Consider the following 72,089-nt stretch of genomic DNA (forward strand, 5'->3'; position numbering starts at 1 on the left):
ACTAGCCAAGAGGTTGATCTTAACTCCATGTCTGGAGTGGGTCTGGTCGCAACCATGGGCCTAAAAGGCACTAAAAATCTAAGAAAATGTAGAGAAAAAATTAAAGAAAAACTGACAACCAGTGGTACAAAGGCATTACCTCCTTGCGTGAAGGCCAGGTTGTTCGTGACCATGCCTGTCGTGAGGAAGTACTCCTGGTAGTACCTCCCCACATTCGATATGTGGGTGGTGTGGGTCAGGAAGGTGCGCCCTGTTTCCTGATGACAGAAATGAAAGAACCCCGTACCTTCTTGTTTGGGGTTAGACTTGAGGTCAAACAAGTAATTAACCTCATGGGGTGTTGGCACAGGCCATTTTTTGTGGCTATATAAGATATAGAGTGCGGCGAGCATTCTATACCCGTTGGGGGTTATTTGGAAAGGGGCGACCCCAAGGTAGTTGACCACCCCTTGGAAGAATGGGTGAAGAGGCAAGGTAGCCCCTGCCTCAATATGGTATCTCGACCAGGCGCTGAAGGCACCTCCGGGCAAGTTTGCCCGTTGGTCTTGGTTGGGTCGAACTAATGTCACCCCCGGGAGTCCGTATTTCCTAATGTAGTTGGCGATCATCCTGATCGTCACCCGGCTTTCAGAGACAACATACCATTCAACATCTGGTTGAATGGAATTTCTGAGTTGAGCATGAGTTTGGATATTAGGGTCGGGAGTATTTTCTACTTGACCGCTGGTCGAGGGAATTTCAGCCCGAGGAGCAGGCTGATGTGAAGGGTTGGGAGTTTTCTTTTTCTGGGCTGTAGTTTTTGCTCGAGCCATATTTTGAATAAGGGTAAAGGGAGTGTTTGAAGTGGCACGAGAAAAAGGGATGTCAGGAATTAGCGATGACGGTTGCTCCTCGTCCTCAAGCAGCTGAGCCAATAAGTCACCGTCGATGGGTCTTTCTCCTCCCCACGGATCTTACATGAAAGCTGCGAACAGAGAAAGGGGGAGATAAGACGTAAAGCTTAAAATCTTGTGTTGAAAGTTTGAATAACGTTGCTCGCGTATACGACCAGTAGCATTCTAACAGAAACACTAAGTTCTATACTAGCAGTTTGAAAAACAGATTAAAAAACGGAAGTAAAAAGTTTTTGGGAAAAAGCTTTTTCGACTCTGAAGGGGCAGGAAAAACCCAGTTTTTCACCTAGCTTAAAAATCGAATTAAGCCCTAAATCTACAATCTTGACTACCAAACTGGCTCCTAACTCCTACGGAACAATATTTCACTACCCTATTAATCATCTGTCAACATGCAAACACTCCCCATACATTTTCAGCCAAAAACACGAACGGGTTCAAAGATGAAGGCAAGCATGAAGCAGTTTAATATGGTAACTTAAAAAACAAGAAAGTTCATAAAACTTACTCAGGTAAAGAGTGAAGTCTAAAGGTGAAAGCTTTAAACGTCCGCGTGTAGATGTTTGAAAATTTCTGGGCTCTAGAACACGAGTTCTTCAATGTTCTTCAGGAAGGCAAAAGTATGTAAAATGTGAAAAATGACTCTGAAGGGTCATTTATACTAGCCGAGGAGCGGTTACCAAGATAATCATTAAAGGTAATTTTTCAAGGAGTGGGGAAGCGTGATAGTCGTCGGAAACATTCTCGGGAAACTAAAAGGACCTGATTAGACATGATTGGTCACGTTTTTCGAGAAGGCATGGGCGGTTCTAACAGATTTCGTGGGATATTCAAAGAGTCGGTTTCCTAAGTTTACTTATTGCTAGTCGCAATAAGTAAACTTGGGGGGCAAATGTTTACCCAAAAATGGTTTTTGATGATGTGGCAAAGATTATTTACACTGGATTAACACGTGGCGGAATTAAAGGGCAAAGGTGTTGTTCGACTATCAACCAGAAGCGCGCCTTATCGTCAGTGTTAATTTTTTATACGACCAGGCTGGTCGTGAAGCCCGATTTATTTCCTTCTTAAGTTGTAATCTAATATTAACTGCATTTGAATATTTCTTCATAATGATCCTTGATACACAATTATTAAGGAAAGATAGGACACATTAGCATGTGTAACCCTCCTTGAACCTATAAATATGCATGAAATAGCTCAAGGAAAGGACTTTTGGATTCATTAGCTTTTTTGCTTAAGATTGAGAGAAAAAGAGCTAAAGTGAGTTGTTACCATCTTATTGTATTACGTCTAAGGTTTGTGAAACTCAAGAACCCTAGTTCTTTGATCACGACTTTAAGATTCCATAATAACAATATCACTAAGTGGACGTAGGTCTACTAATCACTGGGGCCGAACCACTATAATTCCTTTATGTTTTTTCTCTTTCCATTAGATTATCTTTTTAAGCGTCGTTCTATATCCTGTCATATTCTTGACTCCATGTCGTTGGCTAATTCGAGGGTCAACAATATATAATATGATAACTTTTTTAAACACATAAATGATAAAAAAAATTATAAAAATTAAGATTCTGTATTATTATTATTATGATATTTTATGATATTTAAATTTATATTAACATAAGTATTAAATATTAGTCTTGTATTAAATATTATTATAATGATAATATTTTATTATATTTGAATTCATATTAATGTAATTAGTTAAACATTAGGATTATATGTTATTATAATAATAATATTTTATAAAATTTAAAGTTATATCAAAATAATTATTGAATATCTAATTTTGTATTATATATTATTATAATAATGATATTTTATAATATTTGAATTTATATTAATATAATTATTATATATGTATTTTTATATTAAATATTATTATAATAATAATATTTTATAATATTTGAATTTATATTAATATAACTAATAAATATCTATTTTTAATTAGTTTTAAATGTATATTCTATTAAATATTTAGAATATTCTGTTAAAGTTGACCAAACATCTACACATTTTTATATAGAAAAGATATATGTATAATTAGGAAAATAAAGTTTATTACTTTTATCCCACTTATTTTCTTATTATTTACTTCTAGCCAATAAAAACTCAATTTTTTTTCTTATTTCTCATATTATTTTATTCTTATAAACGTTAGAAACTTTTGTATTTACTAATGTTATTACAGTTGTTATAGTGCGTGGTACGGTGATACTCAGCATTAAAGAGTTTATTTATGTATTTATATTTGTTTTATACAAATGACTTTTGGTTTAGGGGTTTCAATACTCTATTTACAGTACTTAATTTGTTGGTATATACGAAGTATATTGTTCTAAAATCGAAGTATTTATAATTATATTTTCTCTAAATAATCTTTGGCATTAATAGAGTGATCAGTGAGGTTAGCTAGGAATTTCAATATATGAAACCAACAAATTTTCGCTATCATGCTTAGGGCCTAGATATATTATTAATTATCAACTGCAAGCAAATATATTAATTAATTAACTGATAACAATATTAATTTATTTGGCCTTATTTCACAACCCCATGCCTGAGTTCTGTGGAGTAGAAGCACCCAATAGCAAATATATATACTAATAATTAATGATAGTTAAAAATAATAATAGCGTTAGAGAATAAAGTAAACAACATAGACACAAAGGAAATTGAAGACAAGAGATAGAATATCAACCAATTAAACAAATTAATGTGTTGGAATAAGTTCATATATATAAATTAAGACTTAGTTGTCAGAGTTAAAATATTTATTTATATACTAATTAATTCCTAGGGCCAAAAGTTAACGTGTTATCACGGCACTCAAATGCCAAATATATAAATATATATATATATATATATCTTGGGTTAATCGATGACTCAGTCTATATTTATAGTAACCCTAGCTAATTATTTCAAACTTTGAAAACTCCACCAAAATCTTGACGAGAGACCTAGTTAGACAAGTTGAAGCAGCCAAAGAGAGAGCCGGCATTAAATTTTCTCAAAATCCCACAAGGGGTTCAATCTTCAAAGGGTCGCACTAAGTCCTTGATGGTGATTTTTATACATAAATATATATTTGATATATTGATTTTATTTGAGTGATTTCCCTTTCTTGTGTTATCTTTTACTAAGATAATGTGTGTACGATCAACTTTTATATGGATAGTATTCAACTACCTAAATGTGTATGTGCATGCAATAAACTTATAAAATTTGATTGTGGTGGTCGGAAAATGATAAATATAAATTAAATATGCATATGATTAATATATATAAATATACACATATGTCTAATAATGGCTGATCCAATAGTATGTATACAATGGAATAGGTTATTAGCCTTTCTTTGCCATGAAAAGGCATGCCTAAAGCAGCCTTTTGACTTTGGATTATGCTGGCTTTAATTAGAATAAAAAAGTAAGTTTATAAATTGCTAATTGTGTGTATATATATATAATATGCGTATAGATAGATATATGTTTGTACATATTTACGTAACTTGCGCATGCATGAACAGTTACACCATTTTACTTTATTTACTTTGAAATAGAAGTAGCAACTAGCTACCAATGAGCAATAACCCTCCTAGCACTAAAGAGATGAGCAAAACAATGAAGCTGGTCTAAGTTGATAGACAACATTGAGTACTGGCCTACTTTTGAGTTTTGATTTTATGGTTTAATTTAACACATTTTCAAATGCTTAATTATGTAATTAGGTTAATTATTACTACTTTGATCATTAATAACAATAATGGTATACTGGGCCCTACTAATTATCTATCTAGCTAGCTGGGGAGTAGGAACCCCTCCCTCTTCCTTTCCTACTATTGAATTTTAAAACCAAAGGGACCATTCAACATGATCACATATCACATAATATATTCAATATGATCACACACATGAATCTACAAATATAATGTATTGTTTAACCGACTCAATTGTGGTCGTGCAAAAATTGTCATTACTAAATGAGAGTCTAGAATATGCTAGTAAATTCTAAAAGCTTTTGGGCTCCCCAAATCATAAAAGAAAAAAGATGAATCACCAAACTCTATTTTCTTGTTTGTTTGCTTGTATTTTTAGCTTCCTTTTCTCTTTTACCGAAGCACCAACCTTCACCATTATTTTCATGCATTCCAATGAGTCATAAATTTTGTACCGTAAATAGGGATTTTTTGTTTTTTTTGTCTTATCTAATGTACCACACAAACTCAATATGTACTTAAAAAGGAAGCTCTCTTTAGTCTCTATTATTTGGAGGACAATGTCTCAATTTTGAGTATTTTGATCACTCAGTTTCTCCAATATTTTATCTTTTAAAATGTATTACAAAAATCAGTTTTCTTTTAATTTTACATCAAATTTTTACAATACACCATACAACGATTTTTCTATATTTTTTATATTTTTTAAATGTTATATTTAATTATTTTTAATAATAATGTAATAAAAAATCATTAATGGGAGAGAGAAATAAAGGAATAAAAATAACTAAAAAAAAATTGTTTAGGGAAACTTTGAACATTATAATATTTGGAAGATGATGTAAACCTGTGACCTATTATAAATGAGCTGTTGGAAGCATTTTTCAGACTAATTCTCTAAAAATATAAATTAAATTGTACTTTAAAACTTTTACGGGACTGCTCACACACTAGCCTATTTAAAAGACTCTCTTCTTTATTTTAGAGAAGAGAAAAGTAAAAAAATAAAAAATAAAGTAAAATGGCACTATATTACTCTATCCTTTAAAATATGAGTGAGTAATGATATATGCACCCAAAATATATACACAAACATTACACATAGTAACGTGTTACTGTTTTTTAAAACAGTGAGTCTTAGTTTTAATAAATGTTATTGACTAGGCTAAACTGACACAGTAATATTTGAGTATATATTTTGAGTGCACATATCATTACTCTTAAAATATATTACAGTCCACTATATAGCAGGTTTTCTATATATTTATTTACATTATTTAAATATTATATTCTTAAATATTTTTATTAAAGCTTTTAAAAATCTATAAATGTAGATAATAAAATAAAGAATATAAAAAATTTCATTTTGGAAAATTAGTTTAAAGGAGTTATATTGGATGATAATTTTAACAATTTTCTATATAATTATATAGAATTCTCTATTTTAGAAGAACTATTGAGAATGCTCTTACATGATGTATTTTAGAGAGAGATATAAATAATGCAATAGTATATTTCTAAATTTAAAGAAATATTATTCATGATTAAAAAATATTTAAATATTAGTTTATTTATACTTTATTATTACATATTATATATAATATGTATTAAAAAATATTATTTAAATGAAGTATAGAAAAAATAAAAAAATTGATATAATTTTTATGTTGTATTTTGAGAAATAGTAACTACTTTCAGTGGCTCAAGATAAATTAAGAGAAACATCTTACTTTGTCAAAGAGTAAGGCATTTGATCCAATTCCATATGTCAAGTATCATCGAAAGACAAATCTCACCTAATAAATATAATGTGGGGATTGTGGGGGCTTAAATAAGACAAAGTCTACCAAATTATAATTCTGGCTAAAGGAAAATAGCACAAAATGATAAATAATAACAAATACAGAAAACCTAGACAGCGGGGCTTCATCATTGCACCACATGGCTTCATCTTAGCCACTTACTATACCATAAACAAGTCATAAGTCCACCGATTGTTTTTGTTTAATTTTGTAATCAAGGATATTATTTTATATTAGTAAAAAATTTACATCAAAATTTGATAAACAAAAAGAACAAAAGTAACAAAAGTAACAAACAACCACCACCGTACCAACCAAACCACCAACTGAACCCAGCTTCACCAGCCGAGCCGGCTTAGTTACACCAAGCCCATCTAACCAAACCCCTAGTCTAAAAAAAAACGACAAAATATAGAAAATTCTACTATTTTGTCTCCCTTTGTAAGTTCGCCTATTTACTTTTGTTCCTTTTTTCCCTGTCATTTCTCTATAACATATTTATTTACTTTTTTTTTATATATGTTTATTATTATTATTTACAGCTTAAAATTTTAGTACACTAAGAATTACTCAGTCGCCGTTGGATTCATCGATCTAACAATCGAACAATCATTGATCACATTACGGAACAGCCATTTGGATTTTCGTCACTGAACATTTGAGGCGCCTGGTAAGGGTTCATAGGGGCTCCGTAGCCATAGCCATTATTCATCGGATAACCATGGTTCGCCGCGTAATTCTCGCTCACGAACGCCTGGTGCGCGTGGGCCTCCATCACGTACCGATTGTGAGCCGAGATAGGATCTTCGTAATACATCGTCGATGGCTGACCGTAACCAAAGTATTCCATCTTGTTCACCTCAACCTTCGCCGGAGCTGCTGCTGCAGCGGCGGCGGGAGCTTTGGCGTCACCTTCTTTCTTCTCTTCCTTCTTCTTTTCTTCACCGGCGGGGGCGGCATCTTTGCCTTTCTTATCACCGGCACCGGCGTCTTTCTTATCGCCGGCGGGAGCCTTAGCGCCGTCTTCTTTCTTCGCCGGCGGCGGGACCACGTCGACGCTTCTTCTGAGCTTGGTTTGGAGATAAGGAGTGAGCTCTTTCACGTCCATCGTGCCCTTCACGGTGACCAAATCTTTGCCAGCATCAATCTCTACTGATTCAACTCCTGCGTTCAGAAAGTATTACATCGTTAAGACACAAAATTACTAAACCGCCACTCACGATATAACAGTCAACTATTTGAAAGTATTCTATAAGTCGGCTCCCAAAAGGGTATTTCTGGATTGTTATTTAATATTATCATTGCAATTTACCCTAATCATGAGAAAGTGAACCACCGCCTAACTCACTTAGATTCTAAAAGGGTAATTCTGGTGATATAATAATCTAATATAAGTCGGTTTAGTATATCATCTACATCTATATCTAAATCATTCTCCAAATTCGAAACATCTCTTTTTATTATATTACTTATTATATTTTATTAATATTATGAACATTAAAAATTAAATTAAATAAAGGTTCTTAACACATCATACCTTTGATTTTGGAGATAATTTTCTTTATTTTATGTATGCATCCCTCGCAATGCAACCTGATCTTCAGAACCACCGTACTCTGTCCACAAATAAAAAATAAGATAAAATTAGTTTCCCAAAATTTAAAAGAAAAAAAATGTGAAGACAATAATAAGAAACGTTTCGAGTAAAAAGTCATGGAAACTCGGTGAAAGGAATATATGAACTCCAATCCATATACACACGAAATTTCATCATTGACTTTAATGGTGGCGTGTGATATGTGTTCGTACCTGTTTTGGCTTTTGGACCTCGGCAGGCTTCTTATCCTCGGCGGGTTTCTTCTCCGCCGGTTTGGCTTCCGCCGGCTTTTTATCTCCTCCGGCATCTTTCTTAGGCAAAGGAGAGACAAGCTCCACTTTCTTATTAATCTTTTGCTCCACTTTTTCTTTAACGGCTACCGGATCGACTTTCCCGATTACCGTCAGTTTATTGGCACCGATGTCCGCTGTCACTTTATCGATACCTGTAACCAACAAGAACCGTATTTGTTAGAAACTATTAATAAAAACCTAAATTCTTAATCATGAAATTAAGAATCACAATTTCAATTTCCGTTAGTCTCAGAACAAAAAAGAAAATCTGTATCATTACCTTGGAAACTTTTAGTGATTGCTCGTTTGATTTTCTTAACGCAACCCTCGCAATGCAGATCAAGCTTCAGAATGATGGGGACTATTCCGTCGTCCTTCTTGGCGCCGGCATCGGGAGCCGCGGCGGCGGCGGGCTTCTTTTCTCCGTCATTCTTTGCGGCTTCCTTTTGCTGCCATAATTAATTAACCAAAACAAATTGATATACCGAAATAATTATGTTTGCATACATATACTATTTCTAATAAACACTGGCGATTAAAGAAGATAGAATAGAAGTGAATTGATCGAGTTCAGTGGAGTCTGGAGTACTAACCTCGCCCATGAGTGTAGGAGGAGCACTAGATTTGATAGGATTATCGAAGATTGTAGACGAAAGACTTGTTCAAAACTGCAGAATTGAATTGAAGAGAGGAAAAAGAGGTTGTGTTGTCTTATATAGGCCGAAGGATCGGGTTGGTTGAGCAGAATGAGGGTCATGACATGTATATTTATGTAATGGATGTATGTATGTATGTGATGTCAATGTTTAATAGCATTCATTGACATATAACTCATAAGGGCTATTTTTGGTATTTAACTTTTCAGAAGGACATAAATGGGTTGCTTCTGTTTACCTTTTTATTTTTTTTTAGGTTGTGAAATTATTTACTTTTTAATCAATGTTTTTTTCATTATAATTGTAATTCGCATTTATTAAAAAAAACATTGATGAACTTCACTTAATATTTATATGATTTTTAAAGCCATTGAACAGCTGTTAGATATTGGCCATTTCTTTTTCAAAATTTATTAACATTAATAAAATATTGACACACAATACTCGTATATATTTAGAAATAGTGATTTGAAATCTTGGGAAGATTTAGGAGAATGCTACCCAAGTGTACTGATTCTATTATTTTTTTCATAATTGCAAATAACTATTGTATACAATGAGAATATGTACAGATGTAATCATATATACTAGTCAAATTAAAATAAACACCTAAACATTATCATCCAAATTTGAGTGCTAAGTGGAATAAAACTACAATAAGACAATAATCTCATATTCTAACAGCTAAAGTTATTATTACAATCATAGAAAACGGCGGAATAACCAAATTTTATTTTGTATAAAAATATAAATATAATGAAAACCATACAAATTTCAATTATATTATTTCAAAAAACAATCCAGACAAAAAAAAAAAAACATTGAACCAGACTAGCAATAAATTAAATGTCACACACACATCATTATAAATTTACAATTTCTTTCATTTTTTAGTTATACAAAACCCATTATTGTTATATTGTATGGTTTGGAGTTTCTTCTGTTTATTAAAATAGTAATTGTCTGAGGTGGTACTTAGAGCACTCCTAATAGAATAGGTAAAATGTCTAATTTTTTATAATATAGAGAATTTTATTTTTTTACCTAAATGAATAATATTTATTTATATGTAGTGAAACACTATTCATCAAGCTATAAATATTTTATTATTTTTTTATAAACTTAGATACTATTATATTTAATTATTTTACTTCTTAAAATGAATAAAATATTTTTTAAAAATATAATATTTAAATAATGTAGAGAAAAAATAAAGAAGTTGATATATAGTATAATATAAAACTTTGAGGTAAATTATAAAAAAATATATGTTTTGGTGATGTATTTTGTAATATATTTTCTCTATAATATTTAGCTAAAACTCACAAAAACACATTCCATCAGCTCATTTATACATATATTTATAATAGCTATGCACAAACTCTAATTAATTTATATCTACATTTACATAACATTTACATATCATTTATATAATATTTTAATATTATTATTTTTCTTTATAAGCTTTTTCTCTCCTATTTAGTATATATATTTATTATTTATTTTTTCTTTTTCAATTATTTTATTTTGCTTTAATTAATAAAATATATTTAAAGATATAATATTTAAATGATGTAGAGAAATATATAAAGAATCTGATGTATGGTATAATGTAAAACTTAGAGATAAAATAAAAAAATGTGTATTTTTTTGAGGTATTTTAAATAATAGAATAGAACATCCATTAGAAGTGCTCTTACGTCTGATCTTGACAATTTAGAAGTCATGGTAATCATGTATTCAAGTGATTTATAATTTTTGAAATTTTTAATAGAATTATATAAGGAAGTTACTTAATTTTAATCAAACTTTTATTACCTGAGGCTCATTAAAATTTGGTGAGCCTTAGCTAGGCATGGACTTAGCTTGCTAAATTCTAAAATTGGCTAAATGATATAACTTTTTGGATCTTCGAATCTTAGATTTGAATACAATGATCAAATTATTATTGCATTATGAACATATATATATATATATATATATATATATATCTTCGTAATGTAGTAGAGAATTTTATATGCCATATACATTATTCCCATTCAATTTTTGTCTTAGTCCAATAAATTGGATGGTTTACTTCTAACTATACTCCATACATTTTCAAAAATAATAAATAGGTATATAATTTTTCCCTTTTATATTTTTGCTTAAATACTCACTTATACTTTTGTGATTTCACTAAATTACACTCTTATACTTTATTTAAATACTTATTTACACTCTTATATTTTCAATAATACTCATTTATGCTAATTTTGGTAGAAATTAATTTTAATAAGACAACAATGCTCTTATTTTATTTACTTAAAACTATTTTTTTATTTTAATTTTTTTATAAAAATATTAGAAAGAACTATTCAAATAAAATACAATATTAATTTACTATTTTGAAATAAATTTTGATTATTAACGTGTGTTAAAAAAATTATTTTTTAAAAGAAATTCTTAAATATTTATAAACCTATTTAATTTTTTTACTTAAAATAAATAATTTTAAAAAAAATTTAAAACATAAAATTTTCTTCTTAAAAGTGAAATAATATTTAGGTTTTAATTAGTGTATATATCTCTTTATATATATAATAAAAAAAAGGTAGTAGCATCTTATTAAAAATAATTTTGAAATTTGTTCAGTGTATAATTTTGTTATTGTTTAGAAAAATACAAAGGTGTAACATAATTTTGTATTTTTAAAATTACAGAGATATAACTGAATATTTACACAAAATATATGAGTAAGATAGTATATATACAATATATTTTGTGTGTGTATGCCTATATCTAATGTTTTTGTAATGCAACTTAGAACAATGACAAATAAGTAATCTAGCCATATATACCGTAATGTTATAAGTACAATGAATGGCGCTAAGGTAAATATGGTATTTACCATTAATATAAAGAGATGACGTCAGCAGAGTCGCAATTGGGTTGCTGTTTGCCGCCGGCTGGTTGGACAAGTATGGCGAATTGGCATTTATGGGCTACTTGGGCTTGATGACAAATGGCCCAATTTTGACTTTTTGTATAATAGTGATTGTGAAATGACCGATGTAACCCTCATCCTTGTTGAAGAAGGGTTTCCTTTATTTTCTCTGCTGGCTGGTCCCTTTACTATTGATACTGACTCACACGGTTTTTTGTCGTCTCCACCAGACAGGGGTACTTCGGTAAACTTATGTTAATGGAATTTTCATACTATTACTAGGGCTTTGCTTCGACGGATTTTTCCATTAGAGGAATCTACATAGTTCGTGCGGACCACTATAAGAGAAGAGTTTATCAATGGTCAAAACTGTGTGAAAAGAGCTTGACTTTTTTTATTTTATATGACATTTAATAGTGAGCTTCTACAAACTATTGAGTCACGTTTTTCAAACTTTTATTAATGTTATTAAACTAATGTTTTGTAAAGTAAATGTTGTTTGAATGTATATGTAGCCTAGTTTGGTGTGCGCATTTTTTAGTTTATTTCTGGTGCTTTATTATTATTATTATTACTTAGTGAATCTACCTTTGAATGTTATCAATATTATGATTGATTTTTTTATGATTACAAAAGAATTGATTTTTAATGGAATATACATAATTGTATGATGACTTGATCGAAATGTCATTATGATGTGGGACGAGTGAGAAAAAAATAGGAAAGATTTCTAAAGAATATGAAAGTAGAAATGATGAGAAAGAGAATAAGAAAGTAATAAGGAATATAGGGCCAAGGACATAAAAAATAATTCAGAATAGACATATACAAAATAACGAAATTTAGAGATATTACAAAAAATAATATTGGAATGAGGAAAAATATTAACGTGTTAGATCATTTAATGTGTAGTAATTGATTGTGAATTTTATGTAGTACAATCACAATTCTTAGACCTAAACATAGAGACAAAATTATAGATATATTTACAATAATTTAAAATACTTAAAATTCTAGCAATAGTGTTATATCTCTTCTGTATAAAAAGAGTGTGGAGAAAGAAAACTTTTTTATTAATTATAACGTAATATTCTAAATATTTAACGGTATATATCTTTAAAATTAATTAAAAATAGATATTTAGTAATAATATTAATATAAATTTAAATATTATAATAATATTTAATATGAGACTACATATTTAATAATTATATTAATATAAATTCAAATTCAAATGTTATAGAATATCATTATTATAATAATATATAATATAAGACTAGATATTAATATAAATTCAAATATTATAAAATATTATTATGATAATAATATATAATCTTAATTTTTTTACTAGTTATATTAATATTAATTAGTAAAAATAAATTATTTTAATAATAATAATAATATTTAATACAAGATTAGATATTTAATACTTATTTTAATATAAATTTAAATATTATAAATATCATTATAACAATAATATATAATAAACAATCTTAATTTTTACTAAAAAATTATCATTTATATTTAAAAATGTTATCATATTATATATTTACTAGAAAACATAACCGTGCTTCGTGAAGTCTTTTGTAATTATTAAAAAATATATATTTTTCAATATTTTTTTAGGAGATTGTAGGGTAGGGATTTATTTTAAAAAATAAAGTTAAAAAAATTTGTTGTACATGTGCTTTTATTTATTATTATTGTTGTTGTTATTATAAGATTTGGGTGGTTATATATTGTTATCCCCATTTCCTGCGTGGACCCGGGACATTCGTCCAGGCCCATGGTCAGGGGCTGTTCAAAACGTGGGCCCGGCCCAGGGCCTCTCTGGTACGGGAATGTATAAGGGGACACAGGCCTGGGTGCAATTCTGGGCCCACAAGGGGGTCCGGTATGGTCATCCAGGACCCGTCATCCGGGAGACGTGCAGACAGTTCGAACCCCCCACGACATACGTGCATGGTCCCGGAGCCTGGTAACGGTCCGGGCCTGTGGTGAATGAAGAGGGACAAAGGTAAACAAACTCGGATCATGTCGTCCCCGATTGGTGGGAAAAGTGTCCAGGACCCTGAAGCCACCCCCCTCCGCGTGGATGTTGTCCCCACTTTTCGCCTGCGGAAAAGGCCACCTCGGGATTGCACGCCGTTGTTTCAGATTTGTACTGCCAAGTACTCTGACTGATCTTGTCCCCTGAATCTGCCTCGTAACCCGAAGTGTCCAGACCAAAAGCACCGTTTTTTCGGGCGAAATATAGCTCTTGGGCCAACTCACTGGGCCTTAACTGGTCTGGAATTCATGTATGTTTTATCTTTTATATTGGGCTCCCACTGGAGAGGCCAAGAGTATCCATATCTCTGATGGGCTCGGGCCATACCCGGCCCAGACCCAGTGTTCCCATAAGCCTATAAATACAGGCTATAGAACACTGGAAAAAGGATCTCTCTTCGACTAGTATACAGTTACTCTGTCAAAATATAGAGAGAAACTCCATTGTAAAAGGCTTTCCAAGCTCTAATACTATTGACTCATGGACTAAGGCTCATTAACGCCCCAACCACGTAAAAATCCTGTTTTTTATCTTCTAAATTTCATATCATTAGTCTTACCTAAAATACATTAATATAGTTTCCGAAAATCTTGGTAAACAGTTTGGTGCTTTCGTTGAGAGGCTGCAGAAAGCTAGTGCTAACGTAAAGCCTTTACTATGATGGCGAACACACGACACACCACTTTCGATTCTAACAATCCCGAGCAGGGCAACGGGGACCCGCGACCTTCGCAGCATCCCCCTCAGGATCAACCCGAGGACGCGCCTCCTCAAACGTCTCATCACGAGGAGTCACAAGACTACGAAGGTGGGACAGAGAACGAAGAAGAGAATGAGGAGTATTACGAAGAGGAAGATGAGTACCACAACGAAGCTGCGGATCCCGAGGTCCCTGAAGAAGAGCCCAACCAACAGAATCTGGAGGTGACCAGACTGAGGCAGCAAGTCCTGGACCAGGAGGCCAGGATCGCTGAGCAAGCGGAGGTGCATCGGCAGATGCACGAGTCCCTTCAGGCCTTGCAGGCATTCATAGCCGTGCAGGGTCCGGCAGCCAATCACGCAACTGGCCCACTTCCAGGGGCGCAGCAGCCCACTCCACAGGCGCGGGTCGGGGTCCCCAAAGGAGCAAGCCCGGCACCTCCCCCGGAACCATTTCCTGAGCCAGCTCTAGGAAATCCAGACAGAGAGCAAACGAATGCCGGCAGAAAGACCCGAGAAAAGACCACCCCCGTCGCAAAGTCTGGGGCCCGTTCTCGGCCGCTCCCTAGGAAAGAAAAGGTGCGCCCCGTCCCAGAACGAGGCCACCCGATCGATCCGCAGGGGACGCGGCCGCGGAACACGCAGCCCCGACACGCCCCATGACAAGACGGGCGGAAAGATCTTTGCACCCAAGTGCCTCGGTTAACAAGAACCGTCAGGAACGGCCTCACCACGAGGAACGTCGTGCCCTCAGTTCAGGGGACGATACATCCTGGATAGACTTACGCGACGGACTGAACGCTCGGAAGGAGCAGGCCCGCAAGGAAAAGATCCTCCCCCGAGGTGGCGACCTCAGAAACAACATCAACGATAGGAGGAATGAAAGAATCCCCCTAGAAGACGACACGGCCAGGCAGCTCATGGTGCAGCTGGCCACTTTAAAAAAGGTCACGGACCGTTTGGTCCGCAAGCAAGAAGGCGCGGACACTGACTTCGATGAAGAGGATAAAGAGCCCTACGCAACGCACATCCTAGACGCCATACTCCCCAAGGGGTTCAAGATGCCAAGCCTCACCGCCTATACTGGCAACACCAACCCCAGGGACCATCTGTCCCGATACAACCGGCTCATGATAGTGGCCCATGTCAGTGACGACGGCAAGTGCCTTTGCTTCTCGATCACTTTGGGCGGTCCCGCCAAAGAGTGGTGGAAGAGGCTTAAGCCGGGATCCATCCAATCCTGGTCCGGGCTGCAGTCAACGTTTCGCAAGCAGTTCATGGCCCCCATGAGGATGGATATGCAGATCAGCACCCTCGCAAATATCAAGCAACTCCCCGCGGAGACACTGAGGGCCTACATTCAACGCTTCACTAAAGAAGCCTCCAAGACGAAAGTGGACGACGGACAGCGCCTGGTGGCACTGCAGTCCGAAATCCGGGCCGGGTCCCCCCTTTGGGATGACATGCAGCGTAGCAAGGCCGCTACCCTGGAAGAGTTCATCAGGAGGGCCCAAGGATTCATCAACTGGGAGGAAGCTCAGATCCAGGCTTTCGGGTGGCCTCCGGCCCCGCAACCCGTCCCCCAGGCATTCCCGGGATATGGGGGACAGTTCCCGGCGCAGTCCTATACCACGCCCCCCATTGCCCCGGGACCGACCGTCGCGCCTGGGGTCAGCTACAATTCTACGGTGTATGGCCCTGCCACTTCAGGGTATGCCCCGGCTGTAATGCCCCGAATTCTCCGTTGTGTTTAACGGCGTGAACAGTAGGCCGGGAGGGCCATACTTGCTTAATTATGTTATTAATTGATAAATGCATGTATATGTTGATTATATTATGATATGATGTGAAATGCATGCATGTGAGTCCATATTTCTATCCACAGGGGTGTGATGGTAATTTGGCCCGTTGAGGGTAAATTGATTATTTGTTCGCATGTTGGTGATATATCTTGAGACCACATTATGATGTGGGTTTGTTCGAGCTATTTGGCATGAGACGATTAAGGAATGTAAATTGTCGGTTTGGTCGTAACGGGCTTAAGCTCGGGGTGAGTCTCGGGGTGTTTTAATGATTAGAGTGTTACTGGGCATTAAAGGGTAACGGGAGGTGAATTATTGGTGTTTGAGAATATTGAGATTAGCTGGAATTGGGAAGCGTTAATTATGATTAACGGGATTAATGGAAAGTGCCAAAATTACCCTTGAAGAGGTTTTAGAAACTTTTAAAGACCTAGGGGTATAAAGGTCTTTTGGCTTGGATATATATGAGCTTGGAAGGCTGTAGAGTAAAACAGAACAAAAACAGAGTTAGAGTCTTTCCTTCCCGTACGTTCATCTCTCTCACTTTCTTCTTTGGAGCTTTGAGTTCAAAGTGTGGAACTAAGCTAGGATTTGGAGCTTTGAGTTCAAAGTGTGGAACTAAGCTAGGAAATCAAGGGGCTAAGGTTGTGGATTTAGTTCAGCCATTGGAGAGGGTTCAATACCAAGTTTGAGGTAAGCTTTGACCATTACTTTTTCTGGTTTTGCCCTGTTTTAAAGATAGTTTTCAGCTTGTGTTTTGTGGAGGATTGTTGGAATTGATGGAGGTTTTAGTTGGGGTTTGTCTTGGGTTATGATGAGGGAGAGTTATGAGTGTTGTTTAGGGGTTTAATTGTGTGTTTGGAGGAGGTTTTGAACTGATTTGAAGGGCTGGTTTGGGAGGAAAATACAGGGGGAAGTTTTAGTTCGCGTGCTGCCATTTTGGCCATTCTGGGCTGGGCGCCGCGGCGCAGTTATGGTGCGCCGCGGCCCTTGGCGTCTGGCAGGGGAGGCCCCTTCTATCTGAAGGGCGCGCCGCGGCGCAGCAGGGGAGGGTCGCGGCCCTTAAGGTCAATTTTGCCAAAAAGGTGTTTTTAGCATGGGGATTTAAACCTAAGGTCTCGGGGTTGAACCTACTACCCGGTTGAGTAGTGTTTGATGTCCCGGAGGTTGGGTTTTGGTTTGGGAACCTTTTATTATTCATTTTATTTATGGAATCCCATAATTTGGTTATGACCAGGTAACCGCTAAAGGACCAAAAGGTCGATCGTTCTCAGGGTCACTCTTTTATTTGTTCTAGCTCGGAACCCGAGGTAAGAAAACTGCACCCCAAGTAAGACATGCATGGATGTTTGTAAGGCATGTTGATTGTGTAATATGGACATGGATTGAACATGGAATGCTTAGCATATGTTGTTCACTTGTGCATAGCACTGACTTATTAGTCAGGTTTGGCAAAGGTGCTAGTATCAGCTGTGAAGTTGTGACTCACTAGTCAGGTTCGGCAGTGGTACTGGGCACTAGTCACGTTGCACTGACTCATCAGTCAGAATTGGCAAAGGTGTTAGTATCAGCTGTGAAGCTGTGACTTATTAGTCAAGTTCGACAGTGGTACTGGACACTGGTCACATAGTGCTGACTTATTAGTTAGAACGGCCATAGCGTGGATCACGCAAGCCAACAAAGATTAGATCTAATCGACTATTAGCATTGAATGGCTCAAAGAGCATTAATGCCAGACCGACCCCGAGGGTCGAAGAATGAAATAAGCGCTTGGAGGCTAGTGGTTTACCTAGTAGCCACTCTCCCCCGCTAAAATCATGTGACGTTCACTTATTGGTTTGAAAGCTTAACGTTCAATGTGATTATAATGATAATCATTTGATAATGTTTATGAAAAGTATTATGTTTTCTTGCTGGGCTTTGGCTCATGGGTGCTATGTGGTGCAGGTAAAGGGAAAGAAAAGCTCACCTAGTCTTGAGTGGAGAGCTGATGTGGTGATGTGTACATATGCGGCCGCTTGACCACCACGGCCAAGGAGTTCTCAGAGGAACTAGAGGGTTTACCCTATTTTTGCCGCTTAGGTCGGCGAGATTGTAAATCTAAAACAGTAATGACCATTTTGTACTGAGAACCACTTGTAAATGTTTTGTTTAGCTCTGCAGAGCAGTTTATAATAAAAATCTCCATTTCCTTTTTATTGGTTTTATGCCTTAACCTGTTAATTACACCTAGAGCACGTTTTTGACCAAAGGACTCAGGTAGTGAGTCAAATTTCCGGTCCATCGTTCACCGTAACTGTTCTGGGGTAGCCAGGGCGTTACACCGGCCCAATCCACCCACTTCTCCAGTTATGACGTCGCGCTGGTAGGACACAGCATCGCCCCCGTCGGGGCCCAACAATCACAGGCAGGAGTGACTGAGGCAAGCGTGAACCCCTCCCGGGGGAAGCGATCTGGCAAAGGCCAGAACCGGCCTGAGCCGGCCAAGAAGGGAAAGAGAGGCTACGAGCCCCAATATTCATAATACACCAATCTGGTGGACACCAGAGAGAACATCTACCTGGCCACAGAAAGGGCGGTTCACTACCAGAAGCCTAGCCCCATGTTCAAAGGGGGAAGGAATCCGAGGGACACCAGCAAAAGGTGCGCCTATCATAAGGATGTGGGCCACACCACCGAAGAATGTCGGCAGCTCAAAGATGAGATCGAAAATCTCATCAAGCTAGGGCATCTCCACCAGTGGGTTAGGATGCCCGTGGGAGTCCCGGGCCTGTCAGCAAGCCTTGGATAACCCGTGGTCTCGGGAACGCCCCGGGCTTACAGCCCCCCAGGGAGGGTATGCGCAGGGACCCACGGCGCAAGCCCCTCAGGGGGCCCCCGTCTCGTAGGTTCCCGGCCCCGGAATGCCTTACCCCTCCGAGGCGGCACCCCCTTGGGTCGATGGACATGTGGCCACCATCTCGGGCGGACCTCACCTGGGAGGATCGTCCCGGAACGACCAGAAACGCTACCTAAGCGAGCTAGACCACGATCAAGAGGTATGCACCCTTGTCTAGACCCCGGCTCAGTGCCCTAAATTGATGAACCTCCCCATCACCTTCACGGAGGACGACGCCCGCAGTGTCCATTTTCCGCACCATGACCCGCTGGTCATACAAATCGCCAACAAGTTGGTGTCCCGCGTGTTGGTGGATGACGGGAGCTCCGTCAACCTGTTGTTCAAGCCCGCTTTTACCGCCATTGGCTTGACTGAAGCGGATTTGGCATCATGCCCGATCCAGATTTACGGCTTCAACGGAGATACATTTCTCCCCATGGGAAAGATCCAGCTGCCGGTTACGCTGGGGAGTGAATTGCAGCACTCGTTCAAGTTCTGTACCTTTGTAGTGGTGGACTGCCCCACCGCTTACAACGTCATTTTTGGCCGGCCCGCATTGGTCGAGTTCGGAGCCATCACCTTCATCCGTCATCTTTGCATGAAGTTCCCATGCGACAACGGAGGGGTAGGAACTGTCCGAGGAGACCAGAAGAGCGCCCGGAAGTTCTGCCATGTGTCGGCCCGGCCCATATACATGATCCGGGAAGAACCCGCTGAGGACTTCGTCGAACCGATTCCCCTCCCGCCTGCTGAGAGGGTTGCCCAGGAAGATGACCTGGACCCGTGGATAGGGGACGAGCGCGTCCTGGAACCAATGGACGAGATAGAAGAGTTGTGCATCAGCGACACCGATCCGACCCTGATCATCCAAGTCGGAAAAATTTTGCTGGCAGACGTTCGGGCCGCCATCATCACCCAAGTTAAGGGAAACTAGGATATCCTGGCCAGGTCTCACTCAGAAATGACTGGGATCGACCGCAATATCATTTTCCACGCGTTAAGTATTGACCCAAACGTGACCCCGGTCCACCAGAAATGCAGGCCTTTGGGAACGGAGAGGGCCGAGGCCCTTAAGCTGGAGGTTGAGAAGCTGTTTTCCATCAACTTCATACGCGAGGCTGTGTACCCCATGTGGCTGGCCAATCCCCTCTTGGTTCCGAAACCGAACGGGACGTGGAGAACATGCATCGACTTCACGGACCTCAACAAAGCCTGTCCGAAGGACTGTTTCCCGCTGCCCCGGATCGACCAAATGGTGGATGCTATGTCCGGATACGAGATCCTGAGCTTCATGGATGCTTACTCCGGCTACAATCAGATCTCTATGCACGTGGCAGATCAGGAGCACACCAGCTTTCAAACCGACAAGGGAATTTACTACTACATAGTCATGCCTTTCGGACTGAAGAATGCCGGAGCAACTTACCAAAGGCTCGTCAATCGAATGTTCCGGGCCCAGTTAGGGCGAAACATGGAGGTATACATCGATGATATGCTGGTCAAGTCCAAGACATCCCAGAACCATTCGGATGACCTGGCGGAGGCCTTCCCAGTCATCCGGAAGTATGGGATGAAGCTTAATCCCAAAAAGTGCACTTTTGGCGTGGCCTCCGGGAAGTTCCTGGGCTTCATAGTGAGTTTCCAGGGAATAGAAGCCAATCCAGATAAGATCAAGGAACTGATTGATATGGACACTCCCCGAAAGCATAAGGACGTACAAAGCCTGACTGGGCGAATAGCCGCCTTGAGCCGCTTCGTTTCCAAAGCCATGGACAAGTGCATCCCGTTCTTCAACGTCCTTCGAGGAAGCCAGCGTTTCGAATGGTCACCCGAATGCGAAGAGGCCTTTTGTAAGATGAAAGAACACTTGGCCCAAGCCCCAATCTTGGCAAAACCGGTAAAAGGGGAGCCTCTGTATTTGTACTTGGTCGTGACTGAGCACGCGATCAGCGCCGCATTGGTACGAGAGGAAGAAAGGGCACAGCTCCCGATATACTATGTAAGAAACGATTGCTGGACGCTGAATCTCGGTACCCATTGATTGAAAAGCTGACATTCTGCCTGTTGATGGCATCCCGAAAGCTTCGACCTTATTTTCAGGCCCACGCCATAAAGGTCCTGACCAACCATCCCCTGCGGCAAGTGTTACAGAAGCCCGAGTCATCAGGAAGACTCCTGAAGTGGGTCATGGAGCTAAGCTAGTTCGATATATCCTACGTCCCTAGGGTGTCTATCAAGGGACCGGCCCTGGCCGATTTCATCGTTGAATGTTCCGGGGTGCCTCCGGAAGACAGTATTCCTGAAGCCCCCACGACGCCCGTATGGAAAGTCTTCGTGGACGGAGCCTCGAATGAAAACGGGGCCGGGGCCAGGATCGTCTTAGTATCACCGCAGGGGCACCAGTTACAAAATGCCATCCGTTTCCAGTTCAAGGCGTCAAATAACGAAGCGGAGCATGAAGCTGTCTTAGCCGGGCTGCGTTTGGCCCGGGAGGTAGGGGCAGTGAACCTGGAAATCTACAGCGATTCCCAGCTAGTTCTCAGACAAATCTCGGGGGAATATCAAACTAAAGGAGAGAGAATGGAGGCCTATGTGACTCAAACGAGGGAAATGCTACAGGCATTCACAAAGCATTCCATCCGCCAGATCCCCCGGGAGAAAAATGTCTTCGCGGATACACTAGCAAAACTGGCCACCGACGCCGAGGCAGAGCTGGCTGGACTGGTTCCTATCAACCATCTCCCCGTCCCAAGCATCAGGGCACCCGTGGTCCACACCGTCGATCACTCCACCTCTTGGATGGGACCGCTCATCCGCTACCTGACTACCGGGGAAGTTCCAACCGACCGAGCCACAGCCAGGAAACTCCAGTATCAAGTCCACCGATATGTCATGATGGACGGAAAGCTCTATCGCCGGGGTTTGTCCATGCCTTACCTCAGGTGTGTGTCCGGAACTGAACTAACTACCATCATGCATGAAGTGCACGAAGGATTTTGCGGAGATCACACTGCCGAGCCCAGCCTGTCCAAGAAGATCTTGCGCCAAGGATACTTCTGGCCAACCATGAAGAAAGACTGTATTGACTACGTCTGCAAGTGCGAACAGTGCCAGATATACGCGAAGGTCCTGCGGGCCCCCCCGACAGAGATAACCTTGATGACCAGCCCCTGGCCCTTCGCAGTGTGGGGGATCGATCTCGTCGGATCCCTCCCGACCGGGAAAGGAGGGGTAAAGTATGCCATCGTGGCCGTGGACTATTACACGAAGTGGGTTGAGGCAGAGCCCATGAACACAATCACTTCCAAAAATTCCTTAGATTTCATCATCAATAACATAGTGTGTCAGTATGGCCTCCCCTACAAAATGGTGTCCGACACAGGGAAGTAGTTCGACAGCGCCCACTTCACGGATTTTTGCGAAAGGCACTGTATAGTGAAGAGCTTCTCCGCGGTTGCCAGGTCCCAGGAAAACGGGCAGGCAGAAGCCGTGAACAAATTCCTAAAGGGAACGCTGAAGAAAAAACTCCAGGCCTGTAAGAGCAAATGGCCCGAGGAACTGCCCCGCGTACTATGGGCTTACCGGACGACCGAGAGGACGTCAACCGAACACACCCCCTACTCTATGGTCTATGGATGCAAAGCCGTCATCCTGATCGAAACGACCGTCCCGTCCCACTGACGAGACACATATGACCCCGCCCAAAACCACGCCTTACTCCAAAAATCACTAGATCTCATCGAAGAGATCCGGGAAGAGTCGCAGCTGCAGCTGAAGATGTACTAAGGCAAGATCACGCGGCACTTCAACTCCAAAGTCAAAAGCCGTAAGTTTGGAACCGGCGACTTGGTCTTGCGAAGAGTCTTCCCTGCTACTCAAGATCCGGGAGTGGGGGTTCTGGGCCCAAATTGGGAGGGGCCGTATGAGATCTAGCACGAGGTGTGCCCCAGGACATACCGCTTAAAGCGGCTCGATGGCTCGGAAGACCCGCGAGCCTGGAATGCGGAACATCTCCGTAAATAGTATCAGTAGTCAAGAGAATCCCGGGTATAAACAAATACCTGGCGGGGCGCACGCTCAGGCTAGTCCCGGTTCGGACCAACGAGGTCCGGGTAACGCAAACCCCACGGTCCCACCCCGGACGAACGACGTCCGGGGGTATAACCAAAGTGGACCAAGCTGGAGGCCGGTCCCACCCCGGATGAACGATGTCCGGGGGTATAGAATAAAGAGGACCAAGGCCGGTCCCACCCCGGACGAACGATGTCCGAAGGATTAAAATAAAAAGGACCGAGCCCAAGGCCGGTCCCACCACGGACGAACGACGTCCGAGGGTATAACCAAAGAGGACCGAGCCAAGGTCGGCCCACCCCGAACGAATGAGTCCGGGGGTATAAAGTTAAGAGGACCGGGCCCCAGGCCGGTCCACCCCGGACGATCGGTGTCCGGGGATAGATAATTGTAACGGACCGAGCCCAAGGCTCACGCCACTCCAGATGAGTGGGGTCCGAGGAAAGAGCATCTGGCATTCCCCAAGGCAAAGCCATGGCGTATAACTGATAAAGGGAGAAACGAGGTTTCAGGTTAAACTAAGCCCCGATGGCCCTGGACTTGGTGCCAGGATTAAAAACTCGGTGAGTTAAGTCGTTGGGTCTAGTCCAGGCCGTTGGAACTGGAACTAACGCTCACAATCAATTAATCGCGGCAACAAAATGAAATGTCTACTCGAAATAACGAAAGGAAGCCTACATAAAAACCAAAGAAGGTAGCAGTGTTTTGAACTTAATTACAAGCCAAAAATACTAATAAAATTACAAGGCCGGGATTCGGGCCTACAAATCGTCCATCCGGAGGTCCGCGTCCTCCTTCTTCTTGGCCTTGAATTCGGCTCGCTTCGACTCCGGATCAGGGAAGACAAGGAGGTTCATACTCTTGTCCTTGCACTAGGCCATGTAAATGGCCTCATCAAAGGTGACCTCCAGCAAGCCCTTGGCCTCCTCCTTTTCGTGGCGAGATGTTTCGTGTGCTGCCTTCTCCTCAAGGAGAGAGTCGCCCAGTTCGCAGACCCAGTCCTTCAAGGCCTGGATCTCCTCCTTATCCAAGACGGACTGAGCTGTGGCCGCCTCCAAGAGTGTTGCCCGCTCATCGACCTCCTTTGATTTCCGGAACAACTCCTCTTCCAATCCGGCCTTGGCATGGTCGAACTCCTCGCGCTCCGTCTGAGCATGGGCCACCTCCCGGCCAAGGGCCTCCTTGGCGGCCTCCCTTTGATTCATGGTCGCCTCCAGCTCCAACTTGGCCATCTCCATCTTCATGGCTAGCTCGGCCATGAGATCGGCACTCCGATGGGACAACAGGTCAACCTGGAGCAAGGAAAAGTTAGAAAATAAAATCCTCATCAACAAGTAAGGTAAGGAATATAAGAAGACAAGTAAAAGTTACCGCGGTGCCCTGGTGGCGGAGAGCCTGGGAGATGAACAGTACGTCCGGGTTGGCTATTGTGGCGTATCTCTTAAGCTGGAGGTTGGACATGGTGTTCCCCACCTGGTCTAGCAGGTCAGCCACCAGGGGGACCGTGTCCTGTCCGAGTTTAGGGCAGAAGCCCGCTTCGGCGGCTGGCCGATCCACGATCGGCTGAGGAGCGCTGAACTCGACAGGACGCTCCACGAATTCAACCTAATGGAGAATCATCAAGGCTCTGTAAGTTTCGTCCCTCCAGCCCCGACCATTTTCCCAGGTCCGGTTGATCAGCCGGGACTGCTCATCCCATAAAGCGGACTCCCCCTCCTCGAGAAGAGTCGGACGCAGGGGGAGAACAGGCAGTGCAGGGACCTCCTTCGCGGCCAGCCGACTCTCACCATGTGACTCTTCAGCCGAGCCAGTTCGCTTCGTCTGGGGCCTCTTCCCGGTGTTGCCCTCTTCGGCGCCAGCGTCCAGGCCCCTTTTCCCAGAGCTTCTGCTGATCGCTGCGCCCACCTCCAAGTCAATTACGGGGTGCTGGGTGGGGGTGGAGACTGCAGCAGGCTCCATGGCTTGGATGGGGACCGCGGCCAAGGCTCCCCCACCGGGATGAGGCTTCGCCTCGGACGCCTCCTTGTTGGAACTGGGCTCCGGGCCCGTCGCCTCGCTGTTCTTCCTGGCCGCCTTCTTGGCGGCCCTGTCCTTGAGGAGCCGCCTCATTTCGCTGGCAGGAGTTGACATATCGGAGTCCCCTGTAAAAGTACAGAAAAGGGAGTTAGGATGGTAAACCAAACACAAACAAAACACACACATGTCAAAGCTAAAAATGACCCGGGACGAACCCTCATCTATGCCCCAGGCGTGACTCAATTCCTCTAAAGCAAATGAATGGACTCGATCCCCCATGTTGTCCGAGTTCAGGAAATTCCCGTACTGGAGGAACCCAGATAGGAACATAAGGATCTCCGAGCCTATGGGGACGGGGGCTGAAGGTCTCATCTCCCCGTCGGCCCCGAATACGGGGCCCGGGGGCACTAGCCTATCCCTAGCTAAGTCTGTAACGACCCCAAATTCGCTATTAAGGCTTAAGGGCCTGGAGTAGTGTGCCTAGAGGGCATAATGGAATTCTGTGTGTGTCTTTAGTGAGTTTTATGCATGATTATGATTTGATGCACGTTATATGACTATTTGATTAATTGAGATGCATGACTATGTGAATTAGTATGCATGTAGACCTGATTGTCTTAGAATGAGCATGATTGTAATTTGGCCATTTTAGAGCACAACTGTGATAATTGTATTATGTGATTTGTGCCATGTGAGTGTGATGTTTTATCAGGATGCACGCATCGAGACGGTCCTATTGAGCCAATTAGTCTAAAAGTCACAATGGGATGTTGTACCCGGCTCGGGAGGAGCCTAGGGGTACTTTAGGAATTTCGTAAGTTGTAGTGAGAACTAATGGTTATAGTTTTGGCAATTGAGTAACCTGGGTAATCGTTTGTAACTGCTGTGGGTAATAAGTTTTAAGATAGAAAGTGATAGAATTGAAATAGAAGTGTAAAGACTTAAGTGCCCTTGAAAGTTTAGTTAGGAAGGATTATTAGGAAGGGGTAAATTGGTCTTTTGGAAAGGGGATTATGAAACTTTTAGCTGAGATTTAGGGGGGTACGGTTTGGGCATTTGGGGTTACTTGAGGCTTTGATAGAAATTGAAGAGAAGAAAGAGAAGGAGAAAGAAGAGCTAGGGCAAGCAAAAGAAAAGAAAAGAAGAAGAAGGGTAGAAGGGCTGAAGTGGGAGCTTAGGAGGAGTTCAAGGAAGCTTGTTGGGTGGATTCTTCACTTAAGGTATGGATTTTATACACACTTAAGTTTGGTTTCTGTGTTGATTTGAGGAATTTAATGCTTGAGTTAAGCTTTTCAAGGTTTTGGTATGGGTTGCTGAAATTTAAGATCAAAGGTGTGGATCTTGGGTGTGTTGATGTTTTGATCTTGAACCTAGTGTCTATAGGTTGTTAAATTGTTCATATGAAGTTTGGATTTGAGTTTTTGGGGTTTAGGTATTGGTTTGGGGTGATTTGGAGAGGTTGAAGCTCGGGAAAAACTCATGGAAAACCCAGAAAATCTGGGTTCGCGATGGAGCGCTGCGGCCCTGTTCTTGGGCGCCGCGGCGCGAGGATGCTTCAGGATGGGGGCCAAGTTGCTGGGCGCCGCGACCTTAGGCCATTTTGGCAGCCCAAAAGTTGAGTTTTTAGGGCTTTTGCCCGGGGACACGGGGGATGGTTCCGATGCTTCGTTTTATGGATTTAGAGGTCCCGGGAGTACGAGATTGGTCCCGGGAAGTGGTTTTGGGTTTGGTTAGTATTGAAAGTCTTTTATGTGTCTTGTGACTAGGATTCGGAAAGGCTCGTGCTAGAGGACCGTGCTCGTGACCGTGGTGCATCGGAAAGCTAGGGATACAGGTAAGAAAACCGTAACACCCGAGAATAGGGCATGGCCCCACTGTGTGATTGCAGGGCATGGCCCTAGATTATATTATGTGCAAATGTCTAACCTTAAATGAATCATGATGTGTGTGAATGATTATTTCGAATGTACTATATGTGTGATTATAATGAAATGAACGGCAAGGGCCGAGAGCGGCGTAGGCCGGGTACGGCCGTGGGGCCGGAAGTAACACTCAAGCACATGGGATGCTTATAGTCAGGGTGGGACCCAAGGGATACATGAGTTATCCTCGCGGTGAGAACCGAAACCCCAGGCTTTGGTAAGGCCTCTGGGGCGGCATGGCCGTACTTGTTTATTATGATGGTTTTCCTATTTATCAGTGAATTATGCCAGCTATATTATTTGCATATGTTATGTTCTATTTGGGTTTTCTTGCTGGGCTCGGCTCACGGGTGCTCCGTGTGGCAGGTAAAAGCAAGGAGTCAGTCAACCGGCCATGAGTATGGAGAGCGTGGGGGCGGCGCGTACATGTTCGGCCTACCCGACTGCTTTGGTTGGGGGCATTTTTGTAAATGGATGTATTAATCCATTCTTTTGATAGCTAACCTGGTGTAAATCTATTTTTGAGTTGTAAATATTTTGTAAACCTTATTTTGGGATCCCAAATATTTTATACTTAACGCTTTCAATGAAGTTAAACATTTTAAAAGAGTACAGCCTTAAACTTTGATTTATTCACACTTTTGGCTTTAGAAACCACCTAGAGTCAGTCAAAAGCACGATTTCTGTCTTAAACTCACTTAGTAGCGGCCCTAAGGTAGTAGGGCGTTACAAAGTCCCCGACTCGGGGAGCATAAGTTAAGATTAAAGGGGAGTTACCTCGCCCTGATACGCTAACCCCGGGAGTCCCAATTTTTGGTAGGGCGTCTTCGAAGAGCTCCTCTAGCTCCCCTGAAGTGGCCACCTCTGTCGAGGCCTGGTCCTTCTTGCGCCGGGCCGCGTCGGCTCGCGCCGCTCTCTCCACACTGACAATGTGGTCCAGGGTCAACTGCTCCCGGATGTCGACATTCTTTTCGCAGGCGATGCCCCGAAGGTTTGGGATAACGATGGTTTGGGTGGCCGCGAGCATCCCGACCAGTCGGAGATTGTCATCCGTGACGTAGCCACCCACATCCAGATCCTCCGCACTCAACCTGGAGTAAAACCTCCTCCTTTCCATAATGAACTCGGTGATGGGAGTTTGAGCGAAAGGCCCTGCCACCCGGAAGATATGATAAGAAACGACAAAAAAGGATAAAGAATAAAAAAGGAGAGGACCAGGAAAATACTTACCCACTCGCTGGAATTCCAGCAGCAGTGTGGGGTTCTTCTCCACAAGGAACCCGGACGTCATGAACCATTAATGCCTGACGTCCGGGGGGTGCCTCTAGGAGTTGGTAGGAGCGGGATAGCCACTCCGCGGCTTCAGTCTATAAAAGCCGTCCAGGGTCTTGTCCTTGACGTTGACCTGCGGCTCCAGCTTGTAGAAGTACAAGATCCCCGCGGGGGTGGGCTCCGCGATCTCCTTCGCAATGCAAAACACCCGCCATCCAGCGAGTAGCTGGTACGCTTGAGGCAGAAGCTGAAACGGTGCGATTCCCACGTACGTCAAGAACCGCACGAAATAGTCGTGAAGCGGGAGCGTAGCTCCCGCGCTGATGTGGCTGGCACTCCAGGCCCCGAAGCCTTCCACGGACGTATGCGCCCGCTCCTCAATCCTGACCATGCGGTTGTGAAAGAGTCCAGGGGTTGATTCGATGCCCAGACGATGCTCCAGGAGCAGCATCATCCGGTAATTCTGGAACAGGTTGGGCGCCACGTCCATTTCCCACCTGTCACCCTTGGGTGTCCGGGACCCAGGAATGACGACATGGGCCCTATTGATCTCTTCTTCAGAATGGACTGTAACGCCCGTTGCCATAGTTGACGATCGAGGAACAAAGAAAGAAAGCCAAGCAGTCAGTACCTAAACCTAAGAAAGTCGGTTAAGGTACGGGGGGTCTCCTAAGGACTGCTTGGAGCCCCTTCAGATCAGGTCCGGGATCACCGAAGAGCCACGGGACCCTGATTGGGAAAGAAGAAACTACTAAGACCCGCCCTCTGTCCAAGAAGCGTCTGGATACAGAGCAACCCGAACCAGGCGGCCTTCCTAACAACTCCTAAATGTAATGCCTAAACGTACGAATTAAAAGAACAGCATAAGTTCATATAGTCGTCAGGAGGATCAAGGGGACTTACTGTGAGTTGTTGGCCGTAGAAGGTGGTGGTTGTCCGACTGTAAGGACGGCAGAACTTCATTCTTGAAATGGTGTAGGCGGTTCAGCAGTTCGTCGACAGGACAAGCCCAAGACGCGTCTTCAGGCTGAAGGGCAGAAGTTGGGGTTCTGGGGAACAGGCAGCGGCGCAGAGTCAGCAGAAGGTGGTGTATGTCTTCGGCGATGTCGGACATGCAAGGCTTGAGCAGAGCTTACCGTTTCTTAAACTGGTTCGAAAATGCAAAAATGTCAAATTGGCTTTCGTGGGGTATTTATAATGGCCCCAAATCCTGGCCTCCGATCCAACGGACAGGTGTCTCCCCATCGGACGATCAGGAGTCGCGCAGGGATATTAATGAGCCCCCTCAAACTGGATCCTCGCCATCTCGGATCTAACGGCCCAGGAGGGGCAGATGCCAAAGGTCGCCCCATCCTACGGTTCACCTCATCCCAAGGGTATTAATGATGAACCCTCGTGCGGATGGGACGCTTCGCGACTTGTGCTGACACACTAGCCTAGGCCTAGCGACCCTTGAGAGGGCTAGGCGACCTTTCAAGACCTGTGCAGCAATCGCCTGGTGACACGTGTACCCTTGCCATGAAGCGGGACAAAGGTAAACGTCCCCGAACATTGGTAAACGGTCCGAGCCAAGCATACGGCCAGTACCACTGCCTGCTGTCACGGACCCACGGTCCCAAGCAGGAACTGGGGAGGCAACCGTGCGAGCGTCCTGGGGGCAATGCAAGCCTCCTCCTGGCGGGCCTAGGCGAAGGCTTGGGGGGTAAATGTTATCCCCATTTCCTGCGTGGACTCGGGACATTCGTCCAGGCCCATGGTCAGGGGCTGTTCAAAACGTGGGCCCGGCCCAGGGCCTCTCTGGTACGAGAATGTATAAGGGGACATGGGCCTGGGTGCAATTCTGGGCCCACAAGGGGGTCTGGTATGGTCATCTAGGACCTGTCATCTGGGAGACGTGCAGATAGTTCGAACCCCCCACGACATACGTGCATGGTCCCGGAGCCTGGTAACGGTCCGGGCCTGTGGTGAATGAAGAGGGACAAAGGTAAATGAACCCGGATCATGTCGTCCCCGATTGGTGGGAAAAGTGTCCAGGACCCTGAAGCCGCCCCACTCCGCGTGGATGTTGTCCCCACTTTTCGCATGCGGAAAAGGCCACCTCGGGATTGCACGCCGTTGTTTCAGATCTGCACTGCCAAGTACTCTGACTGATCTTGTCCCCTGAATCTGCCTCGTAACCCGAAGTGTCCAGACCAAAAGCACCGTTTTTTCGGGCGAAATATAGCTCTTGGGCCAACTCACTGGGCCTTAACTGGTCTGGAATTCATGTATGTTTTATCTTTTATATTGGGCTCCCACTGGAGAGGCCAAGAGTATCCATATCTCTGATGGGCTCGGGCCATACCCGGCCCTGACCCAGTGTTCCCATAAGCCTATAAATACAAGCTATAGAACACTAGAAAAAAGATCTCTCTTCGACTAGTATGCAGTTACTCTATCAAAATATAGAGAGAAACTCCATTGTAAAAGGCTTTCCAAGCTCTAATACTATTGACTCGTGGACTAAGGCTCATTAACGCCCCAACCATGTAAAAATCATGTTTTTTATCTTCTAAATTTCATATCATTAGTCTTACCTAAAATACATTAATATAGTTTCTGAAAATCTCGGTAAACATATATATATATAAAGTATAAATTATGTATAAGAAATTTTATGTTTTGTGTAAGGTTTATTTTTGTCGATTACCCGTTTGAACCCTTTATTTTTTTAAATTAACTTTTAACCCTCGTGTTTTGTCAAAAGTAAAAAAATATGAATAGATGGATCGATTATTTGAGCATTGTATTTTCGTCGATCACACCATTTTGAATCTTGTATTTTAGCCGATTACCCATTGAGACCTTTATTTTTAAAAATTAACTTGTGGACCTTAAGTTCTGTCAAAAGGTTAAAAATAGAAATAGAGCATTGTATTTTCGTTGATTGCCTGTTTTGACTCTTTATTTTAAAAAAATAACCTTCGGACCATGTATTTATTCAAAAGGTTCAAAATTCTTTATAAAAATTAAATTATACACATTTATATAATTTATGTTTTCTATAAGGGTTCAGACCATTTTGAACCTTGTATTTTAGTCGATTACCCATTGAGATCTTTATTTTTAAAAATTAACCTATGGACCTTAAGTTATGTTAAAAGGTTAAAAATATATATATATTTAAATATTTTTTTAGGAGATTGTGGGGTATGGATTATTTTCAAAAATAAAGTTAAAAAATTTTGTTGTACATGTACTTTTATTTATTATTGTTGTTGTTGTTATTATAAGCTTTGAGTGGTTTTATATATATAAAGTCTAAATTATGTATAAGAAAATTTATGTTTTGTGTAAGGCTTATTTTCGCCGATTACCTATTTAAACCCTTTTTTTTTTTAAATTAACTTTTAGATCTCGTGTTTTGTCAAAAGGATAAAAATAGGAATCGATAGATCGATTATTTGAGCATTGTATTTTCGTCGATTATCCGTTTTGACCCTTTATTTTTAAAAATTTAACCTTTGGACCATGTATTTATTCAAAAGGTTCAAAATTCTTTATAAAAATTAAATTATACACATTTATATAATTTATGTTTTCTGTAAGGGTTCAAACCATTTTGAACTTTGTATTTTAGCCGATTACCCATTGAGACCTTTATTTTTAAAAATTTACTTGTGGACCTTAAGTTTTGTCAAAAGGTTAAAAATAGAAATAGATAGATCGATTATTTGAATACTATATTTTACCTGACTACTCGTTTTGACAATTTATTAAAAAATAACCTTTGGACCATGTATTTATTCAAAAGGTTAAAAATTCTTTATAAAAAGTAAATTATATAAATATGTATAATTATATATAATATATATGTCTTTTATAAGGGTTCACACTATTTTGAATCTTGTATTTTAGCCGATTACCTGTTTGGACCCTTTATTTTTATAGAATTAACTTGTACACTTTGTGTTTTGTCAAAAGGTTAAAAATATGAATTTATAGTTAGATTATTTGAACCTCGTGCATTTAGTTGACTACTCATTTGGATCATTTATTGTTAAAAACTAACATTTGGATCCCATATTTTCTCAAAATGTTAAAAATAAAAATTGATAGATTATTTATTATTATATATAGATATTTTTAATTGACATATATTTTAATTATTATTAAAACAAAAATGAGAAAAAAGAGAAAATGGATAGATTTTTTTTCCTTAATTAATTAATAGTCATAAATTAGAAAAGTAAAATAAAAAATGTGAAAAATTAATGTTTATTTATATTAATAATTTAATTAACAAACAATATTAACATCAATTGTCATAATAATATTCATTTTAATTCATAATATATTCCTTGTTTCTAAAAAAAAAATTTGTGCTTTCACGTCAACTTCTGCATCTTTTATTGCTGCTGGAATGTCTACTAAATCATAATCTATAAAACATTTATTTACTATAGTGAAAACAAATCACAAATCCAAACAATACTATTAGTAATATCATTTTGTCACAAGCTTAAGAAAATATCAACTAAGAGAAAAATACAATTATTAATATTGATGATAATAATTATAATATTTTGTGCAACTATTCACTTTTGAATAAAAAACATAATTATAATACAATAAGAAAATAGATATATAGAGAACCAAAATTCAAACAATACTAATACCAATACTTGGTTAGCTAATTAAATTGGGAAAATACCAATTTGGCTCTTGTGTTTTACTTGAATACTTGATCGGCCTCTATGTCTTGTTAAATGACATTTCAGACCATGTGTGTTTACAAAATAGATCAAAATAGTACCCTGAACCCAATTTTGCTCAAACTTTTTTTCAATATGACCAAAATACCCTCAAATTTTTTAATTAATTAATTAAAAGTGAATTTTATACTAAAAAATAAATTAAATTGATTTTAAAATAAATAAAACAATTAAAATATATAAAAAATAAAACTAAAACTAAAACTAAATTAAAATTAAAATTAAACCTAACTCTTTCTCTTTTCCCTTCCCTTCCCTTCCCGTAACCCTAAACCCTAAATCTCCAATATCTTCATCTTGCTCTTCATCTTCATCATCACGCCCTAAATCTCCAATATCTTCTTCTTGCTCTTCATCATCATCATCATCATCATCATCATCATCATCATCATCATCTTCTTCTTCTTCTTCTTCTTCTTCTTCTGTTACGCCCTAAATCTCCAATATCTTCATCTTGCTCTTCATCATCATCATCATCTTGCTCTTCTTCTGTTGTGGGATGAGTTCATAGACAGAAGGAGGGTTGGGCGACGGGCTATCGGAGGAGGGCTGGATTGGTCTTGGTCGCGAGGGGGCAAGGGTAGAGGTCGAGGATTGCAGTTGAGCTTCCTCCTTCTCGGACCTGGGTCTTCCTCCAACAGAGGTGGGGCTTGGGCGACGGGCTATCGGAGGGATGGCTGGATTGGTCTTGGTTGTGAGGGGGCAAGGGTAGAGGGTCGAGGGTTGCAGTGGAGCTTCCTCCTTCTCGGACCTGGGTCTTCCTCCAACAGAGGTGGGGCTTCCTCCTTCTCAGACCTAGGTCTTCTTCTTTTTCTTCTTCTTATTCTTCTTCTTCTTCTTTCTTGCAGGTGGATGGACTGGTGGAGGAGTAGCTTCATCTAGCAGAGATCGACTCAGATTCGAATGGAGCAGTTGCCAAGGCTACAAGTCCAACCGATGTAGCTTTTGGTCCGGTGATAGGAACGGATGGAGAGGCACAAGCAATAAATCTGGGTCCAAATTTCTTTTCCCTTTCTCCCTTATAGATCTGTACCTCAATCTGAGTTTGATTTTGAGATGTAATGTTGAAATTTGGGTTAGGTTTTATTTTGATTTTGAAATATGAAAACAAATTTAGGTTTTGATTTAAAAATATGATTTTTATTATGAAATTTGAGTTTGAAATATGAAATGAAATTTGGATTTAATTGATGAATATAGGATTCGAGTTTGATTTCTAGGTTTTGATTTTGAGTTTGAATAAGAGAAAAAATAGGCAATTTTTTTTTTATTTTTGTTTTCGAGGATTCATTTTAGTTTTAATCTCTTTCATTAATGATAAATTCTCGGTATTTGTATACAATTTTATCTTAATTTAAATTTTAATAGTTATTAATATTTTAAATTATTTAAATATAATTTAAAATCCAATATTAATTAGATAATAAAAAAACTTGAGGGTATTTTGGTCATATTGAAAAAATGTTTTACCAAAATTGGGTTCAGGGTACTATTGTGTTCCATTTTGTAAAACACAGGGTCTGAAATGTCATTTAACAAAACATAGGGGCCGATCGAGTATTCGGGCAAAACACAGGGGCCAAATTGGTATTTCCCAATTGAATTTGAAGATACAAATATACTTTTTACAGTACATATAGTAAACAATATCACAACAACATGATCCACGTTCAATTTCTTCTGCTTCCAAAGAATGTAAGAAAAGTACCAAAATCTATAAATCAACCATAAATAAATATACATATATTGTGAGCTCTCTCTATATTTGTCAGGTGCATAAAACTTACTTGAAAATACTTTTTGAGATATATTGAAGTGTCAACATAATTTGATATTCATGCATGTGTGGAAATATGCATGATATACATTGAAAGTCATGTACCTGAATCGAAATTGAATGAGTTTAGAGAGAAGAAGAGAGAGAGAGAAAAAAAAAATTAGAGTAGAGTAAAATATGAGATTAATAGAGAATGTTTATAAAATATATAAAGACACGAAGACATATTTATATAAAATTTTATTAATTTAAATAATATATTGCGAATATCTTATTTAAATTTAAACTAATGTGTAACTAAATTATTATTTTTTTTTAAAAAGTAGACGTGTTAATGTGAATTGTGTAATGTTTTTTTTTTTTTTTTCAAAATAAAAAAGAAATTACATTTTTTTAAAAAAAGAAAACGTTAGGTGTACTGAGATAAAGACTCATGTTATAATATTATATATAACATGAGATATTTATCTATAATATTATTAATTTAAATAAATAACTTGTAAATATTTTATTTAAATTTAAACTAACGTGCAACTAAAATTCATAAAATGAAAATTAAATTAAAGGAGAAAATAGAAAGAGTGCTTTGAAGAGTTTTTAGAGTGTCACATGATCTGAAACTTTCCTTTATATATATATATTTGATTAATAATGTTCTAAATTAAATTAATCACACTTGTATATATTGATATTTTTAATTATGAATATAAAATATCAAATTAATAAATAAAAATATTGAAGATAAATCGAAATTCATATATTATTTAATTATTATTGTAATTATTTGAAAATTAGTTGTTAATATTTGAATTTGAAATATAAAAACAATGAAAGGATAAACATAGAATGAATTTTTTTGAAAATAAATGTCAATTTGTATTTGATTGATTTATTATTATAATTATTAAAAAAAATTATTTATTAATATTTGATTTTAAATTTGAAATATCAAAACATAAAATAAAAAAATGTACGTGGAATGGAAAATTTGAAGATAAATTTCAATTTATAAATGATTGATTTATGATTATAATTATTAGAAAATTAGTTATTAATAAGTATCTTATTTAAATTTAAATCAATATTTAATTTATAGAAGTAATTATAATTATTATAGATGTTTTAGACATTTTTTTAATTTAATTAAAATAAATATATGAAGATATGACCTCATAGAAATTAAGTAAATGAAAAAAAGTATAAGAAAAAAATAAAATCATAGAAGGTATAAACGACATGAACTCAGAACAAATTAATGAATTTAGAATAAAATAATCTTGGTCAAATTAAAATTCAAATTATATATGAAAATCGTAATTATATATATAGATATTTAAATTTTAAACTAATGTGCAACTAAAATTCATGAAATGAATAAAAATAATAATTTAAAGGAGAAAATAGAAAAAGTGATTTAAAGAGTTTTTAGAGTGCAACATCATCTCCTTGAAATTTTCCTTTATATATATAGATATATAAATTTAATTAATAATGTTCTAAATTAAATTAATCATACGTGTATATATTGATATTTTTAATTATGAATATAAAATATCAAATTAATAAATAAAAAAATATTGAAGATAAATTGAAATTTATATATTATTTAATTATTATTGTAATTATATGAAATTTAGTTGTTAATATTTGAATTTGAAATATAAAAACGGAGAAAGGATAAACCTAGAATGAAATTTTTTGAAAATAAATGTCAATTTGTATTAGATTGATTTATTATTATAATTATTAAAAAAATTATTTATTAATATTTGATTTTAAATTTGAAATATCAAAACATAAAATAAAAAGAAATGTATGTGGAATGGAAAATTTTGAAGATAAATGTCAATTTATAAATGATTGATTCATGATTATAATTATTAGAAAATTAGTTATTAATAAGTATCTTATTTAAATTTAAATCAATATTTAATTTATAGAAGTAATTATAATTATTATAGATATTTTAGACATTTTTTAATTTAATTAAAAGAAATATATGAAGATATGACCTCATAGAAATCAAGTAAATGAAAAAAGTATAAGAAAAAAATCATAGAAGGTATGAACGATATGAACTCGGAACAAATTAATGAATTTGGAATAAAATAATTTTGGTCAAATTATATATGAAGATCGTAATTATATATATAGATATTTAGAATTTAAATATCTCAAGGTTATCGTAATTATATATATTTAGAATTTAAATATCTTTTATTTCAATTAATTTAGTTCAAATTATATATGAATTAAATAGATATTTTTATTTTTTTAATCATATATTTTTAAAAGAAGAATAAAAAAAAGTGAAAAAAATGAGAAAATATAAATAATGCTTTGAAGCAGTTTTAGAGTGTCACACCATTTCCCTGGTGCTCGCTTTTATTTAAATATATAGATAGATGTTTCAAACATTTTTTAATTTAATTAAAAGAAATATATGAAGATATGACCTCATAAAAATCAAGTAAATGAAAAAAAGTATATAAAAAAATTATATCATAAAAGCTATGAACGACATGAACTCAAAACAAATGAATGAATTTTGAATAAAATAACCTTAGTCAAATTAAAATTCAAATTATATATGAAGATTGTAATTATATATATAGATATTTAATTTTTAAACTAATGTGCAATTAAAATTCATAAAATGAATAAAAAAAATTAAATTAAAGGAGAAAATATAAAAAGTGCTTTGAAGAATTTTTAGAGTGTTACATCATCTCCTTGAAATTTTCCTTGATATATGTGATATATAGATTCGATTAATAATGTTTTAAATTAAATTAACCACACTTGTATATATTGATATTTTTAATTATGAATATAAAATATCAAATTAATAAATAAAAAATATTGAAGATATATTGAAATTTATATATTATTGTAATTATATGAAAATTAGTTGTTAATATTTGAATTTGAAATATAAAAACGATGAAATTGAATTTTTTTGAAAATAAATGTAAATTTGTATTTGATTGATTTATTATTATAATTATTAAAAAATTTATTTATTAATATTTGATTTTAAATTTGAAATATCAAAACATAAAATAAAAAGAAATGTATGTGGAATGGAAAAATTTGAAGATAAATGTCAATTTATAAATGATTGATTTATGATTATAATTATTAGAAAATTAGTTATTAATAAGTATCTTTTTTAAATTTAAATCAATATTTAATTTATAGAAGTAATTATAATTATTATAGATATTTTAGATATTTTTTAATTTAATTAAAAGAAATATATGAAGATATGACCTTATAGAAATCAAGTGTAAGAAAAAAATTCACAGGAGGTATGAACGACATGAACTCAGAACAAATTAATGAATTTGGAATAAAATAATTTTGGTCAAATTAAAATTTAAATTATATATGAAGATCGTAATTATATTTATATAGATATTTAGAATTTAAATATCTCTAGGTTATCCTAACTATATATATTTAGAATTTAAATATCTCTCATTTCAATTAATGAATTAATTTAGTTCAAATTATATATTAATCAGATAGATATTTTTATATTTTTTAAAGAAGAATAAAAAAAAGTGAAAAACTGAGAAAATAGAAAGAATACTTTGAAGCAATTTTAGAGTGCCAGACCATCTCCCTAGTGCTCTCTTTTATATAAATATATAAATAGATGTTTCAAACATTTTTTTAAATTTAATTAAAAGAAATATATGAAGATATGACCTCATAGAAATCAAATAAATGAAAAAAGTATAAGAAAAAATAAAATCATAGGAGGTATGAAAGGCATGAACTCATAACAAATTAATGAATTTGGAATAAAATAACTTTGGTCAAATTGAAATTCAAATTATATATGAAGATCGCAATTATATATATAGATATTTAGAATTTAAATATCTCTAGATTATCGTAACTATATATATTTAGAATTTAAATATCTCTTATTTCAATTAATGAATTAATTTAGTTCAAATTATACATGAATTAGATTGATATTTTTATTTTTTTTTAATCATAAATTTTTAAAAGAAGAATAAAAAAAAGTGAAAAAAAATGAGAAAATAGAAATGATGCTTTGAAGCAATTTTAGAGTGTCACACCATCTCCTTGGTGCTCTCTTTTATATAAATATATAGATAGACATTTTTTAATATAATTAAAAGAAATATATGAAGATATGACCTCATAAAAATCAAGTAAATGAAAAAATTATAAAAAAAAAATAAAATCATAGAAAGTATGAACGAGATGAACTCATAACAAATTAATGAATTTGGAATAAAATAATTTTGGTCAAATTATATATGAAGATTGTAATTATATATATAGATATTTAAATTTTAAACTAATGTGCAACTAAAATTCATAAAATGAATAAAAAAAATTAAATTAAAGGAGAAAATAGAAAAAATACTTTGAATAATTTTTAAAATGACACATTATCTCCTTGAAATTTTTCTATATATATATATATAGATATATAAATTTTATTAATAATGTTCTAAATTAAATTAATCACAATTATATATATATTGATATTTTTAATTATGAATATAAAATATCAAATTAATAAATAAAAAATATTGAAGATAAATTGAGATTTATATATTATTGAATTATTATTGTAATTATATGAAAATTAGTTGTTAATATTTGAATTTGAAATATAAAATCGATGAAAGGATAAACGTAGATTGAATTTTTTTGAAAATAAATGTCAATTTATATTTGATTGATTTATTATTATAATTATTAAAAAAATTATCTATTATTATTTGATTTTAAATTTGAAATATCAAAACATAAAATAAAATAAAATGTATGTGGAATGGAAACATTTGAAGATTGTTACACCCAGATTTCGAGTCATGTTAATTATGACCTCGAAAGTTGGATTCGCAAATAAGTGGACTCATAAGGTTGGAAACATGCTCCGGGATTATATGCCGAGCTTGCAGGATATAGATGATCTCGAGTATGGTGACCTCGAAGAATTCATGATCTCGAAAGATAGCTCCAGGAACATATTCATCCTCAGGGATGACTTCGGATCAGGGGTCCCGAGCTCGACGCACGTACGATCTCGAAAGCCGTGTGGCCTCGGGAGATTTTTCCAGCTCGACAGATGACGGGAAACCTGTGAAGCTAAAGCCTTAGAGATACGCGATAACCACCTTGAATATCTACAAGTATTATAAATATGAGATGTAATCCTCATTTATTATTGTAAATCCTCTAGAATCGTGGGATATTATTTGGTCAATTATACGTCTCCTGGTCTTCAGGGGACGTTTCCTTTTATATCTGATTATAGGCATTTAAAGCCATTTATTTTATTCACAAAAAGAGTAACTACCCAAAATATGTGGGATAGTATTCTGTAGCCTTCTCTATAAATAGAGAGGCCATGCACCATTGTAAAGGACCGAAATTCTGAACCTTGAGAGAAAACTCTGAAGAATTCATGTTTAAGAATTTTCAGAGATAATCTTGAGTTTAATAACAGAGACTCGTGGACTAGGCAGATTTAACTGCTGAACCACGTAAAAATCGTGTGTTTGATTTGTTTGATTTTATTTGGCTATTATCATTTATTGTTTATGTGCTCTTTTTTCACTGTTTGACGAAAAACGACGTCAACAGTTTGGTGCTTTCATTGAGAGCATTAAGCATTCATCCCTGAGAGATTCATGGCCACAAACAATCAGAACACGCTTGAAGAAAATTACCCAAGGCGTCCTGGAAAACAACCAATGGAGAACCCGGATGTTGATGAGAGAAGTGGGTCCTCTGATTCCCGGGGACCACCTCCACAACCAAGGGATGAGGACATGTACTACAATCCTGAGCGTTACGTTCCTATTGTAGAACTGGAAAACCGGCAGTTGAAACAGCTGTTGGCAGAGGCCAACAAACGGAATGAGGAGTTGACTAGGATGGCCGCAGAGGCACAGGTTGCTCAGCCCCCGCCTCCGCGCGAAAACCAAGTCCCTCCTCCAAGGGACGTGCATGTTCCTCCCTGGAGGCCCCGTGGACGTCCACGAAAAAATGCTGCCACAAGGAGGCCGACTCAACCTCCGGCACCAGCAGAGCCATCTGCTCCTCCTAGGCCACAGAGGAGTACTCGAGCTCGGGTCTCGCCTAACCCACCTGTGGAAGTGCCTACAGGAACTGAGGATAACCGAACCCCTGCAAAGTCTCGGACTCAGGTACCTGGGAGTGCACCGAATGCAACTGACCCATCTTGGGCAAATTATGGCTCCTCTAGGCCGCGACAAGGGCGGCAGCCACCGTCGCCTATACGGTTCCCTCCGTCGCCCATAATCCTTCACCTCCCCGCAGAAATGCTCAACCTGTTCAAGATCAGGATCAAGGGCGTACAGGGGAAAGACAAGGAAATAGGGAGACATTCCAGGAGCGGAGAGGCGCACCATCTGAGAAAAGTCAGACGTCTCGGTCTCGCACTGCGGAGACGAGGCGACATGGGAAGAATCCATCACGAAACGACCGATCAATGAGTTTCACCAGTGACGAGTCCAGAGAGACCAAGTCCGTCAGTAAACACGACCGAGGTCGTAAAAATACTGGAAGTCGCAAAGATCGTCCTGACCTGCGAAGTCATCTGAATCAGAGTAGGGGGAAGGGAGATCAGACAAATCCGGACCTGAGGGATCGCTTGAATAGGCGTAGAGATCCCTCACGGAGACGCGAACCTGAAATCATGATCAATGACAGTCAATTCCAGACAACACCTCCTACTGATCCAGTCCAAGAAAGGATCGATCAGCTCGAAAAAGCCTTTAGGCTTTTAAAGAATGAACAAGGAAATGGTCGATACGAGGACTCTGATGAGGAGCTCGAGCCGTTTGCTCCGCATATTTCCAACACTCAATTTCCTCAAGGGTTCCGGATTCCTCACGTCCCAGCGTTTGAAGGAAAAACCAACCCATGCAGTCACCTAAGTACATTCAACACTATTATGAGAGCTAGTAACGTGGGTTACGAGCTCAGGTGCATGTTGTTTCCAACATCATTGGCAGGTCCTGCCAAAAGTTGGTTCGAAAAGTACAAGAGACACTCAATAACTTCATGGGAACAGTTGTCTAGAGACTTCAAGAAGCAGTTCCGAGCTATGATGGGAGTCAGACTAGAGGCGTCCACTTTGACTAATGTCCGACAACAGCCAGGCGAAACACTGAAAAGCTACCTGACAAGATTTAATCTGGAGGTCGCCCGAGCTCGAGATGTGGATGACAGTGGGCACCTTATGGCTATCCGAGCTGGTGTTTTACCCGGAAGTGCCCTGTGGGATGACATGCAAGGGAAACCGGTGAGGTCGATAACCGAGTTTAACAGACGAGCGCAGAGGTTTGTCAATGTAGAGGAGGTGAGGTCAACGCTCAAAGCGACCTCGCAGACCGAAACTACAACGATAAACATCAACTCTGCCTCGACCTCGGCTGACCCAGCAGCTCCACAACCTACCTCGGAGAATCCCTCCAAGAGGAAAAAGAGCGAGGGAAATAACCCCGAAGCTGAGGGAGGAAAGAAAAAGAAAGGAGAAAGGTATTTCTCCGTGTATAAAGTGCACACCGAGCTCAATGAGTCTCGGGAATACATATACCTGGCTAATGAAAACCAGGTCCCCTTCAGGCGTCCGGACCCAATGAGAAATCAAAAATCCAAGAGGGATTCCAGTAAGTATTGCCGGTTCCACAGAGACACCGGACACACAACTGATGAATGTCGACAACTGAAGGACGAGATCGAAGGGTTGATCTCGAGAGGTTACTTCCGGCAGTATGTCAAAAACCAGAGTACTGGATAGACTACTGCGAGCCAGAGAGTAGCCGCGCCTTCGACGGCACAAAATAATAACTCCCGATCTTGGGAAGAAGACAGGCCCCCGCCGATAGATGGAGAGGACGTGATAACCATCTCGGGAGGGTCTCATCTTGCAGGAGGGGGCAGAAATGCTCAAAAGAGATATGTTAACGAGCTGAAGATAGAGGACGGGTCTCCTTATGAACCCGAACCTAGGGCACCGAAAAGCCAAAGGATTGAAACACAACCGATAACCTTCACTGAGGAGGACGCTTCCCATGTTCAGTTCCCTCATCATGATCCATTGGTTATTACTCTTCAGCTTGCCAACAAAAGAGTCTGCTCAGTTCTCATAGATAATGGGAGCTCAGTCAACATTCTTTATAAAGCGACCCTCGAGAAAATGGGACTCTCCCTCCGCGACCTGAAGGCACGTGCAACTACTTTGTACAGCTTTTCAGGAGAAGGAACTGCCTGTATAGGATCCATTGAACTCCCTGTGACCTTGGGAGACTATCCAGTCTCGGTGACCAAGATAATGGAGTTCGTGGTAGTAGATTTACCATCTGCCTACAATGTACTGCTCGGGAGACTCGCCCTAGTCGGGCTGGGGGCAGTTTCATCTGTAAGGCATCTGGTCCTTAAGTTCCCAACCCCAAGCGGGGTCGGGACATTAAAAGGATATCAATTGGCAGGAAGGGAGTGCTATAGCATTTCTTTGAGGGGAAAGAAACAAACGAGCGCTCAAACACTCATTATCATACAAAATAAAGACGGAACAGTCTTAGAAATTGACGAGGAGATCGATCCGAGGATTGAGGAGAAAGTTGACCTCGAACCTTTAGAGGAGCTCGAAGAAATTCAGCTCGAGGAAGTTGATCCCTCGAAGAAGGTGAAGGTCGGAAAACACCTCCAAGACGAGGCAAAATAGCAATTAATTTGCTTTCTGAAGAAAAACCAGGATGTCTTCGCGTGGTCACACTCAGACATGGTGGGGATAAGTCCGAATGTAGCGAGCCACACATTGAACATAGACAAAAGCTTTCCCCCGAAGCAACAAAAGCGAAGACAGCTAGACGAGGACATAAAGAAAGCATTAAAGGAGGAAGTTGATAGGTTAAAAGCAAACCATTTCATTAGGGATGCCTTTTACCCTGACTGGGTAGCCAATCCAGTGTTGGTCCCAAAGCCCAATGGGATGTGGAGAACCTGTATTGACTATTGGGATCTCAACAAAGCTTGCCCAAAAGACTGTTTTCCGCTGCCAAGGATTGATCAGCTCGTGGATGCCACGGCGGGGCATGGCCTGATGTCATTCATGGATGCATATTCTAGATATAGCCAGATTCCCATGCATGCCCCCAACCAAGAACATACGAGCTTCATCACAGATAAAGGGCTATACTGCTATAATGTTATGCCATTCGGGCTCAAGAATGCTGGAGCTACATATCAGCGGCTCGTAAACATGATGTTTTCAGAGCAAATAGGTTACAACATGGAGGTTTATGTTGATGACATGCTTGTAAAGTCTCAACTTAACAAGAACCATGTTGATGACCTCGAAGAGTGCTTTGGCGTGCTCAGGAAATACAACATGAAGCTAAATCCTCAGAAGTGCACTTTTGGGGTATCTTCGGGAAAATTTCTGGGCTTTATTGTAAACTCTTGTGGAATCGAGGCTAACCCCGACAAGATCAAGGCCCTGATTGACATGCCTTCACCTCTGAAGCACAAAGATGTTCAAAGCTTGACCGACAGGATGGCAGCCCTAAGCAGATTCATCTCGAAGTCAACGGATCGTGGCCTTCCATTCTTCAACTTATTGAGAGGAAGTAAGAAGTTTGAATGGACAGAGGAGTGCGAGCTGGCCTTTCAGGAGCTCAAAAAGCACCTAGCTGAACCACCCATCCTGTCAAAACCCGAAACGGGAGAAGTATTGTACCTATACCTCTCAACCACCGAACACGCGATAAGCGCGGTGCTCATTCGAGAAGAAGAGAGGGTGCAAAAACCCGTCTATTACATCAGTAAGAGATTACTGGGGGCAGAGTCAAGGTATCCATTGATGGAGAAACTCACCCTCATTCTAATTCATTCATCTCGTAAGCTCCGCCCCTATTTTCAGGCACATCCCATCCATGTACTGACAGATCAACCACTTAGGCAGGTCCTGTCTAAACCAGAGGCTTCAGGTCGACTTCTTAAATGGGCTGTTGAGCTCGAACAGTTCGAGATCACCTACCATCCAAGAACGACCATTAAGGCACAGGCATTGGCGGACTTTATAGTGGAATGTACTGGTATAGCCGACGACGAGGTAATAACCACGACCCACGAGTTGTGGAAACTTTACGTCGATGGCTCGTCAAATGAAAATGGAGCGGGGGCAGGGGTTATTCTGATCACCCCCGCAGGGAGAAAATTTCACTCCGCTTTGAGATTCAGCTTTAAAGCATCGAATAATGAGGCCGAGTACGAGGCTCTACTCGCAGGACTACGAAGAGCAAAGGAGCTCAAGGCTAAAGCCATACATTGCTACAGCGACTCCCAGCTCATGGTTAATCAAATCTTGGGAGAATACCAGGCTCGTGGCACAAAAATGGCAGCTTATCTAGAGAAGGCGAAATTCGCATTAGAGAATTTTGAATTTTATGCAATCGAACAGGTTCCCCGAGAATGAAACTCAAATGCAGATGCCTTAGCTCGACTCGCCACCTCCACCAAAAATGAAGAGCTGAATGTTGTACCCATAGAGCACCTATCAACACCCAGCATTAACGAGCCAAAAGATGTCTGTATGATCGAGACGGAGCCGACCTGGATGAATCCGATAATTGACTTTCTCGAAAATGGAATTCTTCCAAAAGATCGAAATCAGGCTCGAAAGTTGATGTATCAACTTCCTCGTTACACCATTTTGGACGGAAAGCTATACAGAAGAGGATATTCCATGCCACTGCTCAGGTGTGTAACCCCTCCCGAAGCAAAGAAGATCATTGAAGAAATTCATGAAGGATTTTGCGGAGACCACACCGGGGGGCATAGCCTGTCCAAGAAGATCATACGCCAAGGATATTTCTAGCCAACCATTAAAACAGATTCTTTCGAGTATATGAAGAAGTGCGACAAATGCCAGAGATTCGCCACGATACCCCGAGATCCACCATCCGAACTGACCATGTTGACATCCCCATGGCCTTTCGCAGTATGGGGCATCGACCTCATAGGCTCTCTCCCGACTGGAAAAGGCGGAGTGAAATATGCTGTAGTCGCCGTTGATTACTTCACGAAATGGACAGAGGATGAACCATTGGCGACCATAACTTCAACAAAGATCCTTGATTTCGTGGTAAAGAACATCGTATGCCGATACAGAGTACCGAGGAAGATCGTATCTGATAACGGAACTCAGTTCGATTGCGAATTGTTCACCAGCTTTTGCGAAAAGAACGGCATAATAAAGAGTTTTTCATTTGTGGCTCACCCTCAAGCGAATGGTCAAGTCGAGGCCGTTAACAAAACTCTCAAGAGTTCTCTGAAGAAAAAGTTGGAAGAAGCAAAGGGACGATGGCCCGAGGAATTACCTCAAGTCCTTTGGGGGTATAGGACCACAGCTCGGACCTCAACAGGGCATACCCCGTTCTCTCTAGCATACGGCTGCGAGGAAATGTTGCCCATCGAGGTCGAAATCCCAACGATTCGAACTCAGATTTACGACCAAAGTTCCAATCACACTCAGCTCAAAGAAACCCTAGATTTGATTGAAGAAAAAAGAGAAGAGGCTCAGCTGAGAAATGCTGCTTACCAGCAACGAACTACAAGATATTTCAATAAGAGGGTTCGAGATCGAAAGTTCGGAATGGGAGATCTGGTGTTGAGATGCATATTCTTGGCAACCCGAGATCCAGCAGCTGGAGTGCTCGGGCCGAACTGGGAAGGACCATACCAGATAGAGTCAGTCATCCGACCTGGCGTATACAAACTTGCGAGATTGGACGGAAGCCTAGTACCCCGAGCATGGAATGGCAAACACCTTAGACCTTACTATCAGTAGTGTAGGAAGTGTGTTGCCTGTAACCATGATTTTCTGTCTGTTTTTGAATTCCATCAAATAAAAGGTCTATTTTGTTCACTATGTAATTTCTTTTTATTTTTGCAATCTCTCTTAATTTAATAACCTATGGTCACACTCATAGGATATTAAGGGGGCATCATTGGTATATATACCATCAGCTTAAAAAATAAAAAATATATATATAAAGTATTTGGATGTAACCAAGTACGCGGGCATAGATAGTACGGACATAAACCGAATTATCAAAAATATATAAAGTATTTGGATGTAACCAAGTACGCGAGCATAGATAGTTCAGACATAAACCGAATTATCAAAAATATATAAAGTATTTGGATGTAACCAAGTACGCGAGCATAGATAGTTCGGACATAAACCGAATTATCAAAAATATATAAAGTATTTGGATGTAACCAAGTACGCGAGCATAGATATTTCGGACATAAACCGAATTATCAAAAATATATAAAGTATTTGGATGTAACCAAGTACGCGAGCATAGATAGTTCAGACATAAACCGAATTATCAAAAACATATAAAGTATCTGGATGTGACCAGATACGCGAGCTTAGATAGTTCGGACATAACCGAACTATCAAAAACTTAAAACGTTTGGAGTTAACCAGATGTGCAAACTTAACAGGTTTGGAACAAACCAGCCAAAAAATTAATCGATGATAAGTTGGAACCTAAACCTACTTCGAGATGAGTCAACGTCGAGGCTGGAATATCTTAAAGAAAATAGTTTCGAACTCTCAACCTCGGAGCAAAAACTGAGGATGAGGAAAAGTGACTGAGCAAAAAGATATAACCAAATCACTCACATTACATACCATATAAGTACTTTAGGGTTCATGGTTAAAGTAATATCCGACCTTGATAGACAATGAGATCGGAAACGGATAATTCGAACAAACTATGCATGAATGCATCGAGTTTCGAGCCTAAAAATCCAAACTATGTATGAATTAAATAAACATAATTGATTCATCAACATAAAATGTGCAAAATATTTCGAGCCAAGAAATGTAAAGCATGTAAAAGAATAGTTAAAGAAATTGTATCAGCCCCGTGGGCATAAGTTAAAATAATTACAAAATAGGGGAACGCAGCCCCAATAAATGATCTCCCTGAGATCAGATTCAAGGAAGAGGAGTCTCCTTGGCCTTCTCAGCATCAGTAGCACAGGACCCCTCAGGACGAATAGCATGACTATCCTCCTGAGCTCCCTCCGAAACGGTGTCCGGAGCAGCCTTCTCCTTCTCGAGCTGTTCAGCCTCTTCCTTCTCGAGCCGAGCATTCCACCATTTGAGAAGCGGCGCCTCGTGAGGACCTAAGAAGCTGGTGTCCAGATCCTCATTGTAGGCCCACATCCGGTACATAGCAGAGTCAACTGCTTGCTCTTTCTTCTCTTTGTATTCAGCAAGGAGGCGAGTTTTTCATCCTCCATGATCTCGAAAGTTGAGGCCTTATCCTCTTCAAGCTTCTTATTGGTCTCCCGAAGCTGGGTGTTTTCTTTCTTTTGCTCCTCAAGCTCAGCTCTCAGCTTTCCGAGCTCAGTGGCCATACCCTCACGCACCTTAACTTCCGCCTCGAGCTTCGCGTTCGCTGCCTTCAGATCATCGCTCACCTTGAGGTGAAGATCTTTCGCCTCTTGAGCATGAGTCTTGCTCGAATGGATCTCGTGGTTTAGCTGGTAATTGAGCTGAGTAGTGAAGGCAAGAGCCTGAAAAAGAAATAAACCACCATTAGCTCCAGGTCAGTATGATCACAAGTAGAAAAGGAAGGAGTATAGAAGAATACTTACCGCGGCAGTGTGCTCGATACTCTTCTCATAAAGAGCAGTGCAATCTCGGGTACCATTTAAGCACTGCCACTGGGGAGCTTCGAGACTCCCGTAGCTCTGGCCGATCCGGGACATGACATCCGAGATCAGCGTGGATCCGTGGGATCCAGCAGCATTGTCCACCACATATGCGTCCATATGAGTGGAGATTGACAACTTCTGGACTCGGGAAGCAGAAGGCCTTTTGGAAAGCGAAGCAGAGGATGATTGACCCACCACAGGAGGTTGGGCCTCAGCCATAGCGGAGGGGTCGGCCGCGAGGTCGGCGCCACTGCCGAGGCGACGACCTGTGAAGCCGGCGCCATCATGGAAGCGCTGGCTTGGGCAGTCGACGTAGCAACGAAGCTCGAAACTGGCAGAACAAGGGGATGTGTTTTCTTGGACCTCTTGGGGCCTTTGCCCAGCTGGTCAGCCTTCTGTGCCCCCGCTCTGGGGCGCTTGCTCCTCTTGGCACCGGCGCCGTCAATGATGATGTCAAGGTCGGAGTCCATCTTGCCTGCACAAGTCACAACACAGCGCGAATAAATAAAAGAGAAGCATACAAGTCATTTCAGTATCACAGACATATAGAGTGATGATAGAAGAAACCTAACTGGAACTCTCCTCTGAGCTCGAGCTTGGGGACCATGAAATTCCCCCGTCTTCAGAAGAGGCGGGGAGAGTGCCTTCCCTATAAGTAGGTGATAACCTCGAAAGGTCCCTATAATCATTGGTCCCGTACTGCACAGCTATCCCATTCCACACCTCGTCCGTGGTGTACATGGTGTCGTATTTACCGAGCCCACTATCAAACCTATGGACACAGTCATCTACCCAACTCCATATGTAGAAATGGTATCTATCCTGTGGGCACGAGACTAACCTATTGGGCCTGTGTTTTAGTAAAGTGGGGGACCACATTCTCGAAGTAGGGAGGACTTTACCTTCATCTGAATCCGAGCTCGAGGCTTCGTCATTGGCCTCATTCCCAGATCGCGAACTCCTCAGGCGAACTGGGAGTGATGGCCTCCTTTCTCTCCTCGGAGGAAGGGTGCCTGTTGGCAGTGGCACCTCCTCCCAGTGTTCATATTTTTTACTGGACCAGTCAGAGGTTGACTGGCCCTCTCCCAACAGCCCACAAGCTCGAAGCTTGCCCTCATGTAATAGGTACGAGAGAGACCTCCTGCCATAAGGGAGTTGGAGCAAGGCCTCTCTGTGCCTCTTCATCGCTTCATTAGGGGTGGGACGCTGAAAATTAGCTGAAAAGCGAAACACATTTCATCTAAATATGGATTTAAGAACTAAAGTCTCGAGCACAGAGATAAAGGTAACAAGAATACTTACGAATCCGCCTGAATGAATAATGTCGAGACGGGGACAGACCATCTGTCCAAAAGAAGGCTCTTTTGAAATCAGGCGGGTGGTAGGAAAGGTCCCCAAAAACCTTCGTCTCCTTGGGGTAGCTCGAGAGGTAGTAAAAGCCATCTCCTCCCCGAGCTCGGGAGGGGTTACTTTTTAAACAAAAGAGATATAAAATCTCTTGAGGTGAAGGTCCTTCCCACCCCAGCTCGTGATACAAGGACCTCAGGGCAGACAGCACCCTGTACGAATTGGTGTTGAGTTGGAACGGAGCCAACCCAACGAAATCAGTAAAGTCTTTGAAAAAAGACTTCAAGGGCAGCAGTGCTCCTGCCCTCATATGTTCTTGGCTCCATGCCGCATATTTCACTGTGGCGTCACGGCCGCCAGGGGCGAAGCAGCTCCGTTCTTGACCAGTCGGAGGTCGACACTTCAAGGTGCCTGACAAACCAAGGCTATGGAAAGCCAGGATTTCAGATATTTGACTGGTTGTGGTAACCGTGCTCCAGTAGAGCTCGACCTCGAACATCTCTCTCCTCGGTTGTGAGGAGGAAGGTTCCCCCATTAATGAAAATTTGAGCTCTCCGGGGGGGTATGCGACAGTAACCTTTAAAGCAGGATCGAGAGGAATCGGCCTAGGGCCTGAATTAGATTCCGGATAGATAGCCTCTCGGAGAACCCTCCTCTTCCCCTTGATGACTTCGTCTATCTGACGGCGGTAGTGAGCTCGAACGTCCTCTTGCTCGAGCGCAAGCTCGTATTCTCTTATCCGACGTTGATTCCGGGCGAACAGCGATTCGGGGCTCGGAGATTTTGGCTCGTAAGGGATTGCCAGCAATGACCCCCACCGTCTTTCCAGATTCTGTGACATCTAACGAGAAAGAAAAAATGGTGAGGGCCATGCATCCAAGAATCACGAGCTCGATGGAATGAGCTCGGAGATTTAGGAACGAGACACTAAATACTAAGACCCTTATTGAGGAGTCAGGGGCGTGTATTCCACGAAAAAGAAAAGGAGCGTGGATAATTTTTTGAGAATCCCGAAATTCAAGGGAAAGAAGAGTGGCGGTTAACCAGGAAAAGCGTCTTTGGGTTTCGTGCATTTGTCAAGGCCCATGTTTTTATCTGAAAACTTAATGTACAAGAAACGTTGCCTAAAAATTTCAAAACCCAGAAAATGGGAACCACACTCAAATGTCAAAATTGGGTATAAACCAGAGACGAAAATCCAGAATGAAAGTCTAAAAAGCCTGAAAACCTATCGGGTTAAAACTTCCTATCGTATTAGGCTAAGGATGCAAACCAGTATATACATATACACAGCAAGAACAGTTTAAATAAAAACTGGCAAAATGGAAAACAAAAATTGCTTACTTACACAACAATGGCGACTGCAGGGAGATTGTCGATTGAAGAAGAGGTTGCAAGTAAGAACTCACTGACTCGAACAGACCAGGATTTCTTTGCTTCTTTGGCCGAGAGAACATATACGGAACGGAAGTTGTATGGGGAGGTCTGGTTTCATTTTTCTTTCTTTTCTTGCTTCTGATGAACGAAAGTGAAAGTGAAGGTGAAGAATGGAGTCTTGTATATATAGGTGGGAAAAAGGAGTTAATCTGGAACGTTGAATGAAATCCTTGCAAAATCCAACGGACAGGGATCAATGACAAGATGGCGCCGAAAAGGTGTCAGGCGGACGATCGTGGGCGTGTTTTCAAGGCACTCAAGTACCAGAAATGAGCAATACCCAGCTGACGCGTGTCCATTTTCAAAGGTGTGACGATACAGTTCTCAAGGAAAGTAGTTCAAAAGTTTCCTTCTCTTAGGATTCGAACAAATACTTTTGAGGGGGCAAAATGTTACACCCAGATTTCGAGCCATGTTAATTATGACCTCGAAAGTTGGATTCGCAAATAAGTGGACTCATAAGGTTGGAAACATGCTCCGGGATTATATGCCGAGCTTGCAGGATATAGATGATCTCGAGTATGGTGACCTCGAAGAATTCATGATCTCGAAAGATAGCTCCGGGAACATATTCATCCTCAGGGACGACTTCGAATCAGGGGTCCCGAGCTCGACGCACGTACGATCTCGAAAGCCGTGTGGCCTCGGGAGATTTTTCCAGCTCGACAGATGACGGGAAACCTGTGAAGCTAAAGCCTTAGAGATACGCGATAACCACCTTGAATATCTACAAGTATTATAAATATGAGATGTAATCCTCATTTATTATTGTAAATCCCCTAGAATCGTGGGATATTATTTGGTCAGTTATACGTCTCCTGGTCTTCAGGGGACGTTTCCTTTTATATCTGATTACAGGCATTTAAAGCCATTTATTTTATTCACAAAAAGAGTAACTACCCAAAATATGTGGGATAGTATTCTGTAGCCTTCTCTATAAATAGAGAGGCCATGCACCATTGTAAAGGACCGAAATTCTGAACCTTGAGAGAAAACTCTGAAGAATTCATGCTTAAGAATTTTCAGAGATAATCTTGAGTTTAATAACAGAGACTCGTGGACTAGGCAGATTTAACTGCTGAACCACGTAAAAATCGTGTGTTTGATTTGTTTGATTTTATTTGGCTATTATCATTTATTGTTTATGTGCTCTTCTTTCACTGTTTGACAAAAAACGGGGTCAACAAAGATAAATGTCAATTTATAAATAATTGATTTATGATTATAATTATTAGAAAATTAGTTATTAGTAAGTATCTTATTTAAATTTAAATCAATATTTAATTTATAGAAGTAATTATAATTATTATAGATGTTTTAGACATTTTTTAATTTAGTTAAAAGAAATATATGAAGATATGACCTTATAGAAATCAAGTAAATGAAAAAGTATAAGAAAAAAAATCATAGAAGGTATGAACGACATGAACTCATAACAAATTATTGAATTTGGAATAAAATAATTTTGGTCAAATTAAAATTCAAATTATATATGAAGATCGTAATTATATATAGATATTTGGAATTTAAATATCTCTGGGTTATCGTAACTATATATATTTAGAATTTAAATATCTCTCATTTCAAATAATGAATTTGTTGACGCCGTTTTTCGTCAACTTAAAATGTAGAGCACGTAAATAGTAAAAAATTATGGCCAGAAAAATACAATAAAACAAGAAGAGTTTTTTACGTGGTTCAGCAGTTAACTCTGCCTAGTCCACAAGTCTTTGTTCTTAGAACTTAGGAAATTTCTAGAAATTCTTCAGGGATGAATTCTCCAGAGTTTCTCGCAAGATCACAAAATTTCGGTCGTTTTCAAAGGTACATGACTTCTCTATTTATAGAGGAAGTCTCAGGATACTATCCCACACGTTCAGGGAAATTATCCTGTATATTAATAAATTTAATGGCGTTAAAGCCTGTAACTCCTATATACAAGGAAACGTCCCTTGAAGATGAGGGGGCGTATAACTGACTAATAAATATCCCTTTATTGTAGGGAAGTTACAACAATAAATGTAGACCGCGTCTCTTCAAGTGACTCACTAAGTTGTTCGAAATCAGCAATCAACATCATCAGCATCATGCCAGTCTAGGTCTCTGAGTAACTTTCGAGTTATATTATTTTCTCCAAGACCACATTGTTTCAAGCTCATACTCATGTCAGGCTCGGAACTCTTGATCTAAGGTCACCCAAGAATGGACGCCTTCCGATGCCTGTCTTTCGAGCTTATAAGGACTTCGAGGTTGCCACCAACTATGAAGATTCGGCGCCTAGGTTGCGAACACGTATTCTAGACATTGCGAGCTCACATCTAACGAATCCAGCTTTCGAGATCACAATTCATAAGGCTCGAAATCTGGGTGTAACATTTTGCCCCCTCAAAAGTATTTGTTCGAATCCTATGAGAAGTAAACTTTTGAACTACTTTCCTCGGGAACTGCACCATCACACATACTCGAGTATGGACACGTGTCAGTTAGGTATTGCTCATTCAAGGTACTCGAGTGCCTTGGAAATCTGCCCACGATCGTTCGCCTGCCACCTTTTCGGTACCATCTTGTCATTTATCCCTGGCTGTCAGATTTGATAAGGATCCTGTCCAATGGCTTGGATTAATCCCTTTTTACCACTTCTGATAGTCTATATATAAGGCTCCAGTCATCTTCTTCCTCTTACTTTTACGTTTATCAGAGAAAAAAGAAGAGAGAAAAAACCAGAGGCCATCCCAGAAAGTTTTCGCTTTTGCATGTTTTCCCAGCCAAAGAAGCAAAGGACCACCAACCTGTTTGAGACCGTGAGATCATACCTGCTTCTTCAGTCATCCGTTTCTCTGCAACCACCATTTTTAGTGTGTAAGTATCTGATCTTAACTTGTATGTATATATTCTTTTTCTTTACGCCAGGTTCTGCCTTTGTTGCGTTTGCATTTCAGGGAATGTGCTGGTTTATTCTTTAGTTTGATATACTAGGACGCTTTGATCGATAGATATTAAGTTTAGGTTCTCCCATTACTGGTTCTAAATCCAGTTCAAATGTAGGAAGACCCAAATATGGTCTTCTTTTCTGGGTTTTCAAATTTTGGAGGACATATCTTGTACACCAAGATATCGGGTACAAAATCTTGATTTTAAAGAATGCAGGATACCCGAAAATACCATTTTTAAATAACTGCCACCTTTTTTCCTGATATTTCGGGATTCTCAAAAATTAGACCCACTTCCCTTCCTTTCTCATGGAATACACGTCGTGACACTTAATTGGGTCTCCAGGATCGAGCTCGTCTCGTATCCAAGCATTTTCGAGCTTGACCTACCAAGATTGTTATTCTTGATTCCTTGCATGCATGGCCCTCACCATTTTTTCTTTCTCACTAGATGTCACAGAATCTGGAAAGACGGTGGGGGTCGTTGCTTGCTATCCCGTATTCGCCAAAAACTCCGAGTCCGGAGTTGTTGTTTGCTCGGAACCAACACCTGATTCATGAACACGAGCTAGCTCGTGAACAAGAAGAAACTCGAGCTCATTATTGTCGTCAAATCGTCAAGGTCATAGAGAAGAAGAGAAAAATCCTTCGAGAGGCTCTTTATCCAGAATCTGACTCAGGGCCCAGACCGATCCCCCTTGATCCCTGGCTAAAAGTGACAGTCGCGTATAACCCGGGAGATCTTTGATTCTCACTGATGGGGGAGCCCTCTACCTCGCAGCCGAGGAGGGAATTTTTCAAGGCCGAGCATTATTGGAGCTCGGTCACCTCGCTAGATCAGATAAACGATATCTTGGCCTTTCATCGTATAAGATTATCAGGCTCGTTAAGGTGTCGAGCCTCTACCTCCCATGAGCGAAGTTGTCGCGCTCCAGGAGATGGAAATCCTGACAACAAGCTGAGATATGCGGCTTGGAGCCAGGAGCATATGAAGGCAGGAGCAATACTGCCTTTGAAGTCTTTCTTCAAGGACTTCACAGACTTCGTTGGGTTGGCTCCATTCCAGCTCAACACTAATTCTTACAGGGTTCTGTCTGCCCTAAGGTCGATATACCATGACCTGAAGTGGGAAGGATCGTCGCCAGAGGAGATCCTGTATCTTTTCTGTTTGAAAAGCAATCCCTCCTGAGCTCGGGGAGGAGACGGCTTCTATTACCTTTCGAGCTATCCCAAAGAGAAAAATATGTTTGAGGACCTTCCCAACCATCCTCCTGCCTTTAAGAAGACCTTCTTCTGGACAGATGGCCTATCTCCGTCTCGAAACTATTCATTCAAACGGATTCGTAAGTACCCCAACTTCCTTTATCTCCGTGCTCGGAATTTTGTCTATAGGCTCGTACTTTGTTGAAATGTATTTTATTTTCCAGCCAACTATCATCGTCCCACTCCTTCAGACGAAATGAAGAAGCATAGAGAGACTCTGCTCCAACTCCCTTATGACAGGAGATCTCTCTCATACCTTTTGCATAAGCTCTGAGCTTGCGGGCTCTTGGGAGATGGCCAGTCCACCTCGGATTGGTATAACAAAAAATATGACCGCTGGGAGCTCGTGCCTTTGCCAACAGGCATCCTCCCCCCAAGGAGAGAGGTGAGGCCCCCGCCTCCAGTTCGCCGAAGGAGCCCACAATCAGGGAACGAGGCCAACGATGAAACCTCGAGCTCGAGCTCGGATGATCAAGGTACAGTCATCCTAAGCTCAAAAATGTGGTCCCCACCTTACTAAAACACAAACCCGATAGGTTAGTATTGTGCGAGGACGATAGGAACCATTTTTATGTATGGACTTGGGTAGATGAACGGGTTCATAGGTTTGATAGCTGGCTCGGGAAATATGACACTATGTATAGCCTGAACGAGGTATGGGACGGAATAGTCGTCCAATATGGGACCAACGACTATAGGGACCTTTCGAGGTTGACGTCCACCTATAGGGAAGGTACTCCCCCCGCTTCTTCTGAAGATGGGGGAATTTCATGGTCTCCGAGCTCAAGCTCGGAGGAGAGTTCTAGTTAGGTTTCTCTCCACTCGCCTTTTCATCACTTTGTATATTTGTATGATGCTGAGTTAATTTATATATTTTTTTTACCTTGATAACTCATAATGTGGTGTGACTGTGTAGGTGAGATGGACTCCGATCTTGACAATATTCTCGAGAGTGGTGGAGCCAAAAGGAGCAAGCACCCCAGGGGGTCGCGAAAGACTGACCAGCTTGCCAAGGTCCTTAAGAGAACTGAAAAGACACCTCCTCCACCAGCTCTGCCTGCCACGAGCTCTGCTGTGGGGCCGACTCCACAGGTCGGGGCATCCACTATGGTCGAGCCCCAACCTCCCATCTTGGTTCACCCGACGCTCGGTCCGCCTCCTAAAAAACCCTCTGCTTCCCTAACCCACAAGTTGTCAGTTTTTACTCACATTGAGGAGTATGTAGTTGACAATGCTGCTGGGTCCCATGGGGCTATGCTGGGCTCGGACATCTTGTCCCGAGTGGGCCAGAGCTTTAGCAGTTTTGATGCTCCTCACTGGCAATTTTTTAACGATGCCCGAGACTGTAACACACTCTACGAGAAGAGTGTCAAGCTTACCGCCGCGGTAACTTTTCTTTTCTCGCTACTAGCTATATTTATAGACGGTCCGTATGCTAATGTTGATTTCTTTGTATGCCAGGCTCTTGCTGTCTCTGCTCAGCTCAACTATAAGTTGAATAACGAGATCCATTCGAGCAAATCCTATGCTCAGGAGGCAAAGGATCTTCACCCCAAACTGAGTGATGAACTAAAGGCAACAAAGGCAAAGTTTGAGGCAGGAGCCGAGGAGCTTAAGGCCAAGACATCCGAGCTTGAGAAGCAGAATGCTAGGCTCGCGGAGCTTGAGAAGGAGAACACTCGGCTCAAGGAGGTTAATACCAAGCTCGAAGAAGACAAGACCACCACTTTTGATATAATTGAGAGTGAAAAGGCTCGCCTCCTTGCCGAGTACAAAAAGAAGAAGGACCAGGCGGTTGATCTGGAAATGTACAGAATATGGGCCAACAATGACGACCTCGATACCAGCTTCCTAGGTCCTCTTGAGGCGAAACTCGTAGATATGTGGAATGCTCGGCTTGAGGCAGAGGAGGCTGCTCGGGAGGCTGCTCAGGAGGTTGCTCAGAAGGATAGTCATGTTATTCGTCCTGAAGAGTCTAGTGCTGCTGGTGCTGAGAAGGCTAAGGAGGCTGCTCCTTCTTGAATCTCACCTCGGGGTTGCGTCCCTTTATTTTTGTAATTGTTTTAATTTATGCCCGTAGGGCTGATACAATTTATTTTTCTTTTTGGATTTCTTTTAATATATATGCTTTACATTTCTTAGTTTGAAATATTTTGCACATTTTATATTAAAGAATCGTATATGCTTGTTTATTCGCACAAACATAGTTTGGATTTAGGCTCGAGGCTCAATGCATTCATGCACAGTTTGCTCGAATTATCCGCTTTTGATCTCGTTATTTGTCAAGGTCGGATATTACTTTAACCATGCACCTGAAAGCACTTGTATGGTGTGTAATGCAAACGGTTTAGTTGTATCTTTTTTTTTTAGTTACTTTTTTACGTCCTCGGTTATCTTTCCGAGGTTATGAGTTTGAAACTATTTGTTTTATAAGATACTCCAGCCTCGATCTCGACTTAACTCGAAGTGGGTTTATGTTCCAACTTATCGTCGATTAGTTTTAGCTGGTTTGTTCCAAACCTATTAAGGTCATGTTTGGTTTGTAATCCATACACTTATATTTTTAATCTAGTTCGCTATTTGGTTACATCCAAACATTTTTATCTTTTGATAATTTGGTTACGTCCAAACTATCCAAGCTCGCGCATTTGGTTACATCCAAACACTTGTATGTTTTTGATAATACGGTTATATCCAAATTATCTTAGCTCGCGCATTTGGTTATATCCAAACACTTGCATGTATTTCGTATATGTAACTTTATTTTTCAAGCTGGTGGTATTTATATATACCAATGATGCCCCCTTAATATCCTATGAATGTGACCATAGGTTATTAGATTAAGAGAGGTTGCAAAAATAAACCATATTTGACGAAATAAATCTTTATTTGATAAAATCCAAAAGTAGGCAAAACAGTACAAATAAACAAGCATGTTTACAGGCAACATCCTTCCTACATTATTGATAGTAAGGTCTTAGGTGTTCGCCATTCCATGCTCGCGGTACTAGGCTCCCATCCAATCTCGCTAACTTGTAGACATCGGGTCGGATGACTGACTCTATCTGGTAGGGTCCTTCCCAATTTGGCCCGAGCACGCCAGCTGCTGGATCTCGCGTTGCCAAAAATACACGCCTTAGCACCAAATCTCCCACACCGAATTTTCGATCTCGAACTCTCTTGTTGAAGTACCTGGTAGCTCGCTGTTGGTATGCAGTGTTTCTTAGCTGAGCTTCGTTTCTTCTTTCTTCGATCATGTCTAAGGTTTCTTCGAGCTGAGTGTGGTTCGAGTCTTGGTCATAAGTGTGGGTTCGAATTGTAGGAATTTCAACCTCAACTGACAACATAGCCTCGCAATCGTACGCCAGGGAGAACGGGGTATGTCTTGTTGACATTCGGGCCATAGTCCTATATCCCCATAGGACTTGGGGCAATTCTTCGGGCCATCGCCCTTTTGATTCTCCCAACTTTTTCTTCAACGAACTCTTGAGAGTTTTGTTTACAGCTTCGACTTGGCCATTCGCCTGGGGATGAGCTACTGATGAAAAACTCTTTATTATTCCATTTTTTTCGCATAAGTTGGTGAACAGATCGCTATCGATCTGGGTTCCGTTGTCGGACACAATTTTCCTCGGCATCCCATATCGACATATAATGTTCTTTACTACAAATTCAATGACTTTTTTAGAGGTTATTGTTGCTAACGGTTCAGCTTCTGTCCACTTCGTGAAGTAGTCTACGGCAACTACAACATATTTCACTCCGCCTTTGCCAGTTGGGAGAGAGCCTATGAGGTCGATTCCCCATACTGCAAATGGCCATGGGGAAGTCATCATGGTCAGCTTGGATGGTGGAGCTTGAGGAATCGTGGCGAATCGTTGGCACTTATCACACTTCTTCACATATTCGAAGGAATCCGACTTGATGGTAGGCCGAAAATAACCTTGCCGTATGATTTTCTTGGACAGGCTATCCCCCCCCAGTATGGTCTCCACAGAACCCTTCGTGAATTTCTTCAATGATTTTCTTGGCTTCGGGTGGAGTCACACACCAAAGTAATGACATGGAATATCCCCTTTGATACAGCCTTCCATCTAAAATGGTATAACGGGGGACTTGATACATCAATTTTCGAGCCTGGTTCCGATCTTTCGGAAGGACGCCAGTCTTGAGATATACGACTATCGGAGTCATCCAAGTAGGCTCGAAATCAATCATACATACGTCTTCCTGCTCTGGCTCGTTAATACTAGGAACCGAGAGATGTTCAATTGGCACAAAATTGAGCTCATCATTCTCGGTGGAAGTAGCGAGCCGAGCTAAGGCATCTGCATTCGAGTTTTGCTCTCGGGGAACCTGTTCGATCGCATAAAACTCGAAATGTTCCAACGCTGACTTTGCTTTTTCTAAGTAAGCTGCCATTTTCGTGCCACGAGCCTGGTATTCTCCCAAAATTTGGTTAACCACTAGCTGGGAGTCGCTGTAGCAATGTATTGCTTTAGCTTTGAGCTCTTTGGCTATATGAAGTCCTGCCAATAAAGTCTCATATTCAGCCTCGTTATTCGATGCGTTGAAGTCGAATCTTAAGGCAGAATGAAATCTGCTTCCTGCCGGAGTGATCAAAATGACCCCTGCCCCTGATCCATTTTCATTAGATGACCCATCAACGTAAAGTTTCCACAGCTCGTGGGCCGGGGCTATAACTTCATCGTTGGTCATGCAAGTACATTCCACTATAGAGTCTGCTAAGGCTTGCGCCCTAATGGTTATCCTTCGGTGGTAGGTGATCTCGAATTGCCCGAGTTCAACTGCCCATTTAAGAAGTCGACCTGAAGCTTCTGGCTTAGACAAGACTTGTCTTAGTGGTTGATCAATTAATACAACCACTATGGATGGGGTGCGCCTGAAAGTAAGGTCAAAGTTTTCGATATGAATGAATTAAGCTGAGAGCTAGCTTTTCCATCAAGGGGTATCTCGACTCTGCCCCCAGTAATCTTTTACTGATGTAATATACGGGCCTCTGCACCTTCTCTTCCTCTCGCACGAGCACTGCACTTATTGCGTGCTCGGTAGTGGCAAGATATAAATATAGCACTTCTCCCGTAATAGGTTTTGATAAGATGGGGAGGTGCTTTTTAAGCTCCTGGAAGGCCAACTCGCACTCTTCCGTCCATTCAAATTTCTCGCCTCCCCTCAATAGGTTGAAAAATGGAAGATAACGGTCTGTAGATTTCGAGATAAATCTACTTAGTGCCGCCATCCTGTCGGTCAAACTTTGGACATCTTTATGTCTTCGAGGTGAGGGCATGTCGATCAGGGCCTGGATCTTGTCTGGGTTGGCTTCTATTCAACAAGCGTTTACAATGAAACCCAGGAATTTTTCTGATGATACTCCAAAGGAGCATTTCTGAGGGTTGAGCTTCATGTTATACTTCCGGAGCACGGCAAAGCATTCTTCGAGATCATCAACATGGTTATCGTTAAGTTGGGACTTGACTAACATGTCGTCAACATAAACTTCCATATTGTTTCCTATTTGCTCCGAAAACATCATGTTCACGAGCCGCTGGTATGTGGCCCCAAAATTTTTGAGCCTGGATGGCATTACATTATAACAATATAGCCCTTTGTCCGTTATGAAGCTCGTATGTTCCTGATCAGGGGCATGCATGGAAATCTGGTTATATCCAGAATAGGCATCCATGAACGACATCAGTCCATGCCCTGCCGTGGCATCCACAAGCTGGTCAATCCTCGGTAAGGGAAAGCAATCCTTTGGACAAGCCTTGTTGAGGTCCGAATAGTCAATGCAGAATTGCCACGTCCCATTAGGCTTTGGGACCAGTACCGGATTGGCTACCTAGTCGGGGTAAAAAGCATCCCTAATGAATCAGTTTGCTTTTAACCTGTCGACTTCCTCTTTCAGTGCCTTTTTTCTATCGTCGTCCAATTGTCTTCGCTTTTGTTGCTTCGGTGGGAAGCTTTTATCGATATTTAGTGCGTGGCTCACTATGTTCGGACTTATTCCTACCATGTCCGAATGTGACCACGCGAAGACATCCTGGTTTTTCTTCAAGAAGCAAATTAATTGCTATTTAGTTTCTTCCTGGAGATGTTTCCCGACCTTTACCGTTTTGGAAGTATTGACTCTTCGAGCTCTTCTAAAGGTTCGAGGTCAGATTTCTCCTCCACCCTTGGGTCGATTTCTTCATCTATCTCCAAGATCGTCCCATCTTTATTTTGAATAATGACGAGTGCCTGTGTGCTCGTCTGTTTCTTTCCTCTCAAGGAAATGCTATAGCATTCCCTTCCAGCCAACTGGTCTCCCTTCAACGTCCCGATGCCACTAGGAGTTGGGAACTTAATGGCCAGATGCCTTACAGACGAGACAGCCCCCAGCTCTACTAGGGCGAGTCTTCCGAGCAGTACGTTGTAGGCTGAAGGTAGGTCCACTACTACGAACTCCATCATCTTGGTTGTTGAGACTGGGTAGTCTCCCAAGGTTACAGGGAGTTCGATGGACCCCATGCATGCGGTCCCTTCTCCTGAAAAACCGTACAGTGTTGTTGCACATGCTTTCAGGTCGCGAAGAGTGAGTCCCATTTTCTCTAAGGTGGCCTTATAGAGAATGTTCACTGAGCTCCCATTGTCTATGAGAACTCGATGAACTCTTTTATTCGCAAGCTGGAGAGTGATGACCAGTGGGTCATGGTGAGGAAACTGAACATGGGATGCGTCGTCCTCAGTAAAGGTTATTGGTTGAGACTCAATCATTTGGCTTTTTGGAGCTCTAGGTTCAGGTTCATAAGGAGACTCGTCCCCAGTCTTTAGCTCGTTCACACATCGTTTTTGGGCATTCCTACCCATACCTGCGAGATGAGGCCCTCCCGAGATGGTTATCACGTCTTCTCCATCAATTGGAGGGGGCCTATCTTCTTCCCTGGCTCGGGAATTTTTGTTTTGTGCAGGTTGTGGCGCAACTGCCCTCTAGCTTGTAGACGCCTGATTAGTATTCTGGTTTTTGACATATTGTCTGAAATAGCCTCTCGAGATCAATCCTTCGATCTCGTCTTTCAACTGTCGGCACTCATTAGTAGTGTGCCCGGTATCTCTGTGAAATCGACAATATTTGCTGGAGTCCCTCTTGGACTTCTGATTTCTCATGGGGTATGGACGCCTGAAGGGGACCTAGTTTTCATAAGCCAGGTATATGTTCTCCCGAGACTCGTTAAGCTCGGTGTACACTTTGTACACGGAGAAATATCTCTCCCCTTTCTTCTTCTTTCCCCCTTTGGCCTCGGGGTTACTCCCTTCGTTCTTCTTTCTCTTGGAAGGGTTTTCCGCAGTAGGCTTTGAGGCTGGTGGGTCCGCCGAGGTTGAGGCAAAGTTTACGTTTATCGTTGTAGTTACGGGCTAGGAGGTCATATTCAGTGTCGACCTCGCCTCCTTTACATTGACAAACCTCTGAGCTCGTTTATTAAACTCGGTTAGGGACCTCATCGGTTTTCTCTGCATATCGTCCCAGAGAGCACTTCCTGGCATTACTCCAACTTGGACAGCCATTAGATGACCGATATCATCCACATTTCGATCTCGGGAAACTTCCAAGTTAAACCTCATAAGGTAACTTTTTAATGTCTCGCCTGGCTGCTGCCGAACGTTAGTCAGAGTTTATGCCTCAGGTCTAACCCCCATCATGGCTCTGAACTACTTCTTGAAGTCCTTTGATAGCTGATCCCAAGAAGTGATTGAATGTCTTTTATATTTCTCAAACCAGCTTTTGGCTGGTCCCGTAAGTGATGCTGGAAATAACATGCATCTGAGCTCGTAACCCACGTTACTTGCTCTCATTATGCTATTGAATGTACTCAAATGACTGTATGGGTCAGACTTTCCCTCAAAAGTTGGGACATGAGGGATCCGAAACCCTTGAGGAAACGGAGTATTGGAAATATGGGGAGCGAACGGTTCGAGCTCCTCGTGGAATCCTCATGTCGACCCCGACCTTGCTCATTTTGCAAAAGTCTGAAGGCCTTTTCCAACTGATCAATTCTTTCCTGGACCAGGTCCGTGAGAGGTCTTGCCTGAAATTGGTTGTCATTGATCACAATTCTAGGGTCGCGCCTCCGCAAGGGATCTTTACGCCCATTTAGGCGATCCCTCAGGTCCGGGTTTGACGGGTTAACATTACCCCGATTCTGATTCAAGTGTTCCCGCAGGTCGGAGCGATTCCTATGGTTCCCAGTATTCTTTCGACCTCGATCATACATACTGACTGATCTAGTATCTTCCGAGTCGTCACTGGTAAGACTTGTTGCATGATTATTTCGAGATGGGTCTCTTTCATGCTGCCTTATCTCTGCAGTGCGAGACCGGGACACTTGACTTCTTGTAGATTGGGCGCCTCTCTGCTCCCTGAAAGCTTCTCTGTTCCCTTGCCTCCTTCCCGCATGTCTTTCCTCGTCATCTCGAACTGGTTGAGCATTCCTGTGAGGCGGTGAAGGGTATCTTATAGGCGATGGCGGGAAATGTATGGGTGATGGTGGCTGCCCCCATTTCGCAGCCTAGACGGTTCGGAGTTTGCCCGAGACGGGTCGGTTGCATTCTGCGTGTTACCAGGGATTTGAGTTCGAGCCTCTGTAGGGGCTCAATTATTCCCAGTTCCCACTAGTACCTTCGCAGTTGAATTAACCGGAGCCCTAGCTTGGGTACTTCTTCGGGGTCTCGAGGGAGCGGATTGCTCTGCTGGTGCTGGAGGTTGCTCTGGCCTCCTCGTGGCAGCATTTTTTCGAGGACGTCCACAAGGCCTGCGAGGGGGGAACATGCACGTCCCTCGGAGGAGGAGCTTGGTTTTCACGCGGAGGTGGGGGCTGAGCCGCCTGAGCCTCTGCGGCTAACCTAGCCAACTCCTCATTCCGCTTATTAGCCTCAGCCAATTGTTTTTTCAGCTGTCGGTTTTCAAGTTCCACAATGGGAACATACCGTTCAGGATTGTAGTACATATCCTCATCCCTTGGAGGTGCTGGAGGTCCCCGAGAATCAGAGGACTCACTTCTCTCTTCAGTATCTGGGTTTACCATTGGCTGCTTCCCAGGGCGTCTTGGATAGTTTTCTTCAGGAATGTTTTGATCGTTTGCGGCCATAACTTGTTTAGGGATCGCACTGCTTAAGGCTCTCAATGAAAACACCAAACTGTTGACGCCGTTTTTCGTCAACTTAAAATGTAGAGCACGTAAACAGTAAAAAATAATGGCTAGAAAAATACAATAAAACAAGAAGAGTTTTTTACGTGGTTCAGCAGTTAACTCTGCCTAGTCCACGAGTCTTTGTTATTAGAACTTAGGAAATTTCTGGAAATTCTTCAGGGATGAATTCTCCAGAGTTTCTCTCAAGTTCACAAAATTTCGGTCCTTTTCAAAGGTACATGACTTCTCTATTTATAGAGGAAGTCTCAGGATACTATCCCACACGTTCAGGGAAGTTATCCAGTATATTAATAAATTTAATGGCTTTAAAGCCTGTAATTCCTATATACAAGGAAACATCCCTTGAAGTCCAGGGGGCGTATAACTGACTAATAAATATCCCTTTATTGTAGGGAAGTTACAACAATAAATGTAGACCGCGTCTCTTCAAGTGACTCACTAAGCTGTTCGAAATCAGTAATCAGCATCATCAGCATCATGCCAGTCTAGGTCTCTGAGTAACTTTCGAGTTATATTATTTTCTCCAAGACCCATTGTTTCGAGCTCATACTCATGTCAGGCTCGGAACTCTTGATCCGAGGTCACCCGAGAATGGACACCTTCTGATGCCTGTCTTTTGAGCTTATAAGGACTTCCAGGTCACCCATCTTCGAGGTTGCCACCAACTATGAAGATTCGATGCCTAGGTTGCGAACACATATTCTAGACATTGCGAGCTCACACCTGACGAATCCAGCTTTCGAGATCACAATTCTCAAGGCTCGAAATCTGGGTGTAACATAATTAACTTAGTTCAAATCATATATTAATTAGATAGATATTTTTATATTTTTAATCATAAATTTTTAAAAGAAGAATAAAAAAAAAGTGAAAAAAATGAGAAAATAGAAAAAATGCTTTGAAGAAATTTTAGAGTGCCAGACCATTTCCCTGGTGTTCTCTTTTATATAAATATATAGATAGATGTTTCAGACATTTTTTAATTTAATTAAAAGAAATATATGAGGATATGACATCATAGAAATCAAGTAAATGAAAAAGTATAAGAAAAAATCAAATCATAGAAGGTATGAAAGGCATGAACTCAGAATAAATTAATGAATTTGGAATAAAATAACTTTGGTCAAATTGAAATTCAAATTATATATGAAGATCATAATTATATATATATATTTATAGATATTTAGAATTTAAATATCTCTAGATTATCGTTGTTACACCCAGATTTTGAGACCAGAAATTATGACCTCGAAAGCTGGACTCGTCAAGTATGAGCTCAAGATATATGAAATACATGTTTATGGTCCAGTTGTAAAATCTCCGAAGTAAGATGACAACCTCGAAGACATGTAACCTCGAGATTCTTTCTAGGCTCGAAAGGGCATAGCATCGGGGTGCATCCGTTATCGAGTGCCTTCGAATAGAGTAGTCCGAGCTTAAAAAGTACAGGCTCAAATGTGACAACCTCGATGGTATTTATCTGCTCTGAGCAAGTCTTGGAATAAGATGGCCAGTTCATAACATGACCGTAAGCCTTGACTGACACGATGCTGGTTACTGACCTCAGAGATTCGATGAGTCATCTGATGTAACGCATTCCAAATGTTTAAATATATTTATTGTTGTAACATCCCAACATCAAAGGGATATTAACAACTTTGTTATCCGTTTCTGGGTCTTCAGGGGACGTGTCCTTATGTATAGGAGTTACAACATTTAATGTAATTACTTGAATTTATATGTAGAGTATCTTCCCGAAATATGTGGGAATGAACTCTGTAACCTCTCTATAAATAGAGAGGTAATGATCACTTGTAAATGACTGATCATTGGATATCTTAAGAGAAAACTTTGCGTAATTCATCTCTGAAGGATTTCCAGAAAACTCCAAGTCTAAATAACATAGACTCGTGGACTAGGCAGATTTAACTGCTGAATCACGTAAAAACCTTATTATTCCACTATATTATTCATTCGCACTCTAGTTCATATTGTTTAATTGCTCTACGATTTAAGTTGACGAAAAGTGGCGTCAACAATCGTAACTATATATATTTAGAATTTAAATATCTCTCATTTCAACTAATGAATTAATTTAATTCAAATTATATATGAATTAGATAGATATATATATATATATATTTTTTTAATCATAAATTTTTAAAAGAAGAATAAAAAAAAGTGAAAAAAAAATGAGAAAATAGAAATAATGTTTTAAAGCAATTTTAGAGTGTCACATCATCTCTTTGATGCTCTCTTTTATATAAATATATAGATAGACATTTTTTAATATAATTAAAAGAAGTATATGAAGATATGACCTCATAAAAATTAAGTAAATGAAAAAAGTATAAGAAAAAAATTAAATCATAGAAGGTATAAAGGACATGAACTCAGAACAAATTAATGAATTTGGAATAAAATAACCTTCGTCAAATTTAAATTTAAATTATATATGAAGATCGTAGTTATATATATATATATAGATATTTAAATTTTAAACTAATGTGCAACTAAAATTCATAAAATGAATAAAAAAATTAAATTAAAGGAGAAAATAGTAAAAGTACTTTGAAGAGTTTTTAGAGTGTCACATCATCTCCTTGAAAATTTTCTATATATATATATATAGATATATAGATTTGATTAATAATGTTCTAAATTAAATTAATCACACTTGTAAATATTGATATTTTTAATTATGAATATAAAATATCAAATTAATAAATAAAAAATATTGAAGATAAATTGAAATTTATATATTATTTAATTATTATTGTAATTATATGAAAATTAGTTGTTAATATTTGAATTTGAAATATAAAAATGATGAAAGGATAAACGTAGAATGAATTTTTTTGAAAATAAATGTCAATTTGTATTTGATTGATTTATTATTATAATTATTAAAAAAATTATTTATTAATATTTGATTTTAAATTTGAAATATCAAAACATAAAATAAAAAGAAATGTATGTGGAATGGAAAATTTTGAAGATAAATGTCAATTTATAAATAATTGATTTATGATTATAATTATTAGAAAATTAGTTATTAATAAGTATCTTATTTAAATTTAAATCAATATTTAATTTATAGAAGTAATTATAATTATTATGGATGTTTTAGACATTTTTAATTTAATTAAAAGAAATATATAAAGATATGACCTCATAGAAATCAAGTAAATGAAAAAAGTTTAATTATATATATAGATATTTAGAATTTAAATATATCTAGGTTTTCGTAACTATATATATTTAGAATTTAAATATTTCTCATTTCAATCAATGAATTAATTTAGTTCAAATTATATGTTAGTTTGATAGATATTTTTACTTTTTTTAATCATAATTTTTTTAAGAAGAATAAAAAAAAGTGAAAAAAATGATAAAATAAAAAGAATGCTTTGAAGCAATTTTAGAGTATGAGTGCTCTCTTTTATATAAATTTATAGATAAATGTTTCAGACATTTTTTAATTTAATTAAAAGAAATATATGAATATATAACCTAATAGAAATCAAGTAAATGAAAAAAGTATAAGAAAAAATAAAATCATAGAAGGTATGAATATATAAAATCATGAACTCTGAACAAATTAATGAATTTGAATAAAATAATTTTGGTCAAATTGAAATTCAAATTATATATGAAGATCGTAATTATATATATAGATATTTAGAATTTAAATATCTCTAGGTTATCGTAACTATATATATTTAGAATTTAAATATCTCTCATTTCAATTAATGACTTAATTTAATTCAAATTATATATGAATTAGATAGATATTTTTATTTCTTTAATCATAAATTTTTAAAAGAAGAATGAAAAAAAAGTGAAAAAAATGAGAAAATAGAAATAATGTTTTGAAGTAATTTTAGAGTGTTAGGTCATCTCCCTCATGCTCTTCTTTATATAAATATATAGATTTTAAAAAATTTATAAATAATATTTTGATTTAATTTTTTTTAATAATATTGTTTATTTATTTGAAATTTATATAACAATAATATAAATTTAATAAAAATAATTAATAAATTCTATAAATAAAACTAAAAAAAATTATTGATTACCCATTATTTATATTTAGTATATATTATTTAGCCTTTTCTTTTACACGTGCTGAGATTTAAAAAAAAAGTAATATCCTTTCCAAAAAAAAAAGTAATGTCCATTATTTCAATTTCATATTCCACCAATTCCATCAAATGACTAAAATTTTATCGTGCAAATATATTAACCATGATTTGGTAAGATGATATATTAATTATTAATATATATAAATAACATCAATTATTTACATAGCAACAAGTGATCAAGAAAAAAAAAATTCTCATACTAATGATTATTCAGATATTGCTAAGTAATCTGTCAGTATTTTAACTAGCGAATCTTTATCCTATATTATTCTACAATCCTGCCAATAATTATGACTGTATTATACAAATCCAACTACACCGCCTCATGTAATAAGATCAAATGCATTTATATCGTATGATGATGATGATGATGATGATTGAGTGACATCTACATATAAATATATTATTGATGCTATAATAAAACGTTTGACACAAAATCATGGTGGTGGGGATCATGGAAGTATACAAGTATAAACACTAGAAAAATATTGATACTTTCATCCTTTGAAAAAATGACAAGAGAAAAAGTGCCCCATACAAAGATGATGAGGACTTAAAATATTTTGTAATAGTACACATTTCAATATACCATGCATGTGTGTTGCGTATGGGGTTTGGATTTCATATTGCAATAAATAAACCCAACCCAATTTTTCATAGTTAACTTATCATCAAATTGCTAGCTAGTCCGCCGCAAAACCCTCACTGTACAACAAAGACACATATACAGTTTTATATAATGTTGTTGTTTTACTTCTTAAGAAGGTAAAGTCTACCACGCAATAATGACTAGCCATGACTATTGTGCTTTTTCATAAAAGTGCTTGCGTAACTTAATTGGGTTATTCCGTAACCCGGCCTATATGTATATTTAATTTATATATGTATGTATGTAAAATCCAAAAGCCTGACTTAATGAAAGGAGGTTCATATATAAATATATTGGAAAAAATTTCTAGTGGGTTTCATCATTTATATTGGAGAATTTTTTTATTGGGGTTTCGCTTTAGGCTATATTGGCAGAGTTTTCAGTATTTCTCGATTTTTGAATAGTTTTTTGTGTGATTTTTTTTTATAACCGTGTATATTGTAGCTATTTAGAGCATCCTGCAAATTTTCAGAAAATTCTGAATAGTTTACGGTATCGAAAATTAGGTTCAAACATGTTAACTTTTACAGACATAAAAAAAAATAATCATGCGTGCAACAACATGTTTGAATTTAGTTTTCGGTATTGTAAATTATTCAAAATTTTCTGAAAATTTATAGGAAGCTCTAAATATCTATAATATACACGATCATAAAAAAAAATCGTGCCAAAAACTATTTATGAATCAAGAATACTGAGAACCCATTTAAAGTGAAGTCCTGTTAGAAAATTCCATCAAATATATATATATACACAGTGGTCCAAAAAGAGCTATAAACCAAGCACTATTTATATATTTTATAGATAGAAACTCGAGAACGCAGTAATGAACTGACATTTTGTTGTGTGTATTGAGAAAACAAGGGGAGATGTATTTGACTATGCAAAAATTACTAAGGATTATTTAATAAACTCAATAAATAATTAAGAGCATCTCTAATTCATAATCCTATACACAGTACTATTATATTTACACTAAAATATGGTGTAATTTTTACACAATTTAGTTGTATTTTGCAAAAATATTTTTATTCATTTCAAATATAAAGTAATTAGGAGAGAGGAGAGGGGAGAGATGTTATTAGAAAAAATGGAGAATAAATAGTGTGGAGAAGTTACACTAGCATTATGTAAAAAAAATCTGTATTTTATCTTATGATGTTTTGAGACTACTTTATACTTTACATAAGATGTTGAGACTGAGAGTGCTCTAAGAGTTTCCAAATTCAAAACCCTTGAACAGCAAAAGATAATTAATTAAAAAATTAAAAATAATTGGTTAAATTTGTATAATTTTAAACAAATTTATAAAATATAAAGGCTCAAAATTTATAATTTTACCAAGCCTAATATTGGTGACGGCTAACCTTAAATTTTACACCAAAAAATATTTATTTGTTTCTAAACTTTTGGATAAAAATATATTGTAATAACAATAAAAGAAAATCAAGTTAAATGGGGGAGGCGACTTATTTGCGTTTGCGTTAAGGAAGCATTGAAATTTCAAATTTAGACTAATTATCTAGTCTTAATAAGACAACAAGTGTGACCCCGCATTTTTTGTCAGTTGTTTGACATTAATCTGAATACGCATGGAAACTGAATAAGGAATTATCTCATTTTTCACTAGTAACAACCCACGAGTTCAAATAAAATTATTAACCCAGTTACGTGTGGTACTTCACATTCCAAACATTAAGAAATTTAAGCCTTGTCAACTTTCCAAACATATATAATATTCACAATATCGTTATGTGCCTGCTAAATGCTTAGAAAAATTCACAAAACTCAGATGTATAAAAACATGGGCAATTATGTTAGAGAATATACTCAGCGGAAATATGGAAAAAATCAAATACAACTATATGCAAAAATAAAATGGATAAGTTGTTTGATAAAAGTAATGTTACAATTTAATTGTACAAAATACAAGTAAATAGATGAAAGAAGATGTAGAAGAGGAATATAACTCAAATATTAAATAATACAAATAAAGATGAAGACTAGAATAAAGAAATAAGAACAAAAACTCTCACACAACCAAAGTGTAGAGTATTGTGGATCACCAACTTGAACAAGGTACAAGACTTTTGTCCAAATACTTATTTTTCCTTATTCTCTAAGCACTAAGAGATCTCACAAGGAAATATCTCTCTGGAATTATCAAACATCTTTACTATATTTTCCAGCCAAGTTCTTTGTGGATAAAAAATTGTG

The 72,089-nt window shown here is 39.3% G+C and overlaps 1 protein-coding gene across 1 annotated transcript; it reads right to left on the reverse strand.

The window, feature by feature from the left end:
- Positions 1-6,610: 6,610 nt before the first annotated feature.
- LOC133831142 (heavy metal-associated isoprenylated plant protein 6-like) lies at positions 6,611-9,058 on the reverse strand. Its single transcript, XM_062261340.1, has 5 exons — positions 8,902-9,058; positions 8,589-8,757; positions 8,228-8,460; positions 7,956-8,034; positions 6,611-7,582 (listed from the first exon to the last, which is right to left on the reverse strand). Exons 1-5 carry the CDS (start codon positions 8,908-8,910, stop codon positions 7,035-7,037), a joined length of 1,038 nt encoding a protein of 345 aa, XP_062117324.1. The 5' UTR covers positions 8,911-9,058; the 3' UTR covers positions 6,611-7,034.
- Positions 9,059-72,089: the final 63,031 nt, after the last annotated feature.

The sequence above is a fragment of the Humulus lupulus genome, chromosome 4, assembly GCF_963169125.1.
Source record: "Humulus lupulus chromosome 4, drHumLupu1.1, whole genome shotgun sequence".
NCBI lineage: Eukaryota > Viridiplantae > Streptophyta > Magnoliopsida > Rosales > Cannabaceae > Humulus > Humulus lupulus.

What these genes read in the sequence shown, in the direction of transcription:
- LOC133831142 (XM_062261340.1), bottom strand. An exon ending in AATCACTAAAAGTTTCCAAG is followed by an intron (nt 8,461 to 8,588) that starts GTAATGATACAG and finishes TGTTGGTTACAG; the next exon opens with GTATCGATAAAGTGACAGCG. An exon ending in AATTATCTCCAAAATCAAAG is followed by an intron (nt 7,583 to 7,955) that starts GTATGATGTGTT and finishes TTCTGAACGCAG; the next exon opens with GAGTTGAATCAGTAGAGATT.